At 47.0% G+C, this 71700-nt stretch overlaps 3 protein-coding genes and 2 pseudogenes across 3 annotated transcripts; all 5 read right to left on the bottom strand.

Moving 5' to 3' along the window:
* Window positions 1-1734: 1734 nt before the first annotated feature.
* LOC140902442 (chemerin-like receptor 1) lies at window positions 1735-2583 on the bottom strand (annotated as a pseudogene).
* Window positions 2584-11405: 8822 nt separating this feature from the next.
* On the bottom strand, window positions 11406-12263 carry LOC140902500 (chemerin-like receptor 1). Its single transcript, XM_073322643.1, has one exon. The coding sequence runs from the start codon at window positions 12261-12263 to the stop codon at window positions 11406-11408; it is 858 nt and encodes a 285-aa protein (XP_073178744.1).
* Window positions 12264-35735: 23472 nt separating this feature from the next.
* On the bottom strand, window positions 35736-36589 carry LOC140902967 (chemerin-like receptor 1; annotated as a pseudogene).
* Window positions 36590-47218: 10629 nt separating this feature from the next.
* On the bottom strand, window positions 47219-48088 carry LOC140902968 (chemerin-like receptor 1). The gene has a single exon (XM_073323548.1). The coding sequence runs from the start codon at window positions 48086-48088 to the stop codon at window positions 47219-47221; it is 870 nt and encodes a 289-aa protein (XP_073179649.1).
* Window positions 48089-59214: 11126 nt separating this feature from the next.
* Window positions 59215-60081, bottom strand: LOC140902501 (chemerin-like receptor 1). The gene has a single exon (XM_073322644.1). The coding sequence runs from the start codon at window positions 60079-60081 to the stop codon at window positions 59215-59217; it is 867 nt and encodes a 288-aa protein (XP_073178745.1).
* Between the last annotated feature and the right edge of the window lie 11619 nt (window positions 60082-71700).

Raw genomic sequence — 71700 nt, forward strand, 5'->3', positions numbered from 1 at the left:
GTGAAACTTCACAACTCCCCATACAATGACAGCACATACAATTCAACAGGACATTAATAATCAACAGATCAAGACATTTTTAATAATACCTCACAAGGCAGTGTACCTCACTTTGTTCATATTTATATGACCGTGGTGAATATGGGGGTTCCAGGGTGCTGTTTTGAGGTACAGCGTGCCACAGCCACCCACATTTTATTTACAGTCCCCAATATTTTTAACACCTCCTCACTCCATTGGCTTCCAAAACAGAGCTGGATATTTCTGGTTTTCCAAAACATTTGGTGGAGTTTTGCAGGGTCACCAACTCTTACAATTTGGTTGCAGAATTCACCATGCTTCTTGTTTTCCTCCAAACCCCGGATCCTGGAATCAGAGTAGGTGGAAATTTCAGCTTTATTTTCTATTTTTTTTTAGGTAAGTTTCCAGCTTTTGTTGTTGCAGAGAAAAGCTTGAACTGGTGCAAAAAATTTCATAAAGCAAAGTAAAAGAAGCGTCGACAGACAAAAAGGCATGCATTAAAAAGTGGAAGTTAAATCCTATTGAGGAAAATAGAAAGAAGCATAAACTCCGGCAAGTGAAAATATCATTAGAAAGGCCAAAAAAGAATTTGAAGAACAGCTAGCCAAAGACTCAAAAAGGAAGGCAAAATGTTTAAGTACATCAGAAGCAGGAAGCCTGCTAAACAACCAGTGGGGCCACTGGATGATCGAGGTGCTAAAGGAGCACTCAAGGACGATAAGGCCATTGCGGAGAAACTAAATGAATTCTTTGCATCGGTCTTCACTGCTGAGGATGTGACAGAGATTTCCAAACCTGAGACATTCTTTTTAAGTGAAATTGTATGATACAAAACTACTCAATATAGTAAAGTCCAAAGCAGACTGCGAGGAGCTACAAACGGGTCTCACAGCAAAGTACCTACGGGCCTAAACATTTTTAAAAATAGGATTTAGACACTTTTGACAATGTTACCCTTTTTTTCAATGACCCGTTGATCTTCAACATACACAGGAGAGAAAGCTCGACTGAGAACAAAGATGACATGATGAGAAGAATAATAACACAAAGACGCAGAAAAGGACAGACCATAAAGAACCAACCACTCCAAAATGATCTAAAAATGAACAAAACCAAAAATCTGTATATTTCATTAAAATTATAGATTCAGAGTTTCCAAGGCTGGAAGAGACCACTGTGATCATCTCTTCAGACCTCCCCGATCACACGGGCCAGAGAACTGCCCCAAAATAATTCCTAGAGAAGAGTTTTAGAAAAACATCCCAGCTTGATTAAAAATGGCCAGTGATGGAGGATCCACAAGGACCCTTGGGAAATTGCTCCAATGGTCAGTTACTTTGATTGTTACAAATTTACACCTCCTTTCCAGTCTGAATTTGTCTAGGTTCAACTTCTATTCACTGGATCATGTTAGACCTTCCTCTGCTAGACTGAAGAGCCCGTGATTAAATATTTGTTCCCCACGTAGGTACTTACAGACTGTGATCAAGTCACCCCTTCAGCTTCTCTTTGTTAAAGAAAATAGATTGGGCTCCTTTTGACGCTCACTCCAAGGCAGGTTTTCTAATCCAGAAATCTTTCTCATGGCTCTTCTTTAAGTAACAACAAAAAATTCAATTGCTAAAAAAGACAATTTTAGGATCAAGAGGAAGTTATGGGTCCAGCGAACAAAATTCTTTCTTCATGAAAATATCAACAATTCCATCTGTTCCTCTATTCATCTGGCTCCGAGTTGTCAGTGGTTTGGTGGTTGCGTGTACATTGCCAGTACCTCAGAAACTTTTTATCCATGGTGAGGTAGAAGATGGGGTTGAGGCAGATGCTGAAATATGTGAGGACACAAGCAAAAGTGCTTCCTGTGTTCCAAACAGTCCAAGGGTACATAGCTGAGATCTCCAGGAAGGAGAAAACAATATATGGCAGCCAGCAGAAGAAAAAGGTCGGGATTAAGCCAAGAAGGATCAAGAAGGACTGGATCAGCCTGTTCCTTCTCAACTTGGCAGCTAGAACGATGTAGAATGTTGGGATCCAGATCAAGGCTAATGGGATCAGAAACCTGACCAGGAATTGGATCACAAGGACGGCCTTCACCCTCCCTTCATCCAGTCAGACATTCATGCTGGTGCTGCCAGGTGAGTGCAGAGATTCCCAGAGATCACCGTACCGCAAGCTGAAACCAACAGACAGGGCCTACATGCCCATAACCTTCTTGAAAGCCAGGAGGGGCATGCAGTGGTTCCCGGCCCACTCAGGGCATGCCACGAGGATGCAGCGATCGACACTGAGGGCGGTGAAGAGGAAAGCGCTGGCAAACATGTGGAAGGAGGTGACAGTGCTGCTCAGCCCCTTGGCCGAGTCTAAGTCCAGGATGAAGATGGAGGTGACTCTGAGGGGCAGGAAGATGATGAAGATGAAATCTGCCACGGCCCGGCTCCAGAACCATATGGAGCTGGCCGTCCTCTCCACACGGCAGTTGGTGACAAAGAGGACGTAGCCGTTCAATGGCAGTTCAGCGAGAAAGGCCATGCCACACAGCACCACAAAGAGAATTGGGAACACCATTCCTGGAAGAGTTGCAATCACAATATCCCCTCCTTTGCATCAGGGCTAGGCGGGGCTGTGCAGAGGTTGTACTGAGCAAAGGAAGGAAGAGAAATGAAAGGGCTCCAGGAGGGGACAAGGACAGAGTTTGGTTTCTACAAAACTAAACGTCTAAAAAACACACCCCTTTGCTTCTTGATGAAAAGTTGGATTTCTAGGCAAGGGGAGGTGGACAATGGGGATATCCAGGATGCAGAGGCAGAGATATCAGAGACCACACCAAAGCTTCACTAAAATTCCCAAATAATCTTCTTTCTGTTAGCTTCCCGAAGGAGCTGATTATTCCTGTCTTGGTTAAAAAAAAAAAGATTGTTTCCCCCCTTTTTTTAAAATAATGGAATTTTTGGAAGTGAATCTTCTCCCACCTGCCTTCATTTTGAAGTGGAGTTTTTGTCTGGTTTGGGCCATTTTGGGAGGTGAGTCAGTGGAGCAGGCAAAACCCCATCGAAAGATTACCCTCTGTGAAAACCTCTGGTGATGGAGAGCAACTTCCCAGGACAAGAAAAGTAAGATTGAAATGACAACAACAAAAAAGCCATCAAAACACCAGAGGAAGAAGAGACCAGTAACAAACCAAAAGACCTTTTTTTAAAGGAAGGATATTGCAAGAGTTTGTTTTAGTGGACAGATATGGAGTCAGGACTCCTGGGCTGCATCATAGACTCTGCCACTGAACTGTTTGAGGAGCTTGGATAACTCACGTCATGGCCCCATGACTCTGTTTCCCCTCCAAACATTTCTCTGTTTAAATGTGAGGTTGCTGTGACCAGGCCTGTTTCTCCCTGTGGATCTGTGCAGTGCCTGGCATGATGGGACCCCCGAGCTTGGTCAGGGTGTGAGCAACATCCAGCATGATGGAGGCACCTGGCCTCTGACAAGAGGACCCACAAATAATTTCAACTGGCTCTATCTGGAGTGGATGAGGGGAGGGGATGGGGGGAGACCCAGGGGGCAGTGATGGGGGGAGAAAAATGAGATCCAGTGGGGCAGCTGGGGGGTTTACCTCATTTCCTTACCCGTGTCTTGCGGGGATGCAGCATTTCAGAGTCGACCCCCCTTCCCAGGTCCCCTATGCGACAGCTGCAGCTTGCCCAGAGCAGAAAGCCGTTCATGTGGGGGTATATCTGGCGGGGGGATGGGGGGAACAATGTGGGGAGATCACAGGATGTGGCCGGGTCCGAGCATGTCTGCAAGGCCTCAAAGGTCTTCGTCAACCACAGCTACATGCAGACATCACACGAACCACAAGCTCCCGCGACCCTGCTGGGCCCTAGCAAGGTGTCTATATTTGGCTGTCCACATCCGGCGGCAGGCGGGCAGGGCCCGCATCGGAGAGCAGGGGTGAGATAGCCACGTCCAGCTGACTCCCCCGGGCGAGCTTCCAGGAGCAGAGACACCAGCTGGGACTCTGCCCTCCAGCCTCTCCTGGCTGGGGAAAGCGAACAGAGCCCCCCGGGAGATGGATGCATGAGATTCTCAGCCCGGCCTTTGCTGCTGGAAACCCACCCCTCGGCCCGGTCATGTTATAGGCCAGGCAACACTAAGGAAACCCTCGCTCTGTGCTAGAGACCACACAAACCACAGCCCGGCCTGCAACCTGCCTTCGTCTCTCGTCATTTGCCTGGAGGCCTTAGGTGTGGGGTCACTTTTCAGCTCAGTGTGACCTCCCAGGGCCAACAGGGCTCAGGCCGTCCTAGGATGCATCAACAGGGGAATCTCGATTATGAGCAGGGAGGTGATTTTGCCTCTGGATCTGGCCCTGGTGCAACCACAGCTGGGATCCTTTGCCTGGTTCTGGTGCCCACTCTTCAACAAAGGTGTTGAGTAACTGGAGAGGGGTCAGAGGTGACCCACGAGAAGGATTAAAGGACTGGACCCCAGCCTTGGTGGAGAGAGATTCCAGGAGCCTAGGTGCCAACTCTTCCCGGAGCCGGTGGGTGCTCGCCCCCGTTCCCGCCCCCGACTCCACCCCTGCCCCACCCCCATTCCAACCGCTTCCCAATGTCCCCACCCCAACTCCGCCCCCTCCCTGCCCCATTGGACTCCTCCCCAAATCCCTGCCCCAGCCCCACCTCTTCCCAGAGTGCCCTGCGTTCCCCCTCCTCCCCCCTCCCTCCCAGAGCTTGCCACCACGAAATAGCTTGTTCGCGACGACAAGCACTAGGAGCTGGGGGAGAGGCGGGGACGCAGGTGGAGGATGGGGTGGGGAGCTGCTGGTGGGTGCAAAGCACCCTTCAATTTTTCCCCGTGGGTGTTCCCGTCCCGGAGCCTCCACAGTGTCGGGGCCTATGTCCACGAGCTCAGTCAGTTCAGTTGACCAGAGGGTACGTCTACACGGGGAAGGCTGCACCGATGCAGCTGCGGCGCTGTAGCGGCTCGGTGAAGACGCTGTCTGTGCTGACGGGAGAGCTTCTCCCCTCGGCGTCGTTAATCCACCCCCCCGAGAGGCGGGAGCGGTGCTGACGGGAGAAACGCTGTCTACACCGGGCGTTCGGTCGGTGTAACAGCGTCACCCGGGGGTGGGGGTTGGAGGGTTCCACACCCCTGAGCGTCGTAGTTATACCAACATCCGTTACTAGCGTAGACCCAGCGAAAGGGAAGGGGACGGGGTGACTCGATTGCCAGTTTCTGACCCGCACCTGACTTGCACGTGTGCTGCCATCTACTGGCCTGGTGCTTTTACTGCCATCGTCAGCCCTGAGCCTTTGGATACCAGTCTGTAGCAGTGGGTCCCAACCAGGGGTACGTGTACCACCGGGGGTACACAGAGATCTTCCGTGGGGAACATCAGCTCATCTAGATATTTGCCCAGCTTTACAACAAGGTACAGAAAAAGCGTTAGCGTAGTCAGCAGAAACTAAAATTTCATACAATGGCTTCTTTCTACTGCTCTACATACTGTCCACTAAAATGTAAGTACGATCTTTTTATCCCAATTTATTTATTTTATACTTATAAAATGAGAAAGTAAACTATTTATCAGTACCAGTGCGCCGTGACACTGGTATATTTGTGTCTGATTTTGTAAACAAGTCATTTTTAAGTGAGGAGAAACTTGGGGGGACACAAGACAAATGAGAATCCTGAAAGGGGTACGGTAGTCTGGAAAGGTTGAAAGCCTTAATCTATAGGGTCTTTTCCCACTGAGATGTGGCCACCACTGGGGTGGGGCATAGGGGCTGTTTATACAAGTGACAGGGAGGAATTCGGGGGGGGGGTTGCTGTGGGGAGTGGGGTGGGGTCAGAGTTGCTAGAACAATTTGTATAGTGGGGGTGCTGAGAGCCACTGAATCAAACTGTAAAGCCGGTGTACGATGGGAACCACTTTAAGCAAGACGATGCGACACCTATGGGGAGGGGAAGGGAGAGATGTGCGCAGGCTGCTTTGGGGACCAGGGTGTGGAAGCCAGAAAGGATCTGGGGAGGCTGCTATGGGGAGCGGGTTGGAATCTGGGGGGCTGCTGTGGGGGTGGATTGGGTGCAGGAAGGAACCTGGTGCAGGGGATGGGGGGGCAGAGACTGATCTGTGGGGGAGGGAGGGCATTGTGGATTTCACATTAGCATTGAAGCTGGAAGGTTTAATCTCACTTTCTTACACACCACCTGCAGCTACCACCACCCCCCCATCCCCGTGGACTCTGTCTAAGGGCAGGAAGCTGTATTCTCAGAGTAGGTGGGAGAGCACGCGTGGTGGGCAGTTCAGTCGGGATGGGAGATGCTCACAAAGCGGAGTCTGCAAAACCTCCAAGGCAACCAGCTCCTCACAAGCCTCAAACAGCTCAGCTCAGCTCTCAGGCCTCTCGTGACAAAGAATCTGTGATCCCACCTGAAGAGACGGTTGCCCACATCCGGGGTACCCACAGTCTGAGCAGGAGCTGAGCGGCAGCCACATCGTTGCAAAAATTCAGGCCATTCACACTTGGAGAACCAGCAGACCAAGCTTGGGCCCCTGAAGTGCCACTGGGTCGGGAGTGATTAGTGAGTGGGTCCTGCCACCCTTCTCCCCCGGTCAGCCCTTGAAAGTCCTAGAGAGACCTTGACAGGTGGCGAGTGGATCATGAATCTCTCTCTTCGTTGGCTGTGAGCCACAAGACATAGTGTCAGCTGTACAATTGGCTGCTGGATTGGCTGGACGCTGGAGAACAGCCAGCAATGTAGTGAAGGGTGAAAGATGCATGAATTTTGGCAGGGAATATCAGGATTCATTGAGACATTGGTTTTAAAAGCCACTGTGACGGGATTCCTGGCATGCAAGCTGGACTGTGGGACCACTGAACCCTCTGTCCCACCAACCTGGAATGTTCCTCTCACATTGTGATGCTGTGTCAAGCTACAAACCTCTGGCAGGTCCTGCACTTACATACCATCCTCATGCAGGGGCACACCCGGCTGAGTTACATGAATGCTTCTCCCAGCCACACATGAACCATCAATACAGAGGCTCCAGTCAATTACCCCAGGCTCCCTGGCCTTGCAGCTCAGAAATGTACCATCCTGCATTGTTCAGAAGCCTGGCCAGTGTAAGTTCATTACCCAGTCCACCCCTCCCTCAATGTGGAGAGGACACGCACCAGCCTTTGTCAACTGCGCTGAGATGTCCCAAGCACTTCAACCAAACACACAGTTTTAGGTAGAATAATAAACAGGTTTATTAACTACAGACAGATGGATTTTAAGTGATTATAAGCAGTGAGCATAGAGATCAAAGCTGGTTACCTAAGAATAAAAGTAAATTCACAGTCTGAGTTCTATAAACTAGACAGGATTTGAATCAAGTCGTGTCTCACCCTGGCAGATGGTACAAGCATGTGACAGATCCTCAATACACAGGCTAGGCTTGTCTTCCAGCCCGATACCAAACTTCCCCGGTCAAAGTCTATGTACTCCAGACGTGTTTCCAGGTGTTGAGTTGTGGGGGGAGTGAGGCAAAGTGGTGATGTCACTTCCCCTCTTTTGTAGTTTCTTCCAACTCCCTGGGAATATATTTTGCTATGACTTGGGTCAAACAGTCTCCATTGTCTCCATTCTCTCTCTGAGAAATCTCCATTGTATACAGTTCCTGAGATAGTGGATTCTTGGATGGGTGCTGATGAGCCATTAACGCTGTCTGGCTCCTCCATTGTTGTACCTGAAAGGCTGGTTGTGGGTGTTCCCCAACATCACAACTTATTTCACTAACACACACATAGCAACTCCCCATACAGTGACAGCACATACAATTCAACCAGATATTAATAATCAACAGATCAAGACGTTTTTAATGATACCTCACAAGGCAGACTTTGTTCATATTTATATGACAGTCATGAATATGGTGGTCCCAGGGTGCCGTTTTGAAGTACACAGTGACAGACACACACTTTATTTTAAAGTCCCCAATATTTGAAACAGCTCCTCACTCCATTGGCTTCCAAAACAGAGCTAGATAGTTCTGGTGTTCTGAAATTTTGGCAGAGTTTTGTACTGTCACCAACCCTTACAATTTGGTTGCGGCGTTCACTGTGCTTCTCATTTTCCTCCAAGCCCCAGATCCTGGAATCATATGATTAGGTGGGAATTTGAGCTTTTGTTTCTGTTTTATTTTTTATTTTTTAGCAAGTTTCTGACCTTCATTGTTGCAGAGAAAAGCTGGAAATTGCCCCCAAAAAATTAGGAGGCAAAAAAGAAGAACCTAAATGTCTTTTTGTTAAAACTCATCTCATGATGCTTTATGAGGCGGCTCATGAGATTTGAGGCTTGGCAATGAAGACACAGGACTAGGTTTTTAAGGTTGGTTAAGGGAGTTAGATGCCAAATTTTCATTGAAGTCAATAGGAGTTAAGCACCTAACTCATATACGTGCTTTTGAAAATCTCAGCCATAGAAGCCTAAATGAATTCAATGACATCAAGTAATTGCAGACAGCTAAAAAGTGACAGTTTTTAAAAGTGATAATATACAAATGCTAGAAGTCTAAATAATAAGATGGGTGAACTAGAGTGCCTTTTATTAAAGAGGAGATTGACATCATAGGAATCACAGAAACTTGGTGGAATGAGGATAATCAATGGGACACAGTAACACCAGGGTACAAATTACATTGGAAGGACAGACCAGATTGTGCTGGTGGGGGATTGGGAATATATGCGAAAAAAGCATAGAGTCAAATGAAGTAAAAATCTTAAATTAACCAAACTGTAGCAAGCAATCTCTATGGATAGTAATTTGATGCTCTAATAATAAGAACATAGCAGGGGTGATATACTACCGACCACCTGATCAGGATGGTGATACTGACTGTAAAATGTTCAGGGAAATTAGAGAGGCTATAAAAATAAAAAACTCAATAATAATGGGGAATTTCAACTATCTCCATATTGACAGGGTACATGTCACTTCAGGACAGGATGCAGAGATAAAGTTTCTTGACACCTTAAATGACAGCTTCCTGGAGAAGCCAGTCCTCGAACCCACAAGAGGAGAGGCAATTCTTGAGTTAGTGCTAAGCAGAGAACAGAATCTAGTCCAAAGAGAGAATATAACTGAACTGCTTGGTAATAGTGACCATAATATAATTAGATTTAACATCCCTGTGGCAGGCCAAAGACTGAAAAAGTAATAGCAAAAAATTATTTAAGTAATCAGAACCAGGAAGCCTGCTAAAAAATCAGAGGGGCCACTGGACGTTTGAGATGTTAAAGGAGCACTCAAGGACGATACGGCTATTGCGAAGAAACCAATTGAATTCTTTGCATCAGTCTTCACAGCTGAGCATGTGAGGGAGATTCCCAGAGCTGAGCCAATCATTTTAGGTAAAAGGAACTGTCCCAGGAATTGTCCCAGATTGGGGTGTCATTAGAGGAGGTTTGGGGACAAATTAATAAACTAAACAGTAATAAGTCACCAGGACCAGATGGGATTCACCCAAGAGTTCTGAAGGAACTCAAATGTGAAATTGTAGAACTGCTAACTGTGGTATATAAATCAGCTTCTGTACCAAATGACTAGAGGACAGCTAATGTGACACCAGTTTTTTAAAAAGGCTCAACAGGTGGTCCTGGGAGTTACAGGCCGGTAAGCCAGACTTCCGTACCCGGCAAACTGGTTGAAACTATAGTAAAGAACAAATTAGTCAGACTCATAGATGAACGTGATTGGTTTGGGAGAGTCTGACTCATAAACAATCTGGAAAAGGGGGTAACAGTGGGCAGGGACGAAATTTGCAGATTATATAAAACTACTCAATATAGTTAAGTCCAAAGCTGACTGCAAAGAGTTACAAAGGGACCTCACAAATCTGGGTGACTAGGCAACAAAATGGCAGATGAAATTCAATGTTAATAAATGCAAAGTAAGGCACATTGGAAACCATCATCCCAACTATACATATACAACGATGGGGTCTAAATTAGCTGTTACCACTCAAAACAGAGATCTTGGAGTGATTGTGGACAGTTCTCTGAAAACATCCACTCAATGTGCAGCGGCCGTCAAAAAAGCGAACAGAATGTTGGAAATCATTAAGAAAGGGACAGATAAGAAGATTGAAAATATCATATTACCTCTATATAAATCCATCTAAAAAAAGATATATTGGCATTGGAAAAGGTAAAGAAAAGGGCAACCGAAATGATGAGGGGTATGGAACGGATTCCGTATGAGGATAGATTAATAAGACTGGGACTTTTTAACTTGGAAAAGAGACGACTAAGAGGCCTATAAAATCCTGACGGGTGTGCAGAGAGTAAATAAGGAAGTGTTATTTACTCCTTCTCATAACACAAGGACTAGGGGTCACCAAATGAAATTAATAGTCACCAGGTTTAAAACAAACAAAAGGAAGTATGTCTTCACACAACACACAGTCAACTTGTAGAACTTTTTGCCAGAGTATATTGTGAAGGCCAAGACTATAACAGGGTTAAAAAAAGAACTAAATAATTTCATGGAGGATAGGTCCATCAATGGCTACTAGCCAGGATGGGCAGTGATGGTGTCCCTAGGCTCTGTTTACCAGAAGCTAGGAATGGGCGACGGGATGGATCACTTGATGATTCCCTGTTCTGTTCATTCCCTCTGGGGCACCTGGCATTGGCCACTGTCAAAAAACAGGATACTGGGCTGGATGGACCTTTGCTCTTACACAATATGGCCATTCTTGTTTTATGTATCATTGACTCTCAGCAAGGTTCCAAGGGCCTAAACACTAAAAAATAGAACTTAGACCCTTTTGAAAATGTTACCCTTTCTTTCATAGATCCATTGATCTTCAACAAACACAGGGAAGAAGAAGAGCTGGAGCCCCACTGGCAGCAAAAATGACATGATGAGAAAAACAAGGACATGAAGACATAGAAAAGGACGTATCGGTGGGAAGGATAGCTCAGCAGTTTGAGCATTGGCCTGCTAAACCCAGGGTCAGTTACTCTGACCGTTACAAATTTACACCTCCTTTCCAGTCTGAATTTGTCTAGGTTCAACTTCTGTTCACTGGATCATGTTAGACCTTCCTCTGCTAGATTAAGGAGCCCGTTATTAAATATTTGTTCCCCATGTAGGTACTTACAGACTGTGATCAAGTCACCCCTTCACTGTCTCTTTGTTAAGCTAAATAGACTGCGCTCCTTGAGTCTCTCATTATGAGGCAGGTTTTCTAATCCAGAAATCATTCTTGTGGCTTTTCTATGAATAAGGCCAAAAAATTCACTTGCTAAAAAAGACAATTTTGGGATCAAGAGGAAGTTACGTGTCCCAGTGAACAGAATTCTTTTTCCATAGAAATATCAACAATTCCATCCGTTCCCCTATTCAGCCAGCTCCGGCCCTGAGTTGTCGGTGGTTTGGGGGTTGCATGCACGATGCCGGTACCTCAGAAACTCTTCCTCCATGGTGAGGTAGAAGATGGGGTTGAGGCAGCTGTTGAAATATGACAGGATACAAGCAAAATTGCTTTCTGTGACAAGAAAAGGCAGGGGGTACTTAGGTGAGATCAGCAGGAAGGAGAAGACGTGATACGGCAGCCAGCAGACGAAAAAGGTCGGGATCAAGCCAAGAAGGATCTTGAGTGGCTTGGTGGACTGGATCAGCCTGTTCCTTCTCAGCTTGGCAGCTAGAACGATGTAGAAGGTTGGGATTAAGATCAAGGCTAATGGGATCAGAAACCCGACTAGGAACTGGATCACAAAGGCAGCCTTCACCCTCCCTTCATCCAGTGGGACATTCATGCGTATACTGGCCGGTGAGAGCAGGGATTCCCAGAGATCACCATACCGCAAGCTGAACCCAACAGACATGGCCCACAGACTTATAACAATCATGAAAGCCAGGAGGGGTGTGCGGTGGTTCCGGGTCCACTCAGGGCATGCCACGAGGATGCAGCGATCGACACTGAGGGCCGTGAGGAGGAAGGCACTGGAGAACATGTGGAGTGAGATAACGGTGTTGTTCAGTATCTTGGCCAGGTCTAAGTTCAGGATGAAGATGAATCTGATTGGCAGGAAGACGATAAAGAGGAAATCGGCCATGGCCCGGTTCAGGAACCACACGGCGCTGGCCGTCCTCCCTGTACGGCAGCTGGTGACAAAGACGACGTACCCATTCAATGGCAGCCCGGTGAAGAAGGCCACGGCACTCAGCACCAGAGAGAGGATTGGGAACACCATTCTCAGGAGAGTTACCGTCACAATATCCCCTCCTTCTCCTCAGGGCTTGGCGGGGGCAGCGCAGACGTTGTACTGAGCAAAGGAAGGAAGAGCAATGAAATGGGCTCCAGGAGAGGACAAGGACAGAGCAAGACACCTGCAGAGCTTATATACTCCCCCAGTCCTGAGCTGAACTCAGACAGGATCAAATATTTTTAGGCCAATCATGGTACCAATGATTCAAACACCTTAGAAGCATAGAGCCAGAGTGCTAGAAGGGGACCCCAAGGGTCATCTAGTCTATTCCCCTGCCAAGATGCAGGACTTATGTCTATTCTCTGCCCAAACATTTTGTTTTAACATAATATCGGTTTTTTTTGACTAAACGAAATATTAAAAAAAAATCCAGCTTCTTGCTGAAAAGTTGGATTTCTAGGAAAGGGGCAGTGGACAATTAGGGTGGTGGCGGACCAGAATTCAGAGACGGAGAAAGGAGAGACCCCTTCCCCCCCGTCTTGGTTTAAAAAATAAAATTAATGAATGATCGTTTCCCCCCTTTCTTTTGAAATAATGGAATTTTTTAAAGTGATTCTTCCCCCTCTCCCCCTTCATTTTGAAGCAGAGTTTTTGTGTGGTTTGGGCCTTTTTAGGAGGGTAAGCTAGTGAAGCCGGGTGGGCAAAATCCCAACCGAAAGAACCCCTCCCTGTAAAAACCTCAAGTGATGGAGAGCGGCTTTCAAGGAGGAGAAAAGTAACATTGAAACAACAACAATGACAAAAAAAGCAACCCGGTAAAACACAAGAGGAAGAAGAGACCAGTAACAAGCCAAAAGGAAGGATATTGCAAGAATCTATTTTAGTCTTTAGATGGGGAGTCAGGATGATTGGGTCCCATTCCAGACTCTGCTTGGGGAGGTTGGAGAAGTCATGTCATGGCCCCATGACTCAGTTTACCCTCCAAACAGTCATCTGTTCAGAGTGTGAGTTTATTGTGCCCAGGTTTGTTTCACCCTTTGGGTCTGTGCAGTGCCTGGCACGATGGGGCCCCCGATCTCAGTCAGTGTCTATGCACTGCCTGCTGTGCTGGGGCCCCCGACCTTGGTTGGGGTCTGTTCAGCACCCAGCACGATGGGGGACCGTGACCTCTGACAACAGGACCCACAAATAATTTCAACTGGCGCTATGCGGAGCCGGTGAGGAGAGGGGATGGGGGCAGCAGGAAGAGGGGAGATCCAGGAGCTAGTGGGGGTGAGGGTAGAATGAGATCCAATGGGACAGCTGAGGGGTTTACCTCATTTCCTTACCCGTGTTTTGGGGGCACGCAGTGTCCCAGAGTCAACCCCTGTCCTAGGTCTCCAACGTGATGCCTGCAGCTCGCCCAAGCTGGCTTAGCCCGGAGCAGGGAGCTGTTCATGTGCGGATATATCTGAAAGGGGGGGACAATGGGTGGAGCTCACAGGACATGGCTGGGTCCGATCACATCTGTAAAGCCTGGAAGGCCTCTGACACCCACTGCTACATGCAGACATCCCGAGAACCACAAGCTCCCCCCTGCTGGACCCTCGCCAGGTGTTTGCATTTGGCTGTCCACATCCGGGGGCGGATGGTGGGGCCCCAGCAGAGAGCAAGGGCTGAGACAGCCACTTCCAGCTGACTCCCCCCGGCGAGCTTCCAGGAGCAGAGACGCCAGCTGGGACACTGCCCTCCAGCCCCTCCTGGCTGGGGAAAGTGAACAGAGACCCACTGGTGGTGGGACGCGGGAGATTCTCAGCCCTGCCTTTGCTGCAGGGACCCCACCCCTCGGCCTGGGACACGTTACAGGCCAGGCAACGCTAAGGAAACCCTCGCTCTGTGCTAGAGACCACACAAACCACAGCCTGGCCTGCAACCTGCCTTCGTCTCTCGTCTTTTGCCTGGAGGCCTCAGGCGTGGGGACACTTTTCAGCTCAACGTGACCTCCCAGGGCCAACAGGGCTGCAGCCATGCTGGGATACTTGAACAGGGGAATGTCACTTAGGAGCAGGGAGGTGATTTTCCCTCTGGATCTGGCCCTGGTGCGACCGCTGCTGGGATCCTGTGTCCGGTTCTGGCGCCCCCCTCCCGCCCCCCCAAGAAGGATGTTGAGCAACTAGAGAGGGGTCAGAGAAGAGCCACGAGAAGGATTAACGGACTGGCCCCCGGGCTTGGCAGAGAGAGACTCCAGGAGCTCAGTCAGTTCAGTTGATCAAAGGGCACGTCTACACGGGGAAGGCTGCACCGATGCAGCTGCGGCGCTGAAGCAGCCCAGTGAAGACGCTGTCTGTGCTGACGGGAGAGCTTCTCCCATCGGTGCCGTTAATCCACCCCCCCGAGAGGCGGGAGCGGTGCTGATGGGAGAAGCATCGTCTACACCAGGCCTTAGGTCAGCATAACAGCATCACCGGGGGTGGAGGGTTTTCCGCACCCCTGAGCGACGCAGTTATACCAACATCCGTTACTAGTGTAGACCACGCGAAAGGGAAGGGGACGGGGTGACTTGATTGCCAGTTTAGGACAAGCACCTGAATTGGACATCTGCTGCCATCTAGTGGTCAGATGGTTTTACTGGCATCGTCAGCCCTGAGCCTTTGGACAACAGTCTATAGCAAAAAAGAGAAAGAGGAGGACTCGTGGCACCTTAGAGACTAACAAATTTATTTGGGTGTAAGCTTTCGTGGGCTAAAACCCACTTCATCAGATGCATGCAGTGGAAAATACAGTGAGAAGATAGATAGATAGATAGATACAGAGAATGTGAAACAAAGGGGGGTTGCCATACCAACTGTAACGAGACTAATCAATTAAGATGAGCTATTATCAGCGGGAGAAAAAAAACTTTTGCCGTGATCATCAGGATGGCCCCTTTCAAACAGTTGACAAGAAGGAGAAATGGGCCATCCTGATGATGGCCGCCTCTGGGGTGGGGCATGGGGGCTGTTTAGACAAGTAACAGGGGGGCTGCTGTGGGGAGTGGGATGGTGTCAGGGTTGCTGGAAAAATTTGAACAGTGGGGGTGGTGAGACCCACTGAATCAAACTGTAAATCATATATATGATGGGAACCACTTCAAGCCAGGGGGCTGCAGCCAGAGGGGCAGGGAGAGGTCGGGGGGGGGGAGAGAGGGAGGGGATTGTGGATTTCACCCTTGCGTTGAAGCTGGAAGGTTTAATCTCACTTTCTTACATATGTCCTGGGTGAATCAGACACAGCATCTGTCATAAATATAAAGGGAAGGGTAAACCCCTTTGAAATCCCTCCTGGCCAGGGGACAGCTCCTCTCACCTGTAAAGGGTTAAGAAGCTAAAGGTAACCTCGCTGGCACCTGACCAAAATGACCAATGAAGAGACAAGATACTTTCAAAAGCTGGGAGGAGGGAGAGAAACAAAGGGTCTGTGTGTCTGTCTATATTCTGTCTTGGCTGGGGATAGACCAGGAATGGAGTCTTAGAACTTTTAGTAAGTAATCTAGCTAGGTACGTGTTAGATTATGATTTCTTTAAATGGCTGAGAAAAGAACTGTGCTGAATAGAATAACTATTTCTGTCTGTGTATCTTTTTTGTAACTTAAGGTTTTGCCTAGAGGGGTTCTCTATGTTTTGAATCTAATTACCCTGTAAGGTATCGACCATCCTGATTTTACAGGGGGGATTTCTTTATTTCTATTTACTTCTATTTTTATTAAAAGTCTTCTTGTAAGAAAACTGAATGCTTTTTCATTGTTCTCAGATCCAAGGGTTTGGGTCTGTGGTCACCTATGCAAATTGGTGAGGCTTTTTATCCAACATTTCCCAGGAAAGGGGGGTGCAAGTGTTGGGAGGATTGTTCATTGTCCTTAAGATCCAAGGGTCTGGGTCTGTAGTCACCTAGGCAAATTGGTGAGGTTTTTACCAAACCTTGTCCAGGAAGTGGGGTGCAAGGTTTTGGGAAGTATTTTGGGGGGAAAGACGCGTCCAAACAGCTCTTCCCCAGTAACCAGTATTAGTTTGGTGGTGGTAGCGGCCAATCCAAGGACAAAGGGTGGAATATTTTGTACCTTGGGGAAGTTTTGACCTAAGTTGGTAAAGATAAGCTTAGGAGGTTTTTCATGCAGGTCCCCACATCTGTACCCTAGAGTTCAGAGTGGGGGAGGAACCTTGACAGCATCTCAGAATTGATTCCCTTAACACATACACAACACCTGCAGCTTTCCTCCCCCCCACACACGGAGTCTGTCTGGGGGCAGGAAGCTGTCCTCAAGGGGGAGGGAGCATGCGGAGTGGGAGATGCTCATAAAGCTGAGTCTGAAAAGCCTCCAAGGCAGCCAGCTCTGTGCAAGCCTCAAACAGCTCGGCTCAGCCCTGGGGCCGCTCGTGGGGAAGGGTGTGAGATTCCGTCTGCAGAGACGGTCGCCCACATCCGGGGCAGCCCCAGCCCCAGAGCAGGAGCTGAGCTGCTGCTGCATCATTGCAAAAATTCAGCCCGTTCACACCTGGAAACACACCAGACCCAGCTTGGGCCCCCCAAGTGCTGCTGGGTCGGGAGTGATTCATGGGTGGATCCTGCCACCCTTCACCCCCAGTCACCCCTCAAATGTCCTGGAGAGACCTTGCCATGTGGCGGGTGGATCGTCAATCTCTCACTTTGTTGTCTGTGAGCCACACGACATAGAGTCTGCTCGTGACTGGCTGGGGGATTGGTTGGACGCTGGAGAAGGGCCAGCCACAGAGCAAAGGGTGAAAGCTGCATGAATTTTGTCCGGAAATATCAGGATTCATTGAGACATGGGTTTAAAAAGCCAATGTGACAGGGTTCCCAGCATGCAATCTGGGCTGTGGGACCGCTGAGCCCTCTGTCCCACCAACCTGGGGTATCCCTCTCACACTGTGACACTGTGTCACGCTGCAAACCTCTGGCAGGTCCTGCACTTCCACAGCCATCCCCAGGCAGGGACTCACCCAGCTGAGTTCCATGAATGACCTCCCAGCCACTCATGAACCATCAACAGGGAGGCTCCAGTCAATTCCCCCCGGCTCCCTGGCCTTGCAGCCCAGAAATGTACATTCTTGCATTGGTCAGAATCCTTGCAAGTGTAAGTTCATTACCCAGTCTGTGCCTCTCCTGATGTGGAGAGCACAAACACCAGCCTTTGTAAACTGAGCTGAGATTTCCCAAGCACTTCCATCAAAACACACAGTTTTAGGTAGAATAATAAACAGGTTTATTAACTACAGACAGATGGATTTTAAGTGATTATAAGCGGTGAGTGTAGAGATCAGAGTTGGTTACACAAGAAATAAAAGTAAATTCACAGTCTGAGTAAAATAAATTAGACAGGATTTTAATCAAGCCATGTCTCACCCTTTCAGATTGTACAAGCAGGTGACAGTCCCTCAATACACAGGCTGGGCTTGTCTTTCAGACCAATACCAAACTTCTCCAGGTCAAAGTCTTTGTCCTCCCAACATGTTTCCAGGTGTTGAGTTGTGGGGCGAGTGAGGCCAAGTGGTGACGTCACTTTCCCTCTTTTATAGTTTCTTCCAGCTTGCTGGAAAGATCTTTTGCTATGCTAACGCATAGGTGCTTTTCAAAATCTCATCCATAGAAGCCTAAATCAATTCAATTACATCATGTAATGGCAGACAGCTAAAAAGTGACAATTTTTTAAAGTGCTTATATACATATGCTAAAAGTCTAAATAATAAGATGGGTGAACTAGAGTGCCCTGTACTAAATGAGGAGATTGACATAATAGGCATCACAGAAATGTGGTGGAATGAGGACAATCAATGGGACTCAGTAATACCACTGCATAAATTATATCAGAAGGACAGACCAGACCGTGCTGCTGGGGGAGTGGCACTATATGCAAAAAAAGCATAGAGTCAAATGAATTAAAAATCTGAAATGACCCGAATTGTACCATAGAATCTCGATGCAGAGTAATTCCATACCTGAATAATAAGAATATAGCAGTAGAGATATACTACCGACAACCTGACCAGGATGCTGATCGTGACTGTGAAATATTCTGGGAAATTAGAGACATTAGAACAAAAACAACTCAATAAGAAGGGGGGATTTCCACTATCCCCAGATTGACTAGAGACATGTCACCTCAGAATGGGATGAGGAGATAAAGTTTCTAGACACCTTAATTGACGGCTTCTTGGAACAGCTAGTCCTGGAAACGACAAGAGGAGAGGCAATTCTTGATTTAGTGCTAAGTAGAGCACAGGGTCTGGTCCAAGATGTGAATATAACTGAACTGCTTGGTAATAGTGATCATAATGGCTGTATTTTAAAGAATCCTTATTGAGGTTACAGGGACAAACCATCCCGATGTGTCGAAAGAATAGTAAATATGGCAGGTGACCAGCCTGGCTTAACAGTGAAATCCTTGCTGATCTTAAACACAAAAAAGAAGCTTCCAAGGAGTGGAAGATTGGACAAATGACCAGGGAAGAGTATAAAAATATTGCTCGGGCATGTAGGAGTGAAATCAGGAAGGCGAAATCACACCTGGAGTTGCAGCTAGCAAGAGATTTTAAGAGTAACAAGAAGGGTTTATTCGGGTATGTTAGCAACAAGAAGAAAGTCAAGGGAAATGTGGGCCCCTTACTGAATGAGGGAGGCAACCTAGTGACAGAGGATGTGAAAAAGATAATGTACTCAATGCTTTTTTTGCCTCTGTCTTCACGAACAAGGTCAGCTCCCAGACTGCTGCACTGGGCTGCACAGCGTGGGGAGGAGGTGACCAGCCCGCTGTGGAGAAAGAAGTGGTTCGGGACTATTTAGAAAAGCTGGACGTGCACAAGTCCATGGGGCCGGATGCGTTGCATCCGAGAGTGCTAAAGGAGTTGGCGGATGTGATTGCAGAGCCATTGGCCATTATCTTTGAAAACTCATGGCGATTGGGGGAAGACCCGGACGACTGGAAAAAGGCTAATGTAGTGCCCATCTTTAAAAAAGGGAAGGAGGAGGATCCTGGGAACTACAGGCTAGTCAGCCTCACCTCAGTCCCTGGAAAAATCATGGAGCAGGTCCTCAAGGAATCAATTCTGAAGCTTTTAGAGGAGAGGAAAGTGATCAGGAACAGTCAGCATGGATTCACCAAGGGCAAGTCATGCCTGACTAATCTAATTGCCTTCTATGATGAGATAACTGGCTCTGTGGATGAGGGGAAAGCAGTGGACGTGTTGTTCCTTGACTTTAGCAAAGCTTTTGACATGGTCTCCCACAGTATTCTTGCCAGCAAGTTAAAGAAGTATGGGCTGGATGAATGGACTATAAGGTGGATAGAAAGTTGGCTAGATTGTCTGGCTCAACGGGTAGTGATCAATGGCTCCATGTCTAGTTGGCAGCCGGTATCAAGTGGAGTGCCCCAAGGGTCCTGGGGCCGGTTTTGTTCAATATCTTCATTAATGATCTGGAGGATGGTGTGGATTGCACCCTCAGCAAGTTTGCAGATGACACTAAACTGGGAGGAGAAGTAGATATGCTGGAGGGTAGGGATAGCATACAGAGGGCCCTAGACAAATTAGAGGATTGGGCCAAAAAAAATCTGATGAGGTTCAACAAGGACAAGTGCAGAGTTCTGCACTGAGGACGGAAGAATCCCATGCACCACTACAGACTAGGGACCGAATGGCTCGGCAGCAGTTCTGCAGAAAAGGACCTAGGGGTTACAGTGGACAAGAAGCTGGATATGAGTCAACAATGTGCCCTTGTTGCCAAGAAGGCCAATGGCATTTTGGGATGTATAAGTAGGGGCATTGCCAGCAGATCGAGGGACGTGATCGTTCCCCTCTATTCGACACTGGTGAGGCCTCATCTGGAGTACTGTGTCCAGTTTTGGGCCCCACACTACAAGAAGGAGGTGGAAAATTTGGAAAGAGTCCAGTGGAGGGCAACAAAAATGATTGGGGGACTGGAACACATGACTTATGAGGAGAGGCTGAGGGAACTGGGATTGTTTAGCCTGCAGAAGAGAAAAATGAGGGGGGATTTGATAGCTGCTTTCAACTACCTGAAAGGGGGTTCCAAAGAGGATGGCTCTCGACTGTTCTCAGTGGTAGCAGATGACAGAACAAGGAGTAATGGTCTCAAGTTGCAGTGGGGGAGGTTTAGGTTGGATATTAGGTTTAGGTAGGAAAAACTTTTTCACTAGGAGGGTGGTGAAACACTGGAATGCGTTACCTAGGGAGGTGGTGGAATCTCCTTAGAAGTTTTTAAGGTCAGGCTTGACAAAGCCCTGGCTGGGATGATTTAATTGGGGATTGGTCCTGCTTTGAGCAAGGGGTTGGACTAGATGACATCCTGAGGTCCCTTCCAACCCTGATATTCTATGATTCTATGACAATATAATTAAATTTAACATCCCTGTTGCAGTGAAAACACCACAGCAGCCCACCATGGTAGCAGTTAATTTCAGAAAGGGGAACAACGCAAAAATGAGGAAGTTAGATAAACAGAAATTAAAAGGTACAGTGCCAAAAGTGAAATCCCTGCAAGCTGCATGGAACCTTTTTATCAACACCATGTTAGAAGCTCAAATGTATACCCTAAATTAAAAAACATAGTAAGAGAACCAAACAAGTGCCACCATGGATAAACAACTAAGTAAGGAAGCTTTGAGAGGCAAAAAGGCATCCTTTAGAAACTGGAAGTTAAATATTATTGAGGAAAATAGAAAGGAGCATAAACTCTGGCAACTGAAAATATAATTAGGAAAGAAAAAACGATTCGAAGAACTAGCCAAAGACTGAAAAAGTATTAGCAAAAAATTATTTAAGTACATCAGAAGCAGGAAGCCTGCTAAAAAACAAGAGGGGCCAGTAAGAGCTAATTTAGACCCCATCGTTGTATATGTATAGTTGGGATTATGGTTTCCAATGTGCATTACTTTGCATTTATCATCACTGAATTTCATCTGCTATTTTGTTGCCCAGTCACCCAGTTTTGTGAGACACCTTTGTAACTTCTTGCAGTCCTCTTTGGACTTAACTCTCTTGAGTAGTTTTGTATCATCTGACAAATTTGCCACCTCACTGTTTACCCCTTTTTCCGGATAGTTTATGAATATGTTGAACAGCACTGGTCCCAGTACAAAACACAAGCGCCTGTTAGAATATAGAAATTCAGGCCTGCCCCGTACAGGTCTATTCTTTAAGAGCTTAGGTGTATTTTTATCACTTAGCTAGTTACAGGGGTATAAAAACAAAGAATGAAAATCACAGTCTGCCTGTGTCTGGGCCTTCTCTCACTGGGATAGCCTGAGGCCTTGTTCTTAGGCTACGGCCTTTGGCTAAGCAGTAGGGGCAGCCCTAAGCTGGGAAGCAAACAGTCACATCCTCACATCCCAAACCAGTCACATTGAAATAAGGTGCTATTGGGCTGTTAGGAAGACGATCCTACCTTGATAGTGTCTGTCAAGGTTCCTTCCCCACTCTGAATTCTGGGATACAGATGCGGGGACCTGCATGGAAGACCCCCTAAGCTTATTTCTACCAGCTTAGGTTAAAAACTTCCCCAAGGCACAAAATCTTTGCCTGGGACTAGGGTACGCTGCCACCACCAAGCGTACTAACAAAGAACCAGGGAGAAGGACCACTTGGAGTTCCTCTTCCCCCAGCAATGCCCCCAAGTCCTTACACCCCCTTTCATGGGGAGGCTTGAGAATAAACAAATTGAGCACAGACCAGCTTGGGTTTCTTAGGACCCTAAAAACCCAATCAGATTCTTAAAAAACAGAACTTTATTAGAAGAACAAAACAAAGATAAAAGAAACACTCTGTAAGATTAAAATGGAAGATAATCTCACAGGCAGTCAGATTCCAAACATAGAGAATCCCTCTAGGCAAAACCTTAAATTACAAAAAGACACAAAAACAGGAATACACATTCCCTCCAGCACAGCGAATTTACAAGCCAAAACAAAGAACACATTTTCTAGCTAGATTACTTACTAACTTTACAGGAGTTGGAGGGTTTGCATCCTTGATCTGTTCCCGGCAAAGGTATCACACAGACAGACAAAAGCCTTTTTCCTCCCCTCCAGATTTGGAAGTATCTTGTCCCCTCATTGGTCATTTTGGGTCAGGTGTCAGCGAGGTTACCTTAGCTTCTTAACCCTTTACAGGTGAAAGGATTTTGCCTCTGGCCAGGAGGGATTTTATAGCACTGTATACAGAAAGGTGGTTACCCTTCCCTTTATATTTATGACAGTGTCCATCTCCACCAGATAAAGAAACAGATCTTAATATGGTTAAAGAAAACTTAGTTTGATGGCATCCTGTGTGGCAAGAAATCACTTAACAATGGTTGTGGTTATGAAACCCTCTTTTCTGAATGCTTTATCTTTATGCCCTGCACTTTTCTATTCTTAATCTGTCTGGTTCTCTAATTGTTTCTATCTTTTGTATAATTAATTTTACTAGGTGTAAATTAATTAGGGTAGTGGGATACAATTGGTTAGAGAATGATTTTACAATCTGTTAGGATTGGTTAGTTAAATTTCAGTAAAATAATTGGTTAAAGTATAGCTGAGAATGTTACCATATAAACTAGGGTCAAACAGGAAGTGGGGGGGTTAGGGAAATTGGAATCATGCTTGCTGGACAGTAACCCCAATAAACATCCCATTGTCTGCACTATGGACTTCTGGTCTTTTGCTGCTTGCTGTCTGTGTGACAAGAACCAGGGAAGTGGGAGTGTGAAGGGAACACCCTCTAACAGCTCCCCTCCTGCTGCTGGTCCTTAGCAAGGTGTCTGCATTTGGCTGTCCACTTCTGTGGGCAGGCGGGCGGGACCCACATCAGAGAGCAGGGGCTGTGACAGCCATATCCAACAGACTCCACCGTGTGAGGTCCCAGGAGCAGAGACGCCAGCCGGGACTCTGCCCTCCAGCCCCTGCTGGCTGGAGAAAGTGAACAGAGCCCCGCTGGGAGTGGGATGCATGAGATTCTCAGCCCTACCTTTGCTGCAGAGAACCCACCCCTCGGCCCCAGACCACATAACAGGCCAGCCAACACGAAGGAAACCCTCGCTCTGTGCTAGAGACCACACAAACCACACCCCGGCCTGTAACCTGCCTTCGTCTCTCGTCATTTGCCTGGAGGCCTCAGGTGTGGGGACACTTTTCTCAATTAGGAGCAGGGAGGTGATTTTCCCTCTGGATCTGGCCCTGGTGTGACCGCCGCTGGGATCCTATGTCTGGTTCTGGTGCCCACCCTTCGAGAAGGATGTTGAGCATCTGGAGAGGGGTCAGAGAAGAGCCATGAGAAGGACTAATGGACTGGACTCCAGGCTTGACAGAGAAAGACTCCAGGAGCTGAGGCTGTTCATTTTATCAAAGGACACGTCTACACGGGGAAGGCTGCACCGATGCAGCTGCGGCGCTGTAGCAGCTCCGTGAAGACGCTGTCTGTGCTGACGGGAGAGCTTCTCACATCGGCGTCGTTAATCCAGCCCCCCCAAGAGGCAGTAGCTGTCCTGATGGGAGAAGCATTGTCTACACCGGGCGTTAGATCAGTATAACAAAGTCACCCGGTGGTGGTGGGTTTCCACACCCATGAGCGACGTAGTTACACCACGATCAGTTGCTAGTGCAGACCAAATGAAAGGGAAGGTGACACGGTGACTTGATCGCCAGTTTCAGACAAGCAACTGAATTTCATGTATTTTTCCATCTACTGGCCAGGTGGTTTTACAGCCATTGTCAGCCCTGAGCCTTTGGATAACAGTCTACAGCAGTGGTTCTCAACCAGGGGTACATTTACCCCTGGGGTTACGCAGAGATCTTCCTGGGGGTACGTCATCAGTTCATCTAAATATTTATCTATTTTACAACAGGCTACATAAAAAGCACCAGCATGGTCAGTACTAACTTAAATTTCATACAATGACTTTTTTATACTGCTGTATATACTATCCATTGAAATGTAAGTACAATATATATATTCCAATTCATTTATTTTACAATTATATGGTAAAATGAAAAAAGTAAACTATCAGTACTAATGTGCTGTGAAACTTGTGTATTTATATCTGATTTTGTAAGTAATCAGTTTTAAAGTGAGGAGAAACTTGGGGGTGCACAAGACAAATGAGGATCCTGACAGGGGTACAAGTAGATTGTGATTCTCTTGATTCAGTGGCTGCCAGACACATGACATTGTGTTTGCTCCGCAACTGGTTGGTGGATGGGTTGGAATCTGGAGAATGGCCAGCAATGCAGCGAAGGGCGAAAGCTGCATGAATTTTGACTGGGAATATCAGGATTCATTGAAACACTGGTTTAAAAAGTCACTGTGAAGGGGTTCCTGCTGTGCAATGTGGACAGTGGGACATCTGAGTCCTGTGCCCCACCAACTGGGGGTACCCCTCTCACACTGTGATGCTGTGTCAGGCTGCAAACCTCTGGCAGGTCCTACACTCCACAGCCATCCCCAGGCAGGGACACGCCCTGCTGAGTTCCATGAATGACCTCCCAGCCCCTCATGAACCACCAATAGGGAGGCTCCCGTCAATTCCCCCCAGCTCCCTGGCCTTGCAGCTCAGAAATGTACAGTCCTGCATTGGTCAGAAGCCTGGCAAGTGAAAGTTCATTACACAGTCTGCGCCTCCCCTGATGTGGAGAGCACAAACACCAACTTTGGAAACTGAGCTGAGTTTTACCAAGAACTTCAATCAAAACACACAGTTTTACGTAGAATATAAAAGCAGGTTTATTAACTACAGACAGATTTAAAGTGATTATAAGCAGCAAGCATAGAGATCACAGCTGTTTACACAACAAGTAAAAGTAAATTTGATGTCTGAGTTAAATAAACTAGACAGGATTTGAATCAAGCCATGTGTCACGCTGGCAGATGGTTCAAGCAGGTTACAGTTCCTCAGTTCACAGGCTGAATACCAAATGGAGGTATCAGTTCCTCAATATCCAGTTCCTCAATATCCAGCTGGATACCAAATTGCTACAGTTCAAAGTCTCCATTGTCTACATGCTCTCTCTCAGAAATCTCTATTTTATACAGTTCCTGAGATAGTGGATTCTTGGATGGGTACTGGTGAGCCAGTAACGCTGTCTGGCTCCTCCATTGTCGAACCTGAAAGGCTGGTTGTGGGTGTTCCCAACATCACAACTCATTTCAGGGACAGACACACAGCAAAACTTCATAACTCCCCATGCAATGACAGCACATACAATTGACAAGGATATTAATAATCAACAGATCAAGACTTTTTTAATGATACCTCACAAGGCAGACTTTGTTCATATTTATATGACCGTGGTGAATATGGGGGTTCCAGGGTGCTGTTTTGAGGTACAGAGTGCCACATCCACCCACATTTTATTTAAAGTCCCCAATATTTTATACACCTCCTCACTCCATTGGTCTCCAAAACAGAGCTGGATATTTATTGTTTTCTAAAACTTTTGGTGTATTTTTGTTTCAGTTTGGTTGCGGCATTCGCCATGCTTGTCCTTTTCCTCCAAACCCCAGATCCTGGAATCGGTTGATTATGTGGCAATTACAGCTTTCTTTTCTTTTTTTTTAAGTTTCCAGCCTTCGTTCTTGCAGAGAAAAGCTTGAAATGTGCCCCCCGCAAAAAAAATCGTAAGGCAAAAAGAGAAGAAACCCAAATGTCTTTCTTTTCAAACAAATCTCATGATATCTTAGGGGGTTGCTCATGAGTTTTGAAGGCTTGGGTTTGGCAATGAAGAGACAGGACTAAATTTTAAAAAGTGGTTAAGGGAGTTAGGTGCCAACAGGAAGCTGTTTATGTGGGGATATATCTGGGAGGGTGGGGGCAATGCGGGAGATCACAGGACGTGGCTGGGTCCAATCATGTCTGCAAAGCCTGGAAGGCCTCTGGCGCCCACTGCTACACGCAGACGTCTCATAAATCACAAGGTGTCTGCATTTGGCTACCCACATCTGGGGGCAGGCGGCAGGGCCCCCAGAAGAGAGCAGGGGTTGAGACAGCCATGTCCAGCTGACTCCCCCATGTGATGTGCCAGGAGCAGAGACACCAGCTGGGACTCTGCCCTCCAGCCCCTCCTGGCTAGGGAAAGTGAACAGAGCCCCACTGGAAGTTGGCCACATGAGATTCCCAGCCCTGCCTTTCCTGCAGGTTACACACCCCTCGGCCTGGGCCACGTTACAGGCCAGCTAATGCTAAGGAAACTCTCGCTCTGAGCTGGAGACCACACAAACAACAGCCCAGCCTCCAACCTGCCTTCGTCCCTCATCATTTGCCTCGAGGCCTCAGGTGTGGGGACACTTTTCAGCTCAACGTGACCTCCCAGAGCCACCCTGGGATGCATCAACAGGGGAGTCTCGATTAGCAGCAGGGAGGTGATTTCCCCTCCGGATCCAGCCCCGGTGCGACCGCTGCTGGGATCCTGGTTCCGGTTCTGGCGCCCACCCTTCAAGAAGGATGTTGAGCAGCTGGAGAGGGGTCAGAGAAGAGCCACGAGAAGGATTAACGGACTGGTCCCCGGGCTTGACAGAGAGAGACTCCAGGAGCTCAGTCAGTTCAGCTGATCAGAGGACACGTCTACACGGGGAAGGCTGCACCAGTGCAGCTGTGGCGCTGTGGAGGCTTAATGTAGAAGCTCAAGCCAAGGGTAAGGGTAAGGGGTGACTTGATTTCCAGTTTAGGACAAGCACCTGAATTGCATGTCTGCTGCCATCTACTGGCCATGCGATTTTACTGCCATCGTCAGCCCTGAGCCTTTGGATACCAGTCTATAGCAGAGGTTCTCAACCCGGGGTATGCATACCACTTCGGGTACGCAGAGATCTTCCAAGGGGTACATCAGCTCACCTAGATATTTGCCTAGTTTTACAACAGGCTACATAAAAAGCACTCGCATAGTCCGTAGAAACTAAAATTTCATACAATGACTTGTTTATACTGCTCTATATACTGTCCACTGGAATGTAAGTGCAATATTTAAATTCCAATCAATTTATTTTATAATTATATGGTAAAATGAGAACGGAAACCGTCCATCAGTACGAGCGTGCTATGACACAATAGCACACTTTTTAAGTGAGGAGAAACCTAGGGGTTTACAAGACAAACGAGACTCCTGAAAGGTTTCAGAGTAACAGCTGTGTTAGTCTGTATTCGCAAAAAGAACAGGAGGACTTGTGGCACCTTAGAGACTAACCAATTTATTTGAGCATGAGCTTTCGTGAGCTACAGCTCACTTCATCGGATGCATTCAGTGGAAAATAGAGTGGGGAGATTTATATACACACAGAGAATATGAAACAATACCTCCTCCCACCCCACTGTCCTGCTGGTAATAGCTTATCTAAAATGATCATCAAGTTGGGCCATTTCCTGCACAAATCCAGGTTCTCTCACCCCCTCACCCCCCTCCCAAAAACCACACACACAAACTCACTATCCTGCTGGTAATAGCTCATCCAAAGTGACCACTCTCCCTACAATGTGCATGATAATCAAGGTGGGCCATTTCCAGGGGGTGAGAGAACCTGGATTTGTGCAGGAAATGGCCCAACTTGATTATCATGCACAGTGTGTAGAGAGTTGTCACTTTGGATGGGCTATCACCAGCAGGAGAGTGAATTTGTGTGTGGGGGGGCGGAGGGTGAGAAAACCTGGATTTGTGCTGGAAATGGCCCAACTTGATGATCACTTTAGATAAAAAGAAAAGGAGGACTTGTGGCACCTTAGAGACTAACCAATTTATTTGAGCATGAGCTTTCGTGAGCTACAGCTCACTTCATCGGATGCATGCCGTGGAAACTGCAGCAGACTTTATTTATACACAGAGAATATGAAAAAATACCTCCTCCCACCCCACTGTCCTGCTGGTAATAGCTTATCTAAAGTGATCATAGATAAGCTATTACCAGCAGGACAGTGGGGTGGGAGGAGGTATTGTTTCATATTCTCTGTGTGTATATAAAGTCTGCTGCAGTTTCCACGGCATGCATCCGATGAAGTGAGCTGTAGCTCACGAAAGCTCATGCTCAAATAAATTGGTTAGTCTCTAAGGTGCCACAAGTCCTCCTTTTCTTTTTACTCCTGAAAGGGGTACAGTAGTCTGGAAAGGTTGAGAGCCACTGGTCTATAGGGTCGTTTCACACTGAGATGTGGCCACCTCTGGGATGGGGCATGGGGGATGTTTATACAAGTGAGAGGAAGGAATTTGGGGGGGCACTGTTTTGGGGAGTGGGTAGGGTAGGGAACAGGGTTCCTGGAACAATTTGTATAGGGGGGGTGCTGAGAGCCATTGAATCAAACTTTAAACCCTGTATATGATGGGAAACACTTAAATCCAGGGGATGCAGCACGGACTGGGGGGTCAGGGAGAGATCTGGGGAGGATGCTTTAGAGAGCAGGTGGGGGGGCCGAAAGGGATCTGGGGAGTCTGCTATGGGGAGCGGGGAGGGATCTGGAGGGTGCTGCTGTGGGGGGTGGGATGGTGGCAGGAACCTGGGGTAGGGCTTGGGGGGCAGAGACATATCTGGAGAGGCACTGTGGATTTCACCCTAGCAAGGAAGCTGGAAGGCTTAATCTCACTTTCTACCTATGTCCTGGGGGAATCAGACACGGCATCTCAGAATTCATTCCCTCAACACACATACACCACCCACAGCTTCCCCAACACGGACTCTGTCTGGTGACAGGAAGCTGTCTTCTTGCGGGGAGAGCACACGGGGGTGGGGGTGGGGGTAGCTCAGTGAGGGTGGGGGATGTTCACAAAGCTGAGTCTGCAAAGCCTCTGAGACAGCCAGCTCCATGCAAGCCTCAGAAAGCTCGGCTGAGCTCTGGGGCCTTTGTGATGAAAGGTCTGAGATCCTGTCCACAGAGAGGGTCGTCCACATCCGGGGCAGCCACAGCCCAAGAGTAGGAGCTGAACTGTGGCTGCATCATTGCAAAATTTCAGCCCATTCATACTTGGAGACTCACCAGACCCAGCTTGAGCCCATGAAGTGCCGCTGGAACCTGCCGCCCTTCACCCCCGGTCACCCCATGAACATTCTGGAGAGACCTTGCCAGGTTGTGAGTGGATCATGAATCTCTCGCTTCATTGGCTGTGAGCCACATGACAGTGTCTGCTCCACGACTGGCTGGGGGATTAGTTGGATGCTGGAGAACGGCCAGCGATGTGAAAGCTGAGTGAATTTTGGCCAGGCATATCAGGATTTATTGACACACTGGTTTAAAAAAAACACTGTTTCGGGGTTCTCGGAGTGCAAGCTGGACTGTGGGACTTCTGAGCCCTCTGTCCCACCAACCTGGGGTATCCCTCTCACACTGTGATGCTGTGTCAAGCGACAAACCTCGGGCAGGCCCTGCACTTCCACAGCCATCCCCGGGCAGGGACACACCCAGCTGAGTTCCATGAATGCTTCTCACAGCCACTCATGAACCATCAATAGGGAGGCTCTAATCAATTCCCCCCGGCTCCCAGGCCTTGTGCCCCAGAGCTGTACCGTCCTGTCCTGGTCAGAAGCCTGGCCAGTGTAAGTTCATTATTCAGGCGGCGTCTCCCCCGATGTGGAGAGGACATGCATCAGCTTTTGTAAACTGAACTGAGATTTCCCAAGCCCTCAGGCAATCCCCATGGGTCAAGCAGTCTCCATTGTGTACACTTCCTGGACTAGTGGATTCTTCCCTTGACGGGTGCTGATGAGCCATTAATGCTATCTGGCTCCTCCATTGTTGAACCTGAAAGGCCGGTTCTGGGTGTTTCCAACATCACAACATATTTCAGTAACAAACACATAGCAAAACTTCCTAATTCCCCATACAATGACAGCACACACAATTCAGTAGGATATTAAAATTCAACAGATAAAGACTTTTTAATGATACCTCACAAGGCAGACTTTGTTCATATTGATATGACAGTGGTGAATATGGGGATTCCAGGGTGCTGTTTTTAGGTATAGCGTTCCACAGCCACCCACATTTTATTTAAAGTCCCCAATATTTTAAACACCTCCTCACTCCATTGACTTCTAAAAAAGCTGAATATTACAATTTGGTAGCGGCATTCATCATGTTTCTCATTTTCCTCCAAGCCCCAGATCCTGGAATCAGATAATTAGGTGGAAATTTCAGCTCTTTTCTTTTCACAAGTTTCTGGTCTTCGTTGTTGCAGAAAAAGGCTTGAAATGGCCCCAAAAAATCAGGAGGCAAAAAAGAAGAACCCAGATGTCTTTCTTTTCAAACCAATCTCATGATATTTTAGGAGGTGGCTCATCAGCTTTGAAGGCCTGGGCTTGGCAATGAAGAGACAGGACTACATTTTTAATAGTGGCTAAGGGAGTTAGGTGCCAAATTCCCATTGATGTTATGATTTAAGCACCTAACTCACAGAGGTGCTTTTCCAAATCTCACCCGTAGAAGCCCAAGTCAATTAAATTACATCATGTAATGGCAGACAGCTAAAAAGTGACATTTAAGTGCTTATATACAAATGCTAGAAGTCTAAATAATAAGATGGGTAAACCAGAGTGCCTCATATTAAATATAAATATAATAGGCATCACAGAAACTTGGTGGAATAAGGATAATCAATGGGACACAGTAATACCATAATACAATATATCAGAAGGACAGAACAGGTCATACTGGTGGGGGACTTGCATTATATGTGAAAGAAAGCATAGAGTCAAATGAAGTAAAAATCTTAAATGAACCCAACTGTATCATAGAATCTCGATGGATAGTAATTCCATGCTTGAATAATAAGAATATAGCAGCAGGGATATATTACTGACCACCCGACCAGTATGGTGATAGCTACTGTGAAATGGTCAGCAACATTAGCGAGGCTATAAACATAAAAAACTCAATAATAATGGGGGATTTCAAGTATCCCCGTATTGACTGGATACATGTCAGCTTAGGATGGGACGCAGAGATACAGTTTCTTGTCACCTCAAATGACTGCCTCTTGGAGCAGATAGTCAACCCACAAGGGGAGAGGCAATTCTTGATTTAGTCCTAAGTGGAGCACAGGATCTGGTCCAAGGGTGAATATAACTGAACCGCTTGGTAATATAGACCATAATATAATTAAATTTAACATCCCGGTGGCAGCGAAAACACCACATCAGCCTAACATGGTAGCATTTTATTTCAGAAAGGGGAACACAGAAATGAGGAAATTAGTTAAACAGAAATAAATGGTACAGTGCCAAAACTGAAATCCCTGCAAGCTGCATGGAAATGTTTTTAAGACACCATAACAGAGGCTCAAATGTATCCCCCAAATTAAAATACATAGTAAGAGAACCAAACAAGTGCCCCCATGGCCAAACAACAAAGTAAAAAAGTGTTTGAGAGGCAGAAAGGCATCCTTTAAAAAGTGGAAGTTAAATCTTAGTGAGGAAAATAGAAAGGAGAATAAACTCTGGGAAATGAAGTGTAAAACTATAATTAGGAAGGCCAAAAAAGAATTTGAAGAACAGCTAGCCAAAGAGTCAAAAAGAAACAGCAAAAAAAATGTAAGTACATCAGAAGCAGGAAGCCTGCTAAACAACCAGTGGGGCCACTGGGCGCTCGAGATGTTAAAGGGACCAGAGTGACCTAGACAAATTGGAGGATTGGGCCAAAAGAAATCTGATGAGGTTCTACAGGGACAAGTGCAGAGTCCTGCACATAGGAAGGAAGAATCCCATGCACCGCTACAGGCTGGGGACCGACTGGCTAAGCAGCAGTTCTGCAGAAAAGGAACTGGGGATTACAGTGGACGAGAAGCTGGCTATGAGTCAGCAGTGTACCCTTGTTGCCAAGAAGACCAATGGCATTGTGGGCTGTATTAGTAGGAGCATTGCCAGCAGATCAAGGGAAGTGATTATTCCCCTCTATTCGGCACTGCTGAGGCCACACCTGGAGTATTGCATCCAGTTTTGGTCCCTCCACTACAGAAGGGATGTGGACAAATTGCAGAGAGTCCAGCAGAGGGCAACGAAAATGATTAGTGGTTTGGGGCATATGACTTACGAGGAGAGGCTGAGGGAACTGAGCTTATTTAGTCTGCAGAAGAGAAGAGTGAGGGGGGAATTTGATAGCAGCCTTCAACTACCTGAAGGGGGGTTCCAAAGAGCATGGATCTAGACTGTTCTCATTGGTGGCAGATGACAGAACAAGGAGCAATGTTTTCAAGTTGCAGTGGAGGAGATCTAGGTTGGATATTAGGAAAGACGATTTCACTAGGAGGGTGGTGAAGCACTGGAATGGGTTCCCTAGGGAGGTGGTGGAATCTCCATCTTTAGAGGTTTTTAAGCCCAGCTTGACAAAGCTTTGGCTGGATTGATTTAGTTGGTTTTGGTCCTGCTTTGAGCAGGGGATTGGACTAGATGACCTCCTCTATGTTTCTGTGAGCACTCAAGGACTATAAGGCCATTGCGGAGAAACTAAATGAATTCTTTGCATCGGTCTTCACAGCTGAGCATGTGAGGGAGATGCCCAAACCTGAGTCATTCTTTCTCGGTGACAAATCTGAGGACCTGTCCCAGATTGAGGTGTCATTAGAGGAGGTTTTGGAACAAATTGATAAACTAAATAGTAATAAGTCACTAGGACCAGATGGGATTCAAACAAGAGTTCTGAAGGAACTCAAATATGAAATTACAGAACTACTGGCTGTGGTATGCAAACTATCATTTAAATCAGCTTCTGTACCAGATGACTGGAGGATTAGCTAATGTGATACCAATTTTTAAAAAAGGCTTCAGAGATGATCGCAACAATAACAAACTGGTAAGCCTGATTTTAGTACAAAGCAAACTGGTTGTAACTATAGTAAAAAACAGAATTCTCAAACACATGGATGAACATGATTTGTTGCGAGAGAGTCAACATGGATTTCTAGAGGAAAATCATGCCTCACCAATCTAGTAGAATTCTTTGAGATGGTCAAAAAAGAGTGGACAAGGATGATCCAAATGATGTACTGTACTCAAATTTTCAGAAAGCCCTTGACAAGGTCCCTCACCAAAGGCTCTTTAAGCAAAGTGAGCTGTCATGGGATAAGAGGGAAGGGCTTCTCATGGATCAATAACTGGGTAAAAGATAGGAAACAAAGATCAGGAATAAATGGTCAGTTTTCAGAATGGAGAGAGGTAAATAGTGGTGTTCCCAGGTGTCTGTACTGGGACCAGTCCTATTCATCATATATGTAAACTATCTGTAAAAAGGGGTAAACAATGAGGTGGCAAAATTTGCAGATGATACAAAACTACTCAAGATAGTTAAGTCCAAAGCTGATTGCAAAGAGTTGTAAAGGTACCTGTTGCAGGGCGTAGCAGGGCCCCTCTTGGTTCCGCCTCTGCTCTGCCATAAAAATCACAGAGAGACCCTGGCTTAGCAGTCACTGGTTCTGTTTATTTACACACTGCAAACCCACCACCTCTCATCACATAGTACTGGGGGTTCCAGCCATAGGGGCTTCTCTTTCTTATAGCCAGCAGGGCAGCGCTATCCCTCTCCTTCCAGGCTCTGGCTTCCGCTTCCGCTTCCGCTTCCGCTTCCCCTTCCCCTTCCCCTTCCCCTTCCCCTTCTGTCTGCCCCTCTCTGGCTTCCTTCCTCTGAGGCTTTTATGCAGCCCTGGGCTAATTAGGCTAGCAACTGGTTCCCCTTTGCCAATCAGGTGCAGGTTTCTCTAGGCAGCTCCAACCTACCTCCCTTAATTGGAGCTGGCTAAGCAATTCATACCCACCACCCTGTCACAGGACCTCACAAAACTAAGTGACTGGGCAACAAAATGGCAGATGAAATTCAGTGTTAATAAATGCAAAGTAATGCACATTGGAAAATATAATCCCAACTATCCATATACAATGAGCTGTTTCCACTCAAGAAAGAGATCTGGGAATCACTGTAGATAGTTCTCTGGAATCATCCACTCAATGTGCAGTGGCTGTCAAAAAAGTGAACAGAATGTTGGAAATAATTAAGAAAGGGATAGATAATAAGACAGAATATATCATATCACCTTTATATAAATCCCTGGTATGCCCACATCTTGAATACTGTGTGCAGATGTGGTCGCCCCATCTCAGAAAAGCTATACTGGAATTGGAAAAGGTACAGAAAAGGGCTACAAAAATTATTAGGGGGATGGGACATCTTCCATATGAGGAGCGATTAACAAGACTGGGACTTTTCATCTTGGAAAAGAGATGACTAATGGGGGTTATGATACAGGTCTATAAAATCCTGACAGGTGTGGAGAAAGTAAATAGGGAAGTGTTATTTATTCCTTCTCAGAACTAGAAGTTACCTATTGAAATTAATAGGCAGGTGGTTTAAAACAAACAAAAGGAAGCATTTCTTCACACAATGCACAGTTAACCTGTGGCACTCTTTGCCAGAGGATTTTGTAAATACCAAGTCTATAATTGGGTCCAAAATAGAATGAGATAAGTTCATGGAGGATAGGTCTATCAATGGCTATTAGCCAAGATGGGCAGGGATGGTGTCTGTAGACTCTGTTTCCAGAAGCTGGGGATGGATCACTTGATAATGACCTGTTCTGTTCATTCCCTCTGGGGCATCTGGCATTGGCAACTGTCAGAAGACAAGATACTGGGTTAGATGGACCTTGGGTCTGACTCAGTCTGGCCGTTCTTATGTTCTTATGTTGTGTTCTCATTGACTCACAGCTGGGTTCCTGTGGGCCTAAAGACTTTTAAAAATAGAACTTAGACCCTTTTGAAAATGTTTCCCTTTGTTTCATAGACCCATTGATCTTCAACACACATAGGAAAGAAATAGAGCTGGAGCCCCACTGCTATGGGAGTTAAGGTGAGATGATGAGAAGAATAATGACACAGCGATGCAGAAAAGGAAAGACCATAAAGAACCAAGTGCCCCAAAATGATCTAACAATGAACAAAAACAAGACTCCAATATATTTCATTAAAATAATAGATTCATAGATTCCAAGGCTGGAAGAGACCAGTGTGATCATCTCATATGACCTCCCCGATCACACAGGCCAGAGAACTGCCCAAAATAATTCCTAGAGCAGAGCTTTTAAAAAAACATCCCAGCTTGATTTAAAATTGCCAGTGATGGAGAATCTACCATGACCCTTGGGAAATTGCTCCAATGGTCAGTTACTCTGATTGTTACAAATTTACACCTCCTTTCCAGTCTGAATTTGTCTAGGTTCAACTGGATCGTGTTAGACCTTCCTCTGGTAGATTGAAGAGCCCTTTATTAAATAGTTGTTCCCCATGTAGGTACTTACAGACTATGATCAAGTCACCCCTTCAGCTTCTCTTTGTTAAGCTAAATAGATTGGGCTCCTTGAGTCTCTCACTCTAAGGCAGGTTTTCGAATCCTGCTATCATTCTTGTGGCTTTTCTTTGAGTAAGGCAAAAAAAATTCTCTTGCTAAAAAAGACAATTCTGGGATCAAGAGGAAGTTATGGGTCACAGCTAACAGATTTCTTTCTCCATACAAATATCGAAAATTCCATCCATTCCCCTATTCAGGCACCGCCAAATTCTCTGTGCTTTGGGCTCTGCGTGAATGTTGCCAGCACCTCACAAACTCTTCCTCCATGGTGAGGTAGAAGATGGGGCTGAGGCAACTGTTGAAATATGTCAGGACACAAGCAAAAGCGCTTCCCATTTTCAGAATAGGCAGAGGGTACTTAGCTGAGATCTGCAGGAAGAAGATGTGATACGGTAGCCAGCAGACGAAAAAGGTTGGGATCAACCAAGAAGGATCTTAAGTGGCTTGGTGGACTGGTTCAACCTGTTGCTTAGCTTGGCAACTAGAAAGATGTAGAAGGTTGGGATCAAGATCAAGGTTAGTGGGATCAGAAACCCAACCAGGAACTGGATCACAACAGCAGCCTTCACCCTCCCTTCATCTAGTTGGAAATTCATGTCGGTGCTGGCAGGTGAGAGCAGGGACTCCCAGAGATAACCATACCACAAGCTGAACCCAGCAGACAGGGCCTACATGCCCAAAACCATTCTGAAAGCCAGGGGTGGTGTGCGGCATATCTGGGCCCACTCAGGGCGTGCCACGAGGATGCAGCGATCGACACTGAGGGCCGTGAGGAGGAAGGCGCTGAAGAACATGTGGAAGGAGGTGAGGGTGCTGCTCAGCCCCTTCGCCCAGTCTAAGTCCAGGATGAAGATGGAGGTGAATCTGAGGGGCAGGAAGACGATGAAGATGAAATCTGCCACGGCCCAGCTCCAGAACCACACAGCACTCGCTGTCCTCTCCACACGGCAGCTGGCGATGGAGAGGACATAGCCGTTGAATGGCACCCCGGCGAGGAAGGCCACGTCACACAGCACCAGGAAGAGAACTGGGAGGAACACCATTCTTGGAAGAGTTGCAGTCACAATATCCCCTCCTCCTCCTCCTCCTCAGGACTTGGCACGAGAAGTGCAGACGTTGTACTGAGCAAAGGAAGGAAAAGCAATGAAACGGGCTCCAGGAGAGGACACGGACAGAGTTTGGTTTCTACTAACCCAAATGTTTAAGAAACACACAGCTTTGCTTCTTGCTTAAAAGTTGGAGTTCTAGGCAAAGAGAGGTTGACAATGAGGGTGTCCAGGATGCAGAGACAGAGATATGAGAGACCCCCGACCAATACTTACTAAAATTCCCAAATAATCTTTTTTCTGTTAGTTTCCCAAAGTAGCTGGTTATTCCCTTCTTGGTTAGAAAAAATTAATGAATGATTGTTTCCCCCGTTTTCTTTTGAAATAATGGAATTTTTGAAAGTGATTCTTCTCCGCCCCCTTCATTTTGAAGTGTAGTTTTTTATGGTTTGGGCCATTTTGGTGGGCGGGGGGGGGGGGCGGCAGCCTGAGTTAATAGAGCCGTGTGGGCAAAATCCCCACCGAAAGAACCCCTATGGAAACCTCCACTGACGGAGAGCAATTCCCCAGAAGGAGAAAAGTAAGATTGAAAAGACAATGATGACAAAAAAGCCACCCGGCAAAACACCAGGGGAAGAAGAAACCAGTAGCAAGTCAAAAGATTATTTTTAATTGCTAGTCTATTTTAGTGGGTAGACAGGGAGTCTGGACTCCTCGGCTTCATCCCAGACTCTGTCACTGAACTGGTTGGGGAGCCTGGACAAGTCACACCACGGCCCCATGCCACAGTTTCCCCTCCAAACATTTGTCTGTTTAGAGTGTGAGCTCTCTGTTTCTCCCTGTGGGTCTGTGCAGCACTTGGAAGATGGGGCCTCCAAGCTCGGTCACGGTCTGTGTACAACAAGCATGATGGTGGACCCTGACCTCTGAAAACAGGACCCACAAGTAATTTTAACAGGCTCTATCCAGAGCAGATGAAAGGAGTGGATGGGGGCATCAGTAAGAGGGGAGATCCAGGAGGTAGCGGGTGGGTGGGGTCAGAATGAGATCCAGTGGGGTAGCTGAAGGGATTACCTCATTTCTTTAATTGTGTCTTTGTCTCAGAGTCAACCCCCGTCCCAGGTCTGCGATGCAACATTTGCAGCTTGCCCAGACTGGGTCAGCCCAGAGCAGGAAGCCGTTCACGTGCGGATATATCGGGGTGGGGGAATGGGGGGAGATCACAGGACGTGGCTGGGTCTGATCACATCTGCAAAGCCTCGAAAGTCTTCATCAACCACAGCTACATGCAGACATCACATGAACCACAAGCTCCCCCCACCCCTCCCCCGTGCTGGGCCCTAGCAAGATGTCTGCATTTGGCTGTCCACGTCTGGCGGCAGGCGAGTGGGGCCCCCACTGGGGAGCAGGGACTGAGATAGTCATGCACAGCCAACTCCACAGGGCGAGGTCCTAGATCTGAGATGCCAACTGGGACTCTGCCCTCCAGCTCCTCCTGGCTGGGGAAAGCGAACAGAGCCCCCCTGGAAGATGGATGCATGAGATTCTCAGCCCTGGCTTTGCTGCAGGGAACCCACCCCTCTGCCCGGGCATATTACAGGCCAGGAAATGTTAAGGAAACGCTCGCTCTGTGCTAGAGACCACACAAACCACAGCCCGGCCTGCAACCTGACATCATCTCTCATCATTTGCCTAGAGGCCTCCAGTGTGGGGGAAGTTTTCAGCTCAACATGAGTTCCCAGAGCCAACAGGGATGCAGCCGTGCTGGGATGCATCAACAGGGGAATCTCAATTAGGAGCAGGAAGGTGATTTTCCCTCTGTATCCGGTCCTGGTGTGACCACAGCTAGGATCCTGTGTCCGGTTCCGGCATCCACCCTTCAAGAAGGATGTTGAGCAACTGGAGAGGGGTCAGAGACGAGCCATGAGAAGGGTTAAGTGACTGGCCCCCAGGATTGACAGAGGGAGACTCCAGGAGCTCAGTGTGATATTCTATACCTTGGGGGAGCATGCTGTAAGCCCCATATTCCTCATTTTCATATAATCATGATCTTACGTATAAAGCAGGCCTCGTAAGGTATCAGCGGAAAGGTCATGATCTGCTGCAAGTCATTTCTCAATCCATATATATAAGCATCAATGCACATGAAATTGTGAGAATTGTGTAGCATGGTGGTCACTAAAACATGCTGTAAGTTGGGGGAATCAGCCAGATCTTAGCTCCCCAGAGGCAACAGCAAGGAAAGTCACCAACGCCCGTGTGGGATGTCAAACATCCCATCAGCAGCCATTGTTCTGCAAGGGAGCGACAATGCGATGTCTCACCTTCATGAGGCCACACCAGGGGAATTGCTCAACCTTGCTTAGAGAGACTCAGTAATGCTCACCTGACTCCGAAGGGTGGGTGGGCAAAGCCAAAAGAGAAGAAAGGACATGATAAAAGGGAGAGACATTTGCCACATTTGTTCAAAGGGGAGAACTAGGGTGAAGAGCAACCAGCCAGCCTGTGGTGAGAAGCATCTAAGTTTGTGAGGGACTAAAAGTGTTAAGATCAGCTTAGAGTGCATCTTGCTTTTATTTCATTTGACCACATCTGACTTGTAAAGTTTTGACTTATAATCACATAAAATCTATCTTTATTGTCATTACATTTGTTCGTTTATTCTACCTGAAGCAGTGCGTTTGGTTTGAAGCATGTCAGAGGATCCCCTTGGGATAACAAGCCTGGTACATATCAATTTCTTTTTTAAATTGATGAACTCACATAAGCTTGCAGCGTCCAGCGGGCATAACTGGACATTGCAAGACAGAGGTTCCCAGGGTTGTGTCTGGGACCAGAGATATTGGCTAGTGTCATTTGGTTGCAAGTAGCTGGGAGTAGCTTACATGCCAGAGGTTGTGTGTGAACAGCCCAGGAGTGGGGGTTCTCACAGCAGAATGGGGTAAGGCTGGCACCCACAGTCGAGGAGTGGAGAGGCCTAGCAGATCACCGGTCCAGACAACACCAGCGGGGAACGTCACACTCAGTGTGTTCAGTTTATCAAAGGGCACGTCTACACGGGGAAGGCTGCACCGATGCAGCTGCGGTGCTGTAGCGGCTCAGTGAAGACGCTGTCTGTGCTGAGACAAGAGCTTCTCCCATCGGCGTCGTTACTCCACCCCCCCCCCCCCGAGAGGCGGGAGCTGTGTTGACGGGAGAAGCGTTGTCTACACCGGGCATTAGGTCAGTATAACAGCGTCACCCGGGGGGGTGGGTTTCCACATCCCCGAGCAACGTAGTTATACCAACATCCGTTGCTAGTGTAGACCCAGTGAAAGGGAAGGTGATGGGGTGAGTTGATTACCATTTTTTGACAAGCAGCTGAATTGCACGTATGCTACCATCTACTGGCCAGGTGGTTTTACTGCCATCGTCAGCCCTGAGCCTTTGGATACCAGACTACAGCAGTGGTTCTCAACCAGGGGTACATGTCTCCTGGGGGTACACAGAGATCTTCCAGGGGGTACCTCAGTTCATGTAGATATTTGCCTAGTTTTACAACAGGATACACAAAAAGTACTCGCATAGTCAGTACCAAGTAAAATTTCATCCAGTAACTTGTTTATACTGCTCTACATACTGTCCACTGAAATGTAAGTATAATATTCATATTCCAATCAATTTATTTTATAATTATATTGTATTGCTGGTACAATTTGCATATTGAGGGTGCTGAGAGCCACTGAATCAAACTGTAAACCCAGTATATGATGGAAACCACTTCAAGCCAGGAGGTACGGCACCAATAGAGGGACCGGGAGGGAGCTGGGGAGGCTGCTATGGGGTGCAGGTCAGGATATGGAGGGGCTGGTGTGGGAGGTGGGGAGGGGGCATGGAGGAACCTGGGGCGGGGGGGGCACAGACAGATCTGGGGGGAACATTTTGGACCATTTTGGATGACATGCATCCGAGAGTGCTGAAGGAATTGGCGGCTGTGATTGCAGAGCCATTGGCCATTATCTTTGAAAACTCATGGCAAATGGGGGAAGTCCCGGATGACTGGAAAAAGGCTAATGTAGTGCCCATCTTTAAAAAAGGAAAGAAGGAGGATCCTGGGAACTACAGGCTAGTCAGCCTCACCTCAGTCCCTGGAAAAATCATGGAGCAGGTCCTCAAAGAATCAATCCTGAAGCTTTTAGAGGAGAGGAAAGTGATCAGGAACAGTCAGCAAGGATTCACCAAGGGAAGGTCATGCCTGACTAATCTAATTGCCTTCTATGATGAGATAACTGGCTCTGTGGATGAGGGGAAAGCAGTGGACGTGTTGTTCCTTGACTTTAGCAAAGCTTTTGACATGGTCTCCCACAGTATTCTTGTGAGCAAGTTAAAGAAGTATGGGCTGGATGGATGCACTATAAGGTGGGTAGAAAGTTGGCTAGATTGTCGGGCTCAACGGGTAGTGATCAGTGGCTCCATGTCTACTTGGCAGCCGGTATCAAGTGGAGTGTCCCAAGGGTCCTGGAGCCGGTTTTGTTCAATATCTTCATTAATGATCTGGAGGATGGTGTGGATTGCACCCTCAGCAAGTTTGCAGATGACACTAAACTGGGAGGAGAAGTAGATACGCTGGAGGGTAGGGACAGGATACAGAGGGACCTAGACAAATTGGAGGATTGGGCCAAAAGAATTCCGATGAGGTTCAACAAGGACAAGTGCAGAGTCCTCTACTTCGGACGGAAGAATCCCATGCACCGCTACAGACTAGGGACCGAATGGCTCGGCAGCAGTTCTGCAGAAAAGGACCTAGGGATGACAGTGGACGAGAAGCTGGATATGAGTCAACAGTGTGCCCTTGTTGCCAAGAAGGCCAATGTCATTTTGGGATGTATAAGTAGGGGCAAAGCGAGCAGATCGAGGGACGTGATCGTCCCCCTCTATTCGACATTGGTGAGGCCTCATCTGGAGTACTGTGTCCAGTTTAGGGCCCCACACTACAAGAAGGATGTGGATAAATTGGAGAGAGTCCAGCGAAGGGCAACAAAAATGATTAGGGGTCTGGAACACATGACTTATGAGGAGAGGCTGAGGGAACTGGGATTGTTTAGTCTGCGGAAGAGAAGAATGAGGGAGGATTTGATAGCTGCTTTCAACTACCTGAGAGGTGGTTCCAGAGAGGATGGTTCTAGACTATTCTCAGTGATAGAAGAGGACAGGACAAGGAGTAATGGTCTCAAGTTGCAGTGGGGGAGGTTTAGGTTGGATATTAGGAAAAACGTTTTCACTAAGACGATGGTGAAACATTGGAATGCGTTACCTAGGGAGGTGGTGGAATCTCCTTCCTTAGAAGTTTTTAAGGTCAGGCTTGACAAAGCCCTGCCTGGGATGATTTAATTGGGGATTGGTCCTGCTTTGAGCAGGGGGTTGGACTAGATGACCTCTTGAGGTCCCTTCCAACCCTGATATTCTATGTTTCTATGATTCTATGATTTCACCCTAACAGTGAAGTTGGAAGCTTTATTCTCACTTTCTTACCTATGTCCTGGGGGTATCAGACATGGCATCTCATAATTGATTCCCTCAGCACACTCACACCACCTGCTGCTCCCCCCACCCTCCACTGACTCTGTCTGGGGGCAGGAAGCTGTCCTCTTGAGGGGGGTGGTTCAGCAGGGGTGGGAGATGAGAGGTGGGGGTGCTGAGAGCCAATGAATCAAACTTTAAACCCTGTATATGATAGGAAGCACTTCAATCCAGGGGCTGCAGCACCGATGGGTGGGGTGGGGAAGGATATGGGGAGGCTCCTGTGGGGAGTGGGGTGGTCGCAGGGAGGTACCTGGGGTAGGAGGTGGGGGGACAGAGACAGATATGGGGGGGGCATTATGGAGATCACCCTAGCATTGAAGCTGGAAATTTTAATCTCACTGTTTTATCTGTCCTGGGGGAATCAGACATGGCATCTCAGAATTGATTCCCCCAACAAACACACACCATCTGCAGCTCCCCCTCCCCACGGGCTCTGTCTGGGGACAGAAAGCTGTCCTCTCGGGGAGGGAGAAAGGGGGGGTCTCATCGGGGGTGGGGGATGCTCACTAATCTGAGTCTGCAAAGCCTCTGAGGCAGCCAGCTCTGTGCAAGCCTCAAACAACTCGGCTCAGTTCTGGGGTCTCTCATGACGAAGGGTCTGAGATCCCATCTGCAGAGACGGTCGCCCGCATCCAGGGCAACCACAGCCCCAGAGCAGGAGCTGAGCTGCAGCTGCATCGTTGCGAAAATTCAGCCCGTTCACACCTGGATATGCTGGGTTGGGAGTGATTTGTGGGTGGGCCGCCATTCACCTCTGGTCCTCCTCAAACGTCCTGGAGAGAGCTTTGCTGGTGGTGGGTGGATTGTGAATCTCTCACTTTGTTGGCTGAGAGCCACCCAACATTTTGTCTGTTCCACGACTGGCTGATGGACTTCTTGGGTGCTGGAGAGCAGGCAGTGACATAGCGAAGGGCGAAAGCTGCGTGAATTTTGGCCAGGAATAAGAGGACTCATTGAGACACTTGTATAAAAAAACACTGTGACGAGGTTCCCAGCGTGCAAGCTATACTGTAGGACCGCTGAGCCCTCTGTCCCACCAACCTGCCGTATCCCTCTTACACTGTGATGCTGTGTCAAGTTAAAACCTCTGGCAGGCCCTGCACTTCCACAGCCATCCCCAAGCAGGGACGCACCCAGCTGAGTTCCACGAATGACCTCCCAGCCACTCATGAACCATCAACAGGGAGGCTCCAGTCAATTCCTCCTGGCTCCCTGGCCTTGCAGCCCACAAATGTACCATCCTGCACTGGTCAGAAGCCTGGCCAGTGTAAGTTCTTTGCCCAGTCTGTGCCTCCTTCCATGTGGAGAGCACAAACACCAGCCTCTGTCCACCGAGCTAACATTTCCCAAGCACTTCAACCACACACACAGTTTTAGGTAGAATATAAAACAGGTTTATTAACTACAGACAGATTGAAAGTGATTATACGTCGCGATTATAAAGATCACAGTTGGTCACCCAAGAAGTAAAAGGAAATTCGCCATCTGAGTTCTACAAACTAAACAGGATTTGAATTAAGCTGTGTCTCACCCTGGCAGACGGGACAAGCAAGTGACACATCCTCAGTGAACAGGCTGGGCTTGTCTTCCAGCCGGATACCAAAGTTCAAAGTCTTTGTCCTCCAGACGTGTTTCCAGGTGTTGAGTTGTGGGGGGAGTGAGACCAAATGGTGACATCACTTCCCCTCTTCTGTTGTTTCTTCCACCCTGATGGAAATACATTTTGGGATGACTTGGGTCAAAGAGTCTCCACTGTCTATGTCGTCTCTCTGAGAAATCTCCATTTTATACGGTTCCTGAGACAGTGGATTCTTTCATGGGTGCTGACGAGCCAGTAACGCTGTCTGGCTCCTCCATGGTCATACCTGAAAGGCTGGTTCTGGGTGTTCCCAACAACACAACGTATTTCAGTAACACACCCATTGCAAAACTTCATAACTCCCCATACAATGACAGCACATACAATTTAACGGTATATGAATAATCAACACACCAAGACTTTTTAATGATACCTCACAAGGCTGACTTTGTTCATATTGATATAACCGTGGTGAATATGGGGGCTCCAGGGTGCTGTTTTGAGGTACAGAGTGCCACAGCCACCCACATTTTATTTAAAGTCCCCAGTATTTTGAACACCTCCTCACTCCATTGGTTTCAGTAATAGAGCTAGATATTTCTGGTTTGCTGAAACTTTTGGTGGAGTTTTGTAGCATCGCCGACTCTTACAATTTCATTGCGACATTCGCCATGTTTGTCGTTTTCCTGCAAGCCCCAGATCCCTGAACCAGATGATTAGGTGGGAATTTCAGTTTTCGCTTCTTATTTTTTTTAGCTAAATTTCCAGCTTTGGTTTTTGCAGAGAAAAGTCTGACATGTCCTCCCCCCTCCCCCGCCAAAAAAAACCATACAGCAAAAAAGAGGAACCCAAATGTCTTTCTTTCCAAACCAATCTCATTATGTGTTAGGGGGTGGCTCATGGGGTTTGAAGGCTCGGGTTTGACAATGAAGATTTGACAATGAAGATACAGGGCTAGATTTTTAAAAGTGGCTAAGGGAGTTAGCTGCCAAATTCCCATTGAAGTTAGGAGTGAAGCACCTAACTCACACAGGTGCTTTTGAAAATCTCACCAGTAGAAGCCTAAGTTGATTCAATTACATCATGTAATGGCAGACAGCTAAAAAGTGACATTTTAGCTCTTATATAAAAATGCTAGAAGTTTAAATAATAAGATGGGTGAACTTGAGTGCCACGTATTAAATGAGGACATCGACATAAAAGGCATCGCAGAAACTTGGTGGAATGAGGATAATCGATGAGTAATACCAGGGTACAAAATATATTGGAAGGACAGAACAGGACGTGCTGGTGCGGGAGCGGCACTATATGTGAAAGAAAGCGTAGAGTCGAAGTAAAAATCTGAAATGAACCAAACTGTATCGTAGTATCTCAATGGAGAATAATTCCATGCCCAAATCATAAGAATACAGAGTAGGGATATATTACTGAACACCTGACCAGAATGGTGATAGCGACTGTGAAATATTCTGGAAGATTAGAGAGGCTATTAAAATTAAAATAACTCAGTAATAATGGGGGATTTCAACTACCTCCATATTGACTGGACACAGGTCACTTCAGAACACGATGCAGAGACAAAGTTTCTTGACACCTTAAAAGACGGCTTCTTGGAGCAGCTGGTCCTGGAACCCACAAGAGGGGAGCCAATTCTTGATTTAGTCCTAAGTGGAGCACAGGTTCAGGGCCAAGGGTGAATATAACTGAACCGCTTGGTAATAGTGACAATAATATAATGGACTTTAACATCCCCGTGGCAGGGGAAACATCACAACAGCCCACCACGGTAGCATTTAATTTCAGAAAAGAAAACTGCACAAAGATGAAGAAGTTAGTAAAAAAGAAATGAAAAGGTCCAGTGCCAAAAGTGAAATCCCTGTAAGCTGCATGGAAACTTTTAAAAGACACCATTACAGAGGCTCAACTTAAATGTATCCCCCAAATTAAGAAACATAGTAAGAGAACCAAAGAAGTGCCACCATGGGTAAACAGCAAACTAGAGAAGCTTTGAGAGGCAAAAAGGCATCCTTTAAAAAGTGGAAGTTAAATCTTATTGAGTAAAATAGAAAGGAGCATGAACTCTGGGAAATGAAGTGTAAAACTATAAATAGGAAGACCAAAAAAGAATTTGAAGAATAACAAGCCAAAGATGCAAAAAGTAATCTGATTTTTTTTTTACGTTTATCAGAAGCAAGAAGTTCCCTCACCAAAGACTCTTAAGCAAAGTAAGCTGTTGTGAGATTAGGGGGAAAGTCCTCTCCTGGATCAATAACTGGTTAAATGATAGGAAACAAGGGTAGGAATCAATGGTCAGTTTTCAGAATGGAGAGAGGTAAATAGCGGTGTCCCCCAGGGGTCTGTACTGGGACCAGTACTCTTCAAATATTCATAAATGATCTGGAAAAAAGGGTAAACTGTGAGGTTGCATCATTTTCAGATGATACGAAACTACTGAAGATAGTTAAGTCCAAAGCTGACTGCGAAGAGCTACAAAGGGTTCTCACACAACTGGGTAACTGGGCAACAAAATGGCAGGTGAAATTCCGTGTTGATAAATGCAAAGTAATGCACATTGGAAACCATAATCCCTACTATACATAGAATCATAGAATATCAGGGTTGGAAGGGACCTCAGGAGGCCATCTAATCCAACCCCCTGCTCAAAGCAGGACTGATCCCCAATTAAATCATATACAATGATGGGGTCTAAATAGCTGTTACCACTCAAGAAAGAGATCTTGGACTCATTGTGGACAGTTCTCTGAAAACATCCACTCAATCTGCAGCGGCCATCAAAAAAGCGACTAGAATGTTGGGAATCATTAAGAAAGGGACAGATAAGATTGAAAACATCATATTGCCTCTATATTAATCCATCCAAAAAAAAGAGATATTGGAATTGGAAAAGGCTCAGAAAAGGGCAGCAAAAATTATTAGGGGTATGGGACGGCTTCCATAGGAGGAGAGATTAAGAAGACTGGGACTTTTCAGCTTAGAAAAGAGACAACTACGGGGCGATATGTTAGAGCTCTAAAAAATCCTGACTGGTGTGGAGAAAGTAAATAAGGAAGTGTTATTTACTCCTTCCCATAACACAAGAGCTAGGGGTCACCAAATGAAATTAATAGCCAGCGGGTTTTATAGAAATAAAAGGACGTATATAAACTAATAAAAGGAAATATTTGTTCACACAACGAACAGCCAGCCTGGGAAACTCTTTGTCAGGGTTATATTATGTTATATTCTCATTGACTCTCAGCAAGATTCACCCCTTCACCTTCTCTTTGTTAAGCTAAATAGACTGTGCTCCTGGAGTCTCTCACTGTAAGGCAGGTTTTCTAATCCAGTCATCATTCTTGTGGCTCTTCTATGAATAAGGCCAAAAAATTTACTTGCTAAAAAAAGAATTTGGGGATCAAGAGGAAGTTACATGTCCCAGTGAACAGAATTCTTTCTCCATGCAAATATCGACAATTCCATCCATTTCACGATTCAGCCAGCTCCGGCCCCGAGTTGTCGGTTGTTTGGGAGTTGCGTCCACATTGCCGGTACCTCAGAAACTCTTCCTCCATAGTGAAGTAAAAGATGGGGTTCAGGCAACTGTTGAAATACGTCAGGACACAAGCAAAAGCACTTCCCATGTCCAGAATAGGCAGAGGGTACTTAGCTGAGATCTGCAGGAAGGAGAAGACGTGATACGGCAGCCAGCAGAGGAAAAAGGCCGGGATCAAGCCAAGAAGGATCTTGAGTGGCTTGGTGGATTGGATCAGCCTGTTCCTTCTCGTCCTGGCAGCTAGAACGATGTAGAATGTTGGGATCAAGATCAAGGCTAATGGGAACAGAAACCCAACCAGGAACTGGATCGTAATGGCGGCCTTCACCCTCCCTTCATCTGGATGGAAATGCATGCTGGTTCTGGAACGTGAGAAGAGGAATTCCAATAGATCACTGTACCGCAGGCTGAACCCAAGAGACAGGGCCCACATGCCCAAAACCATAAGGAAAGCCAGTTGGGGTGTGCGGTGGTTCCAGGCCCACTCAGGGCGTGCCACGAGGATGCAGCGATCGACACTAAGGGCCGTGAGGAGGAAGGCGCTGGAGAACATGTGGAAGGAGCAGACGGTGTTGCTCAGACTCTTGGCCCAGTCTAAGTCCAGGATGAAAATGGAAATGAATCTGAGAGGCAGGAAGACGATAAAGATGAAATCGGTCATGGCCCGGTTCCAGAACCACACGGCACTGGTCATCCTCTCCACACGGCAGCCAGCGATGAAGAGGATGTAGCTGTTCAACAGCACCCCAGCAAGGAAGGCCACAGCACACAGCACCAGGAAGAGAACTAAGAAGAACCCCATTCTTGGAAGAGGTACAGTCACAATATCCCCTCCTCCTCCTCAGGGATCAGCTGGGACAGCGCAGACGTTGTACTGAGTAAAGGAAGGAAGAGCAATGAGCAAAGGGCTCATGGACAGAAAGAATCAGCTGCAGAGTTTATAATTTCCTTAGAGTTTATAAACTCCCCAGATCCTGAGCTGAACTAAGATAGGATCAAATCCTTGTAGGCCAATGGCACCAATGGTTTGAAGATCTTTGGAGCATAGAGCCAGAGGCTTAGAAGGGGACCGCAAGGGTCATATCTTCTAACCCCCTGACAAGATACAGGACTTGTGTCTATTCTCTCCCGCAATGTTTTTTGTTTTGCCCCGACCTCTGACAACAGGCCCCATAAATAATTTCAACTGGTTCTAACAGGAGCAGATGACGGGACAGGATGTGGGCTGCCGGAAGGGGGGTGATCCAGGGGACAGTGGTGTGGGGGGTAGGACAGGAGATCCAGTGAGGAAGCTGGAGGGTTTACCTCATTTTCTTACCCGTGACTTGGGGGGATGCAACGTCTCAGAGTCGACCCCCGTCCAAGGTCCCCAACGCGATGCTTGCAGCTCTCCCAGACTGGCTCAGCCCGGAGGAGGAAGCTGTTCATGTGGGGGTGTATATGGGGTGGGGAGAACAATGAGTGGCAACCACAGGATGTGGCTGGGTCTGAATACTTCTGCAAAATCTGGAAGGCCTCTGGCACCCACAGGTACATGCAGATGTTATGCAAACCATAAGGTCCTGTTAGAATATTCATATTCAGGCCTGCCTGCAAAGGCCTATACTTTAGGAACTTAGGTGTATTTTTACCACTTAGCTAGTTACAGAGGTATAAAAACAAACAATCAAAATTACAGTCCACCTGTATGTGGGACTTGTCTCTCTAGAATAATTCATTAATGATCTGGAGGATGGCGTGGATTGCACCCTCAGCCAGTTTACAGATTACACTAAATTGGGAGGAGTGATAGATAGGCTGGAGGGTAGGGACAGGATACAGAGGGACCTAGACAAATTAGAGGATTTTGCCAAAAGCAATCCAATGAGGTTTAACAAGGACAAGTGCAGAGTCCTCTACTTCGGACGGAAGAATCCCATGCACTGCTACAGACTAGGGACCGAATGGCTCGGCAGCAGTTCTGCAGAAAAGGACCTAGGGGTTACAGTGGATGGGAAGCTGGATATGAGTCAGCAGTGTGCCCTTGTTGCCAAGAAGGCCAACGGCATTTTGGGATGTATAAGTAGGGGCATTGTCAGCAGATCGAGGGACGTGATCCTACCCCTCTATTCGGCATTGGTGAGGCCTCATCTGGAGTACTGTGTCCAGTTTTGGGCCCCACACTACAAGAAGGATGTGGAAAAATTGGAAAGCATCCAGTGGAGGGCAACAAAAATGATTAGGGGACTGGAATACATGATTTATGAGGAGAGGCTGAGGGAACTGAGATTGTTTAGTCTGCAGAAGAGAAGAATGAGGAGGGATTTGATAGCTGCTTTCAACTACCTGAAGAGGGGTTCCAAAGAGGATGGACCTAGACTATTCTCAGTGGTAGGAGATGACAGAACGAGGAGTAATGGTCTGAAGTTACAGTGTGGGAGGTTTAGGTTGGATATTAGGAAAAACTTTTTAACTAGGAGGCTGGTGAAGCACTGGAATGCGTTACCTGGGGAGGTGGTGAAATCTTCTTTAAAGGTTTTTAAGGTCAGGCTTGACAAAGACCTGGCTGGGATGATTTAGTTGGGGTCGGTCCTGCTTTGAGCAGGGGGTTGGACTAGATACTTCCTAAGGTCCCTTCCAACCCTGATATGCTATGATTCTGTGACAGTCTGAGACCTTGTTCTTAGGCTAAGGCCTTTGGCTAAGCAGCAGGGGTAGCCATAAGCTGGGAAGAGAATGGTCATGTCCTCCAATCCCAAACCAGTCACATTGAAATAAGGGTGTATTGGGCTGTTAGGAAGACAATCCTGTCCTGATAGTGCCCATCACCACCACATCAAGATGGTTAAAGAAAACTTAGTTTGACAGCATCCTGTCTGGCAAGAAATAACTTCTCAGTGGTTGTTGCTATGAAACCCTCATTTCTGCATGTTTTATCTTTATGGCCCCCACTTTTCTATTGGTCGGTCGGTGTAACAGCGTCACCCGGGGGCGGGAGGGAAGGGGTGTTTCCACATCCCCGAGCGACGTAGTTGCACCATTATATGTTGCCTAGTGTAGACCCAGCGAAAGGGAAGGGGACGGGGTGACGCGATTACCAGTTTCTGACCAGCACCTGACTTGCACGTGTGCTGCCATCTGCTGGCCTGGTGCTTTTACTGCCATCATCAGCCCTGCGCCTTTGGATACCAGTCTGTAGCAGTGGGTCCCAACCAGGGGTACGTGTACCACCGGGAGTACGCAGGGGTCTTCCGTGGGGTACATCAGCTCACCTAGATATTTGCCCAGTTTTACCACAGGCTACATAAAAAGCACTAGCGAAGTCAGTAGAAACTAAAATTTCGAACAATGACTTGTTTATACTGCTCTACATACTGTCCACTGAAATGTAAGTACATTTATGTTCCAATTTATTTATTTTATAACTATATGCTAAAATGAGAAAGTAAACTATTTATCAGTCCTCGTGTCCTGTGACACTGGTATTTTCATGTCTGATTTTGTACAGAAGTAGTTTTTAAGTGATGAGACACTTGGGGTACACAAGACCAATGAGAGTCCTGAAAGGGGAACAGTAGACTGGAAAGATTGGGAGCCACTGGTCTGTTGGGTCTTTTCCCACTGAGATGTGGCCACCTCTGGGTTGGGGCATGGGGGATGTTTATACAAGTGACAGGGAGGAATTTGGGAAGGGGGACTTCTGTGGGGAGTGGGGGGGGTCAGGTTTCCAGGAACAATTTGTATAGTGGGAGTGCTGAGAGCCACTGAATCAAACTTTAAACCCTGTATATGATGGGAACCACTTCAATTCAGGGGCTGTAGCACCGATGGGTGGGGCGGGGTGGGATATGGGGAGGCTCCTGTGAGGAGTGGGGTGGTTGCAGGGAGGTACCTGGGGTAGGAGGTGGGGGGACAGAAACAGATATGGGCTGGCATTGTGGATATCACCCTAGCATTGAAGCTGGAAGGTTTAATCTCACTGTTTTATCTATGTCCTGGGGGAATCAGTCATGGCATCTCAGAATTGATTCCCCCAACACACTCACACCATCTGCAGCTCCCCCTCCCCACGGACTCTGTCTGGGGGCAGGAAGCTGTCCTCTCGGGGAGGGAGAGAAGGGGGGGTCTCATCGGGGCTGGGGGATGCTCACTAATCTGAGTCTGCAAAGCCTCCAAGGCAGCCAGCTCCGTGCAAGCCTCAAGCACCTCAGCTCAGCTCTGGGGCCTCTCGTGACGAAGGGTCTGAGATCCCGTCTGCAGAGACGGTCGCCCACATCCGGGGCAACCACAGCCCCAGAGCAGGAGCTGAGCTGCAGCCTCATTGTTGCAGAAATTCAGCCCGTTCACACCTGGACACACACCAGACTCAGCTTGGGTCAGGAGTGATTCGTGCGTGGGCCCCACCGCCCTTCACCCCTGGTCAGCCCATGAACGTCCTGGAGAGACCCTGCCTGGTGGCGAGTGGATCGTGAATCTCTCGTGTCCTTGGCTGTGAGCCACACAACATAGAGTCTGCTCCACGAGTGGCTGGAGGATTGGTTGGACGCTGGAGAACAGCCAGCGACATAGCGAAGGGCGAAAGCTGCATGAATTTTGGCCTGGACTATCAGGATTCATTGAGACGCTGGTTTAAAAAGCCACGGTGACAGGATTCCTGGCGTGCAGTATGGACTGTGGGACTTCTGAGTCCTCTGTCCCACCAACCTGGGTTGTCCTTCTCACACTGTGGTGCTGTGTCAAGCAACAAACCTCTGGCAGGCCCTGCACTTACACAGCCGTCCCCATACAGGGACACACCCAGCTGAGTTCCACGAATGACCTCCCAGCCACTCATGAACCATCAATAGGGAGGCTCCAGTCAATTCCCCCCGGCTCCCTGGCTTTGCAGCCCAGAACTGTATCGTCCTGCCCTGGTCAGAAGCCTGGCCAGTGTATGTTCATTGCCCAGTCGGTGCCTCCCCCGACGTGGAGAGCACAAACACCAGCCTCTGTCAACCGAGCTGAGATTTCCGAAGCACTTCAACCAAATACACAGTTCTAGGTGGAATATAAAAAAGGTTTATTAACTACAGACAGATATTATGTGATTAAAAGCAGCGAGCGTAGAGACCACAGTAGGTTACCTAAGAAATAAAAGTAAATTCCCAATCTGAGATAATAAACTAGACAGGATTTGAATCAAGCCGTGTCTCACCCTGGCAGATGGCACGAGCAGGTGACAGTTCCTCAGGACTAGGGTAACCAGAGGTCCCGTTTTTAAAGGGACAGTCCCATTTTTGGGGACTTTTTCTTATATAAGTGCCTATTACCCCCCCCACCCCCGTCCCGTTTTTTACTGTTGCTATCTGGTCACCCTACTCAATACACAGGCTGGGCTTGTCTTCCACCCTGATACCAAACCTTCCTCAGTCAAAGTCTTTGTCCTCTAGACGTGCGTCCAGGTGTTGAGTTGTGAGGGGAGTGAGGCCAAGTGGTGATGTCACTTTCCCTCTTTTGTAGTTTCTTCCAGCTTGATGGAAAGATCTTTTTCGATGACATGGTTCAGACAGTCTCCATTGTCTATGTGTTCTCTCTGAGAAACCTCCATAGTGGATTCTTAGATGGGTGCTGACGAGCGATTAACACTGTCTGGCTCCTCCATTGTTGTATCTGAAAGGCTGGTTGTGGGTGTTCCCAACATCACAACTTATTTCAGTAACACACACATAGCAAAATTCACAACCTCACATACAGTGACAGCACATACAATTCAATGGGATATTAATAATCAACACACCAAGATTTTTTTAATGATACCTCACAAGGCAGACTTTGTTCATATGGCTATGCCGTGGTGAATATGGGGGTTCCAGGGTGCTCTTTTGAGGTACAGCGTGCCACAGCCACACATTTTATTTAAAATCCCCAATATTTTAAACACATCCTCACTCCATTGGTTTCCGAACAGAGTGAATATTTCTGGTTTTCCAAAACTTTCGGTGGAGTTTTGTAGTGTCAACGACTCTTACAATTTGGTTGCGGCATTTTCCATGCTTGTCCTTTTCCTCCAAGCCCCACATCCTGGAATCAGACGATCAGGCGGAAATTTCAGCTTTTTTTTTTCTTTTCTTTTTTTTAAGTTAAGTTTGCAGCCTTCGTTGTTACAGAGAAAAGCCTGAAATGTCTTTCTTTTCAAACCAATCTCATGATGTTTCAGGGGGTGGCTCATGAGGTTTGAAGGCTTTGGCTCGGCAATGAAGAGGCAGGACTAGACTTTTAAAAGTGGTTAAGGGAGTTAGATGCCAAATTCCCTTTGAAGTTAGGAGTTAAGCACCTTTTCAAAACCTCACCTATAGAAGCCTAAGTCAATTTAATTACACCCTGTAATGGCAGACAGTTAAAAAGTGACATTTAAGTTCTTATATAAAAATGCTAGAAGTTTAAACAATAAGATGGGTGAACTAGACCTTGTATTAAATGAGGATATCGATGTAACAGGCATGACAAAAACTTGGTGGAGTGAGGATAATCAATGGGACACAGTAATAGCAGGGTACAAAATATATTGGAAGGACAGAACAGGTCATGCTGGTGGGGGACTGGCCCTATATGTGAAAGAAAGCGTAGAGTCAAATGAAGTAAAAATCTGAAATGACACAAACTGTACCACAGAATCTCAATGGATAGTAATTCCATGCCCGAATAATAAGAATATAGCAGTAGGGATATGTGACCGACCACCTGAGGAGGACGGTGATAGTGACTGTGAAATGTTCTGGGAGACTAGAGAGGCTATTAAAATAAAAACAACTCAGTAATAATGGGAGATTTCAACTGTACTCATATTGACTGGGTACAGGTCACTTCAGGACGGGATGCAGAGATAAAGTTTCTTGACACCTTAAGTGACTACTTCTTGGAACAGCTGGTCCGGGAACCCACAAGGGAAGAGGCAATGCTTGATTTAGGCCTAAGTAGATCACAGGATCTGGTCCAAAGGGGGAATATAACTGAACTGCTTGGTAATAGTGACCATAATATAATTAAATTTAACATCCCTGTGGCGGAGGAAACATGACAGCAGCCCACCACAGTAGCATTTAATTTCAGAAAAGAGAACTACACAAAAATGAGAAATTTCAGAGTAGCAGCCGGGTTAGTCTGTATTCGCAAAAAGAAAAGGAGGACTTGTGGCACCTTAGAGACTAACCAATTTATTTGAGCATAAGCTTTCGTGAGCTACAGCTCACTTCATCGGATGCATACTTTACATAAAGTGATACATAAGCTATTACCAGCAGGAGAGTGGGGTGGGGGGAGAGAAAACCTTTTGTAGTGATAAACACCCATTTTTTCATGATTTGTGTGTATAAAAACAAACATCTTCTGTATTTTCCACAGTACGCATCCGATGAAGTGAGCTGTAGCTCACGAAAGCTTATGCTCAAATAAATTGGTTAGTCTCTAAGGTGCCACAAGTCCTCCTTTTCTTTTTAAAAATGAGAAAGTTAGTAAAACAGAAATGAAAAGGTACAACACAAAAGTGAAATTCCTGCAAATCCCTGGAAACTTTTAAAAGACACCATAATAGAGGCTCAACTTAAATGTGTCCCCCAAATTAAAAAACATTGTAAGAGAACCAAAAAAGTGCCACCCTGGGTAAGCAACTAAGTAAAGAAGCTTTGAGAGGCAAAAAGGCATCCTTTAAAAGTGGAAGTTAAATCCTATTGAGGAAAATAGAAAGGAGCATGAACTCTGGGAAATGAAGTGTAAAACTATAATTAGGAAGACCAAAAAGGAATTTGAAGACCAGCTAGCCAAAGACTCAAAAAGTAAAAGCAAAAAAATGTGTAAGTACATCAGAAGCAGCTAAACAGCCCTTGGGGCTACTACATGATCGAGATGTTAAAGGAGCACTCAAGGAGGATAAGGCCATTTCAGAGAAACAGAATGAATTCTTTGCATCGATCATCACGGCTGAGGATGTGAGGGAGATTTCCCAAACCTGAGCCATTCTTTTTAGGTGACAAATCTAAGGAACTGTCCCAGATTGAGGTGTCAATAGAGAAGGTTTTGGAACCAATTGATAAATTGAACAGTAATAAGTCACCAGCACCAGATGGGATTAACCCAAGAGTTCTGAAGGAATTCAAATGTGAAATTTCAAACTGCTAACTGTGCTGTGTAACCTAGCATTTAAATCAGCTTCTGTCCCAGAGGACTGGAGGATCGCTAATGTAACACCAATTTTTAAAAACGGCTCCAGAGGTGACCCCAGCAATTACAGGCTGGTAAGCCTGATTTCAATACCGGGCAAACTGGTTGAAACTATAGTAAAGAACAAAATTGTCACACACATTGATGACCATGATTTGTTGGGGAGAATCAACATGGTTTTTGTAGAGAGAAATCATGCCTCACCAATCGACTAGAATTCTTTGAAGGCATCAAAAATCATATGGCCAAGGGTAATCCAGTGAATACAGTGTACTTGGCATTTCAGAAGGCCTTTGACAAGTTCCCTCACCGAAGGCTCTTAAGGAGAGTAAGCTGTTGTGAGATAAGGGGGAAGGTCCTCTCATGCATTAGTAACAGGTTCACAGATAGGAAACAAAGGTAGGAATAAATGGTCAGTTTTCAGAATGGAGAGAGGTAAATAGCGGTATCTCCCAGGGGTCTGTATTGGAACCAGTGCTGTTCAACATATTCATAACTGATCTGGAAAATGGGATAAATAGTGAGGTTGCATCATTTTCAGATGATACAAAACTACTCAAGATAGTCCAAAGCAGACTGCGAGGAGTTACAACGGGTTCTCACACAACCGGGTGACTGGGCAACAAAATGGCAAATGAAATTCAGTGTTGATAAATGCAAAGTAATGCACACTGGAAAGCATAATCCCAACTATACGTATACAATGATGGGGGCTAAATTAGCTGTTACCACTCAAAAAAGAGATCTTGGAGTCACTGTGGATAGTTCTCTGAAAATATCCGCTCAGTGGACAGTGGCAGGCAAAAAAGTGAACAGAATGTTGGGAATCATTAAGAAAGGGACAGATAATAAGACAGAAAATATCACATTGCCTGTATATAAATCCATGGTACGCCCACAGCTTGAATACTATATGCAGATGTGGTCGCCCCATCTCAAAAAAATAAATTGGAATTGGAAAAGGTACAGAAAAGGGCTACAAAAATGATTAGGGGTATGGGACAGCTTCCTTATGAGGCGAGATGAATAAGACTGGGATTTTCAGCTTGGAAAAGAGATGACTAAGAGGGGATATGACTGAGGTCTATAAAATCCTGACTGGTGTAGAGAAAGTAAATAGGGAAGTGTTATTTATTCTTCTCATAACACAAGAACAAAGGGTCACCCAATTAAATTAATAGGCGGCTGGTGTAAAAGAAACAAATGGAAGTATTTCTTCATGCAATGTACAGTCAGCCTGTGGAACTCCTTGCCAGAGGATGTTGTGATGGCCAAGACTATAACAGGGTTCAAAAAAGAACTGGATAAATTCATGGAGGATAGGTCCATTAATGGCTATTAGCCAAGATGGACAAATATGGTGTTCCTACCCTCTGTTTGTCAGAAGTTGGGAATGGGTGACAGGGGATGGATCACTTGATGAATACCTGTTCTGTTCATTCCCTCTCGGGCACTGGCAAAGGCCACTGTCAGAAGACACGGAGTACTTGTGACACCTTAGAGACTAAAAAATTTATTTGAGCATAAGCTTTCGTGAGCTACAGCTCACTTCACTGGATGCATTCAGTGGAAAATACAGTGGGGAGATTTATATACACAGAGAACATGAAACAATGGGTGTTACCATACACACTGTAATGAGAGTGATCACTTAAGGTGAGCTATTACCAGCAGGAGAGCGGCGGGGGGAGGAAACCTTTTGTAGTGATGATCAAGGTGAGCCATTTCCAGCAGTTGACAAGAACGATTGAGGAACAGTGGGGGGTGGGAGTGGGGAGAATAACATGGGGAAATAGTTTTACTTTGTGTAATGACCCATCCACTCCCAGTCTCTATTCAAGCCTTAAGTTAATTGTATCCAGTTTGCAAATTAATTCCAATTCAGCAGTCTCTCGTTGGAGTCTGTTTTTGAATTTTTTTTTTATGAAGAATTGCAACTTTTAGGTCTGTAATCGAGTGACCAAAGAGATTGAGGTGTTCTCTGACTGATTTTTGAATGTTATAATTCTTGATGTCTGCCTTGTGTCCATTTATTCTTTTACGTAGAGACTGTCCAGTTTGCCCAACATACATGGCAGAGGGGCATTGCTGGCACATGATGGCATATATCACATTGGTGGATGTGCAGGTGAACGAGCCTCTGATCGTGTGGCTGATGTTGTTAGGCCCTGTGATGGTGACCCCTGAATAGATATGTGGGCACAGTTGGCAACGGGCTTTGTTGCAAGCATAGGTTCCTGCGTTAGTGGTTCTGTTGTGCGGTGTGTGGTTGCTGGTGAGTATTTGCTTCAGGTTGGGGGGCTGTCTGTAGGCAAGGACTGGCCTGTCTCTCAAGATCTGTGAGAGTGATGGGTCGTCCTTCAGGATAGGTTGTAGATCCTTGATGATGCGTTGGAGAGGTTTTAGTTGGGGGCTGAAGGTGGAGGCTAGTGGCGTTCTGTTATTTTCTTTATTGGGCCTATCCTGTGGTTGGTGACTTCTGGGTACTCTTCTGGCTCTGTCAATCTGTTTCTTCACTTCAGCAGGTGGGTACTGTAGTTTCTCAGACATTCTTGTCAACTGCTGGAAATGGCCCACCCCGATTATCACTACAAAAGGTCCCCCCGCCCCCCCACTCTCTGCTGGTAATATCTCAGCTTAAGTGATCACGCTCCTTACAGTGTGTATGGTAACATCCATTGTTTCATGTTCTCTGTGTATTTAATCTCCCCACTGTATTTTCCACTGAATGCATCCGATGAAGTGAGCTGTAGCTCACGAAAGCTTATGCTCAAATAAATTTGTTAGTCTCTAAGGTGCCGCAAGTCCTCCTTTTCTTTTTGCGAATACAGACTAACACGGCTGCTACTCTGAAACCTGTCAGAAGACAGGATTCTGGGCTAGATGAACCTTTGGTGTGACTCAGTATGGCCATTCTTATGATCTTCTGTTTTGTCTCATTGACTCTCAGCTAGGTTCCTATGGCCTAAACACTTGTAAAAATAGAACTTAGACCCTTTTGAAAATGTTACCCTTTGTTTAATAGACCCCTTGATCTTCAACAAACACAGGAAAGAAGAAGAGCTGGAGACGCATTGGGAGCAAACATGACATGATGAGAAGAATAATGACACGAAGATGTAGAAAAGGACAGACCATAAAGAACCAAATGCCCCAAAATGATCTAAAAATGAACAAAATCAAGACTCTATTATACTTCATTAAAATGATAGATTCATAGATTCCAAAGCTGTGATCATCTCGTCTGACCTCCCAGGTCACACGGGCCAGAGAACTGCCCCAAAATAATTCCTAGAGCAGAACTTTTCCAAAAACATCCCAGCTTGATTTAAAATTACCAAGTGATGGAGGATCCACCACAACCCTTGGGAAATTGCTCCAATGGTCAGTTACTCTGATCATTACAAATTTACACCTCCTTTCCAGTCTGAATTTGTCTAGGTTCAAATTCTGTTCACTGGATCATGTTACACCTTCCTCTGCTAGATTGAAGCACCCTTTATTAAATATTTGTTCCCCACGTAGGTACTTACAGACTATGATCTTCACCTTCACCGTCTCTTTGTTAAGCTAAATAGATTGAGATCCTTGTGTCTCTCACTCCAAGGCAGGTTTTCGAATCCTGTAATCATTCTTGTGGCTCTTCTCTGAATAAGGAAGAAAAATTCACAATTTGGGGATCAAGAGGATGTTACAGGTCCCAGCGAAAATAATTCTTTCTCCATGCAAATATTGAAAATTCCATCCATTCCCCTATTCAGCCAGCTCCGACTCTGAGTTGTCAGTGGTTTGGGGGCTTAATGTATGTTGCTGGTACCTCAGAAACTCTTCCTCCATGGTGAGGTAGAAGATGGGGTTGAGGCAGCTGCTGAAATATGTCAGGACACAAGCAAAAGTGCTTCCTATGTCCAGAAGATGTAGAGGGTAAGTTGCTGAGATCTGCAGAAAGGAGAAGATGTGATATGGCAGCCAGCAGAGGAAAAAAGTCGGGATCAAGCCAAGAAGGATCTTTAGTGGCTTGGTGGACTGGATCAGCCTGTTCCTTCTCAGCTTGGCAGCTAGAATGATGTAGATGGTTGGGATCAGGATCAAGGCGAATGGGATCAGAAACCCAACCAGGAACTGGATCGCAATGGCAGCCTTCACCCTCCCTTCATCCAGTTGGAAATTCATGCGGATGTTGGCAGGTGAGAGCATGGACTCCCAGAGATCACCGTACCGCAAGCTGAAACCAGCAGACAGGACCCACATGCCCATAATCAACCTGAAAACCAGGATGGGTGTGCGGTGGTTCTGAGTCCACCGCGGGCATGTCACAAGGATATAGCGATCGATGCTGAGGGCCGTGAGGAGAAAGGCGTTGGAGAACATATGGAAGGAAGTGACAGTGCTGCTCAGCATCTTGGCCCAGTTTAAGTCCAGGATAAAGATGGAGGTGAATCTGAGGAGCAGGAAGATGATGAAGATGAAATCTGTCATGGCCCAGCTCCAGAACCACACGGCGTTGGCCGTTCTCTCCACACGGCAGGTGGTGAGGAAGAGGATGTAGCCATTCAATGGCACCCCGGCAAGGAAGGCCACACCACTCAGGACCAGGAAGAGAATTTGGAGGAACTCCATTCTGGAAGAATTGCAGTCACAATATCGCCTCCTTTGCTTCAGGGCTCAGCGAGGGCAGCGCAGACGTTGTACTGAGCAAAGGAAAGCAGAGCAATGAAACGGGCACCAGGAGGGGACACGAACGGAGTTTGCTTTCTACTAAACCAAATATTTAAAAAACACACCCCTTTGCTTCTTGCTGAAAAGTTGGATTTCTAGCCAAGGGGAGGTTGACCGTGCGGGTGTCCAGGATGCAGAGACAGAGATATGAGAGATCCCCGACAAATACTCACTAAAATTCCCAAATAATTTTCTTGCTCTTAGTTTCCCAGAGGAGCTGGTTATTCCTGTCTTGGTTTCCCTTCTTTTTTAAAAAAAATAATGGTCTTCTCCACTGTATGCATCCGATGAAGTGAGCTGTAGCTCACAAAAGCTTATGCTCTAATAAATTGTTTGTCTCTAAGGTGCCACAAGTACTCCTTTTCTTTTTATGGATACAGACTAACACGGCTGCTACTCCAAAACTTCTCCACCCCCTTCATTCTGAAGTGGCATTTTTGTATGGTTTGGGCCATTTTGGGGGGTGGGGGGTGAGATAGTGGATCCCGGCAGGCAAAATACCCACCAAAAGAACCCAGCTATAGAAATCTCCAGTGATGGACAGCAACTCCCCAAGAGGAGAAAATAAGATTGAAAAGATAACAATGACAAAAAAGCCATCTGGCAAAACACCAGAGGAAGAAAAGACCCGTAACAAGTCAAAAGATTTTTTTTTTAATTGCAAGAGTCTATTTTAGTGAGCAGAAAGGGAGTCCAGACTCCTGGGTTCCATCCCACATTCTGTCATTGAACTGTTTGGGGAGCCTGGACAAGTCACGTCATAGCCCTGTGCCTCAGTTTTCCCTCCAAACATTTATCTGTTTAGAGAGTGAGCTCGCTGTGGCCAGGCCTGTTTCTCCCTGTGGGTCTGTGCAGCACCTGGCACAATGGGGTGCCCGAGCTCGGTCAGGGTCTGTGCAATACCCAGTGTGACAGGGGCCCCTGACCTCTGACAAGAAGACCCACAAATAATTTCAACCAGCTTTATCCAGAGCAGATGAGGGAAGGGGATGGGAGCAGCTCGGAGGGGGAGATCAAGGGGGCAGAGGTGGGGGGGGGTGAGAATGAGATCGAGTGGAGCAGCTGGAGGGTTTACCTCATTTCCTTACCTGTGTCTTTGGGGGATGCAGCGTCTCAGAGTCGACCCCTGTCCCAGGTCCTCAACACAATGCATGCAGCTTGCCCAGATTTGGCTCATTCAGGGAACATGGAGCCGTTCAGGTGGGGGTATATCGGGGGGGGGACAAAAGGGGCAGATCACAGGACGTGGTTGGGTCCGATCATGTCTGCAAAGCCTGGAAGGTCTTCGTCACCCATAGCTACATGCAGATGTCACACGAACCACAAGCTCCCCCCCCCGTGCTGGGACCTAGCAAGGTGTTTGCATTTGGCTGCCCACATCCTGGGGCAGGTGGGTGGGGCCCCCCGCAGACAACAGGGGCTGAGACAGCCATGTCCAGCCGACTCCAGTGGGTAAGGTCCCAGGAGCAGAGACACCAGCTGGGTCTCTGCCCTCGAGTCCCTCCTGGCTGGGGAAAGGGAAAAGAGCCCCGCTGGGAATGGGACGTGTGACATTCTCAGCCCTGCCTTTGCTGCAGGGAACCCACCCCTTGGCCCCGGGCCATGTAACAGGCCAGCCAACACGAAGGAAACCCTCGCTCTGTGCTAGAGACCACAGAAACCACACCCCGGCCTGCAACCTGCCTTCGTGTCTCATCATTTGCCTGGAGGCCTCAGGCGTGGGGGCACTTTTCTCAATTAGGAGCAGGGAGGTGATTTTCCATCTGGATCCGGCCCTGGTGCAACCGCTGCTGGGATCCTGTGTCCGGTTCTGGTGCCCACCCTTCGAGAAGGATGTTGAGCAACTGGAGAGGGGTCAGAGAAGAGCCATGAGAAGGACTAATGGACTGGACTCCAGGCTTGACAGAGAAAGACTCCAGGAGCTGAGGCTGTTCATTTTATCAAAGTGTTGCCGGCACCCAGTGCCGAGAGGCTGAACAACAGCTTGAGTTGGTTTGTTACCCGGTGTGCTGCACCCAATAATTACAACGGGGTGGAGAAGCAGAAAAGTTTATTTGAAGCTTTAAAAAGGTACAGGGAGATTTAAATTTTAAATTTTGTATAATAGAGCAGGAAGTTATATAGGCTTTTATATATATATTTTTTTAGCATATTTATTTAATAGCAAGCTGTTTTAAGTATTTATATAGCTAGCTAATTTAGTTTTTAGCTAGTTTTTTGATTTTTTGTATTATTTGTTAAATTATATATAAAGCTGTTTTATTTAGCATTATTTTTTTTGTTTGGCTTTGCTTAGTTTTAGGCAGTTTGATTTTGCAACATATTGTTGCAGATTTTTAGCATAACTGCTGTGTGTGCCTCCAGGCGGGGGGGCCAAGGACATTTGGGCCTAGCACGCAGAGCTGCTGCGAGTGCCTCCAGGCAGGAGGGGGGGGCCAAGGACACCGGGGCCTAGTGCGAGGGGGCTTCATTGACACTCGTGGTTTTTTATCCCCTTGAGTTACCTAGTGGCCATGCCCCAGTGTTCCCAACAACTCCCCCCTTTGAGAACACTTAACAGCCTTGGCTTTGAGTTTTTTTATTTGGGCTTGCTACATTGGAGATATTAATTGGACGGCAAGTTATATTTTTAAATTTTTTTTTTGTGGTAAGATTATTTGTAAGTGTTTTTTTAAAAGGGGAGGAACCATTACATTTATACCGTTGGCCTCCCCTGTTGGTTTTTATTTAATATTTATTAGCCCATTGTGTAATAATACAGGAGCTTTTTTTTACAGGATGCTTATAGGGATTAGAGTGTTTTTTTAAAAGGGGAGGAACCATTACACCCATACTGTTGGCTTTTTTTGTTGGTTTTTATTTAATATTTATTAGCTTACTGTGTAATAACACAGGAGCTTTTTTTTATAGGATGCCCATAGGGATTAGATTGGTTTTGGGTACAACATAACACTCCCTCAGTGAGTACTGCAACTGAATATTTTTGGTCCTGATAGGTGGCTTGCTGTAAAGAGGTCTTGTTCCAGAACGGCGAGTTTGTTTTTTCCTGCTCTTTGGTGGTGGCTAATTTTGCTAGGGTTAAGGGCAGCATGCCAAGGGGCATTTTTGTTTTGGGGGACAGTGGAGTTGGAGCACACACCCAGCAATCAGTTTGGTTTGTTAAATTAGCAACATGGTGTGCAAGCAAAACAAAGGAGTTATGCTTTTGATATGCACAGTTTGGAAATATTAATATAAAGAATAACAATGTTATTTAATGAATTATTATTAGAGTTTTTTTAATTTAAGGTTTTTAATACCTGGGTGGGCCCATTTTAGCATTAAGGTGCCTGCTATTTGTGTCTTTTAAACAGTAGCTTTAGCCTGAGATTGTTACTAGATGAGGAGTCAGCAGGTTGGACGGTCCACTGTTCTGCTGACGAGGGGGCGGGTACTGCCTTCAGACGAGAGTGATGGATTCAGTTCTTGTGTCCCTTGATTTTTGCCGCTGTATGGGAGATCAGCAGGACGGTATAGGGTTTTTTCCACTTTTTTTGGAGAGGCTCGTCTTTCCAGGTGCGAACAAGCACAGAGTCACCGGGCTGTAAGGAGTGAACGGGAGAGTCCAAGGGGAGAAGCTGGGAATTCTTGGTATATCTGTGAAGAGACAAGAGAACAGCAGACAGGGAACACATATACTGAGACAAAAAACCATTACCCAACTCCCATTCCCCTGACAGAACCGGGGTGCCATTCATGGGCCATGCCCTTCCAAACATAATTTCAAAGGGACTGAGCCCTAATCTACCCTTTGGGAGAACGCGGATACGGAGTAGGACGAGGGGCAAAGCACCAGGCCATCGCAGTGAGGCTTCTTGGCACACTTTTGAGAGATGCCGTTTAAGGGTCTGATTGGTACGCTCCACTACCCCACTGGCTTGCGGTCTCCAGGGCGTATGGAGTTTCCAGGGGATCCGTAAGGCATGTGAGATGCTTTGAATGATTTTTGACGTGAAGTGTGTCCCGTTGTCAGATTCCATCCACAGGGGGAGTCCAAAGCGAGGAATGATTTTCTTAACAAACTTGAGGGCCACTGTCCTGGCAGTGCAGTTACGGCATGGGAAGGCTTTTGGCCATTCGCTGAACCGATTTACTATAACAAGGAGATATTTGAACCCTTGGGTCCGGGGAAACTCAGTAAAGTCTATTTGCCACACTTGTCCGGGGCCCGGAGTGGGTTCTAGGGCAGCTGGTGGCACAGGATGTCCCGGTCGGGGGTTATTCTTTTGGCAGACTAAGCAGTCCGCTTGTACCTGGGCAGCCAGGGGTCGGAGTCCGGAAGTGATGAAGTATTTTTTTATTAGCTGGATAAGTGCTTTTTTGCCGGCATGAGTGGTTTGATGTAGTTTCTGCAGCACTGGCCGGATCAGGCCCTTTGGTAAGAGGACCTTCCCTTCTGGGGAATGGAGCCATCCCTTTTTTTCCCGGAGACCGAGTTTGTCAGTTAGCTGTTTTTTTTTTTTAGAGTATTGAGGGGTTGGAAGCTCCCCTACTGATGGGCTAAGGGCATGCATATGGGCGTTCTCAGCCTGAGGGGATGGCAGGGTGGCAGCATGCTTAGCTTCTCTATCTGCCTGGGCGTTACCTCTGGCCACATCTTGATCCTCCCTCTGATGGGCTTTACAGTGTACCACCGCCACTTCCGAGGGGAGTTGTACAGCTTCTAGGAGCCGGAGGATTTGGGGCCTGTACTTGACTGGGGAGCCTTGGGCTGTCAGCATTCCCCTTTGCTTCCACAGGCCAGCATGAGCACGCAGCACACCAAAAGCATACTTTGAATTAGTAAAAAGGTTGACCCGCTTTCCTTTTGACAGTTCAAGTGCACGGGTCAGGGCTATTAGTTCGGCAAGCTGGGCAGAGGTCCCAGCAGGCAAACCTTCAGCTTCCACAGTGTCATGGAGGGTCACAACAGCATAACCCGCCCTTTTTTGCCCATTTATTACAGTACTGCTACCATTAGTGTACCATTTATAATTTGCATTTGGGAGAGGTACATCCTTTAAATCCGGACGGCTGGAGTACTGGACATCTATGATTTTTAAACAGTCATGTTTTTGTTGCTCTGTTTCTGGCAAGAGAGTGGCTGGGTTAAGGGAGGGGCAAGGCTGTAGGGTGACTTCAGAGTTCTCTAACAGCTTAGCCTGGTACCGAGCAATCCGAGCCTGGGTGAGCCAAAGCCTTTTCTTTGCATTCAATAAGGCTCGGACCATATGGGGAGTATAGATTTGCATAACCCCTTCCAATGTTAGCTTCTTGGCTTTTTTAAGCAATAGGGCAGTAGCTGCGACCGCCCGTAAACATGCCGGCCAACCCTTTGCAACCTGATTTAATTGCTTAGAAAAATAAGCCACAGGACGCTTCCATGCTTCTAACAGCTGTGTGAGCACTTCTAGGGCCACCCCCCTTTGTTTATGTACATACAACTGAAACGGCTTAGAGAGATCTGGCAGGCCCAGAGCCGGGGCTTTTATTAATTTTTTTTTTAGGATTTTAAATGCCCTGTTAGCCTTTGGGGTCCAATAGAAGGGGTCATGATTTGCTTTTTTTACATAGTTGTACAGGGGTTTAGCTTACAGTTTAAACTCTGGGATTTATATTTTGCAAAAGCCTGCCATACCCAGAAATGCCCTGAGCTGCTTACGGTTACTTGGGATAGGAACTTGACAGATAGCTTCCTTTTTTTTGCTTGAAAGCTGACGCTCCCCTTGCCGTATGTGAAACCCGAGGTACCGTACCTCTGGGAGGGCAATTTGAGCCTTACTCCGTGCTACACGATATCCCCGGAGTCCAATAAAATTCAGGAGGCTCACGGTGGCTTTAAGGCAGGGTTTTTGGCTTACAGTGGCAATTAACAAATTATTTACATACTGCAGAAGGAGAGCCTTCTTATTATCCCACTGCTGTAGGTCCCTGGCCAGAGCCTGGCCAAAAAGGGTGGGAGAGTTTTTAAATTTTTGGGCCAACACTGTCCAGCAAAGTTGCTTTTTAACCCTTTTTTGGTCCTCCCACTGGAAGGAGAAGATTTCCTGTGATGGGGTGGCAACTGGGATGGTAAAGAAAGCATCTTTCAAATCAAGGACTGAAAAATGGGTATACTGTCCCCCTATAGAAGCCAATAAGGTGTACGGGTTAGGGACAAGAGGGTGCAGAGTCTTAACCCGTTCATTGACTGCCCTTAGGTCCTGTACCAGCCGATACGTGCCATCAGGCTTCTGTACGGGTAGAATGGGAGTGTTCCAGGCTGACTGACATTCCCGGAGAATACCATACATTAGGAATTGATTTATAGTTTTTTGTAAACCTTCTCTGGCTTTTTTCTTGATTGGATATTGTTTTACTTGCACTGGGCCTTTCCCTGGTATGAGCTGAATAGTAATAGGGGTCTGGTGGGTGGCCTTTTCTGGAATCCCTGATGCCCACACGAGGGGGTACACCTGGTTTTTCCACGGACTCCATTCTGGGGCTTGCATGGCTGAGGGCTCAACTGCAAGGGTCATGATCCAGGCATTCTCAGGGGGTAAGGTAAGGGTTATTTCGTCCTCAGTAAAATGCAGGGTGGCACCGAGGCGACAAAGTAGATCCCGTCCCAGCAGAGGCGTTGGACACTCAGGGAGGTATACCAGCTTGTGGGTTAGAGTCCTGTTTCCCAAAGCACATTCCACTGGGGCATACACTGGGCACTTGGTGTCCCTGCCTGTGGCTCCCACCACAGTAAGGGAATTTGCTACTGGCAATTGAAAAGGCTGATTTACGGCAGTTCGGGCCGCTCCAGAGTCCACTAAAAAATCTATTTTTGAGCTTCCCACCCGCATCTTTACTCGGGGTTCCGGGGGTAGGGTGGTCCGTCTCCCCTGACACCCCTATTCCTGCTCCACCATTGCCATCATAGGGGCACCCCCCTTTTCTTTCCTCTTTGGGCACTTATTTTTTTAGTGTCCCTTCTGTTGACACAGGGCACACTGGTTGCGACCCAGTCGTCTCTCCTGCAGGCCCGGACGGTCGCGTCCACGGCCCCTTCCTCCCCGGCCACTTCTCTTAGTGCCGGCCTGTACCGCTGTTACCATCAATTTCACTTGCTTTTTTTTTTTTTGTCTCTCTCAGACTATAAGCTCGGTTTGCAGTCTTTAAAATTTGTGCCATGGTTATACCCATTAAATTTTTTTTTTGTAACTTTTTTTTAATATTAGGGGCTGCTCTGCTCGTAAAAAAATTTTTAATAATTGACTTAGTTGCCTGATTATTGGCGTTTGCATTAGTGTTCTGTCGAATGGTGTCCCGAATACGCTGTAGAAAGGCCCCTGGGCTTTCTTTTAAATTTTGCATTACTTTATATGGCTTGCTTAATTATTATGTCGGACAGCCGAGTGATGGAGTCCATGCAAAAGCAACTCCTTATAGGAGGTAAGGCGGGTCAAATTCCCATGATTATTTGGATCCTACCTGGGGTCTGCTCGGGGGACTTGTGCATCCGGGTCAGGGACATTAATACGATCCCGGTCGTACCGTCTCTGCGCCTCCTCCCTTGCCTTGGACACAACCTGTTGTCTTTCAACCTCAGACAATAGGGTTCGCAGGAGGACGTTACAATCATCCCAGTCCGGCTTGTGACTACTGAGGCACTCCTCAAAGACTGATATAAACCTGCTTGGGTTGGTGGAAAACTTTCCTGCCTGTGCTTTGAAAGCAGCCAAATCCACAGGATTAAAGGGCACATGAGTATAAACCTGCATAGTTGTGGCAGGACGCCTGTCTGATCCAGACCGGGCGACTTTAGTTTTGGTGATTAAGGGGTGTAGGCCAACCATTGGGGACTTACAAGGTGTGGGTGTAGGGGCCGAAGGGGACACCGGCTCTGCCATTACAGTGGGGGTGGGGGTCTGGGGACTAACATTAGCTGCTACCGAACCAGTTGGAGTCAGATTACAGCGCTGTAAAATATCTGGTCGAGTACATAAAGTCAGAAACAAATGCGCATACATATGTTCATTCCATTTCCTTGTTCTTTGACAGAACAGGAGTAACTGAAGGATTGTGTTGTAATTAATTGACCCTCCTGGTGGCCACCACTCCTGGTCCTCTAGTTGATATTGAGGCCAGTCAACTGTACAGAATCGTTTTAATTGGCTCTTAGTTATTGGATTCGCACCAAATACCTTCCAGTTTGCTAGAATGCACTTTAGGGGCGTACACCGGGCCCTAACCTTTGAGCTTTGTCCCTGTCCCATACCTACAGGGTAACTCTGGGCGTCCCCAGGTTCCAACAGAGCATATAATCCGGATTTTAAAAGGTTCCTACCTTATCCAAGGGACCGGTTCTTCACCGCCGTCCTGCAGCTGCTCCTCCCCCACGTCTAAGGGACCGGTTCTTCACCGCCGTCCACAACAGCTTCTCCACTATATGAGTGCGTTGCACCGTTGTGCCCTCTGGGGTCGATCAAATCGCGTCTCCTCCGAGGCCCCCGATGAACTCACCGGTGCGCGCTGGGCGTCGGTTCTCACCGCAATCCTCGACCTCCAGGAGGGGTCCGGGCAAGGCTAAATTGCAGCCTCGTCACCCACCCAGGGACGCCAAAAGCTGTTGCCGGCACCCAGTGCCGAGAGGCTGAACAACAGCTTGAGTTGGTTCGTTACCCGGTGTGCTGCACCCAATAATCACAATGGGGTGGAGAAGCAGAAAAGTTTATTTGAAGCTTTAAAAAGGTACAGGGAGATTTGAATCTCAAATCCTGTACAACAGAGCAGGAAGTTACACAGGCTTTTATATATTTTTTTTTAGCATATTTATTTAATAGCAAGCTGCTTTAAGTATTTATATAGCTAGCCAATTTAGTTTTTAGCTAGTTTTTTGATTTTTTGTATTATTTGTTAAATTATATATAAAGCTGCTTTATTTAGCATTGTTTTTTTATATTTTTTTTGTTTGGCCTTGCTTAGTTTTAGGCAGTTTGACTCTGCAACATATTGTTGCAGATTTTTAGCATAACTGCTGTGTGTGCCTCCAGGCAGGGGGCCAAGGACACTTGGGCCTAGCACGCAGAGCTGCTGCGAGTGCCTCCAGGCAGGGGGGGGGGGCCAAGGACACCGGGGCCTAGTGCGAGGGGGCTTCATTGACACTCGTGGTTTTTTATCCCCTTGAGTTACCTAGTGGCCATGCCCCAGTGTTCCCAACAAAAGGACACATCTACACGGGGAAGGATGCACCGATGCAGCTGCGGCGCTGTAGCGGCTCAGTGAAGACGCTGTCTGTGCTGACGGGAGAGCTTCTCCCATCGGCGTAGTTAATCCACCCCCCCAAGAGGTGGTAGCTGTCCCTGATGGGAGAAGCGTTGTCTACACCGGGCGTTAGGTCAGTATAACAGAGTCACCCGGTGGTGGTGGGTTTCCACACCCATGAGTGACATAGTTACACCAAGATCAGTTGCTAGTGGGGTGGTGGAAATGAGGAACCGGGGTAGGGGTTGCGGGGGCAGAGACAGATCTGGGTGGGGCATTGTGGATTTCACCCTAGCATTGAAGCTGGAAGGTTTAATCTCACTTTCTTACCTTTGTCTTTGGGGAATCAGACACGGCATCTCAGAATTGATTCCCCCAAAACACACACACCATGTGCAGCTCCCCCTGACCCCATGGACTCTGTCTGGGGGCAGGAAGCTGTCCTCCTGGGGGGGAGCGAGCACGGGGGGGTGGCTTAGCGGGGGTGGGAGATGCTCACAAAGCTGAGTCTGCAAAGCTTCCAAGGTGGCCAGCTCCGTGCAAGCTTCAAACAGCTTAGCTCAGCTCTGGGGCCTCTCGTGATAAAGGGTCTGAGATCCCATCTGCAGAGACAGTCGCCCACATCCGGGGCAGCCACAGCCCCAGAGCAGGGGCTAAGCTGCGAATGCATCGTTGCAAAAATTCAGCCCATTCACACCTGGAAACACACCAGACCCAGCTTGGGCCCCTGAAGTGCCGCTGGGTCGGGAGTAATTCGTGGGTGGGCCCTGCCGCCCTTCACCCCCAGTCACCCCACGAATGTCCGGGAGAAACCCTGCCAGGTGGCGACTGGATTGTGAATCTCTCACTTCTTTGCCTGTGAGGGAGACAACATTGTGTCTGCTCCTTGACTGGCTGATGGATGGGTTGGATGTTGGAGAATGGCCAGCGACAGAGCGAAGGGCGAAAGCTTCGTGAATTTTGGCCAGGAATATCAGGATTTATTGAGACACTGGTTTAAAAAGCCACTGTGGTGGGATTTCCGGCATGCAACCTGGACTGTGGGACGTCTGAGCCTTTTGTAACACCAACCTGGGGTATTCCTCTCAGACTGTGATACTCTGTCAAGCTGCAAACTTCTGGCAGGTCTTGCACTTCCACAGCCATCCCCAGGCAGGGACACACCCAGCTGAGTTCCATAAATGATCTCCCAGCCACTCATGAACCATCAATAGGAAGGCTCCAGTGAATTCCCCCCGGCTCCCTGGCCTTGCAGCCAAGAAATGTACCGTCCTGCATTGATCAGAATCCTAGCAAGTGTAATTTCATTACCTATTCTGCGCCTCCCCCCATGTGGAGAGCACAACAACCAGCCTTTGTAAACTGAGCTGAGATTTCCCAAGGACTTCCATCAAAACACACAGTTTTAGGTAGAATATAAAACAGGTTTATTAACTATAGACAGATGGATTTTAAGTGATTATAAGCAGCGAGTGTAGAGATCACAGTTGGTTACAAAATAAGTTAAATTAAATTCCCAATCCGAGTTAAATAAACTAGACAGGATTTGAATCAAACCATGTCTCAACCTGGCAGATGGTACAAGCAGGTGACAGTTCTTCAATACACAGGCTGGGCTTGTCTTTCAGACTGATACTGAACTTCTGCAGTTCAAAGTCTTTGTCCTGCAGACATTTTTCCATGTGTTGAATTGTGGGGGGAGTGAGGCCAAGTGGCGATGTCATTTCACCTCATTTGTAGTTTCTTCCAGCTTGATGGAAATATATTTTGCTATGATGTGGGTCAAACAGTCTCCATTGTCTATGTTCTCTCTCTGAGACATCTCCATTTTATACAGTTCCTTAGATAGTGGATTCTTGGATGTGTGCTGATGAGACATTAACGCTGTCTGGCTCCTCCACTGTCATACCTGAAAGGCTGGTTGTGGGTGTTCCCAACATCGGAACTTATTTCAGTAACATACACATAGCAAAACTTTATAACTCCCCATACAATGACAGCATGTACAATTCAAGAGGATATTAATAATAAATAGATCAAGACTTTTTTAATGATACCTCACAAGGCAGACTTTGTTCATATATTCAGTGGTGAATATGGGGGTTCCACGGTATTGTTTTGAGGTACAGAGTGCCACAGCCACCCACATTTTATTTAAAGTCTCCAATATTTTAAATACCTCCTCACTTCATTGCCTTCCAAAATAGAACTGGATATTTCTGGTTTTCTGAAATTTTCGGTGGAGTTTTGTAGCCTCTACGACTCTTA

Source organism: Lepidochelys kempii, chromosome 24, assembly GCF_965140265.1.
Source record: "Lepidochelys kempii isolate rLepKem1 chromosome 24, rLepKem1.hap2, whole genome shotgun sequence".
NCBI classification, from domain to species: domain Eukaryota; kingdom Metazoa; phylum Chordata; order Testudines; family Cheloniidae; genus Lepidochelys; species Lepidochelys kempii.

Coding starts and splice junctions, on each gene's coding strand:
- LOC140902500 (XM_073322643.1), bottom strand. CDS start 12,263: ATGGTGTTCCCAATCCTCTCTCTGGTGCTGAGTGCCGTGGCCTTCTTC.
- LOC140902968 (XM_073323548.1), bottom strand. CDS start 48,088: ATGGGGTTCTTCTTAGTTCTCTTCCTGGTGCTGTGTGCTGTGGCCTTC.
- LOC140902501 (XM_073322644.1), bottom strand. CDS start 60,081: ATGGAGTTCCTCCAAATTCTCTTCCTGGTCCTGAGTGGTGTGGCCTTC.